General features: G+C 48.8%; 1 long non-coding RNA gene across 1 annotated transcript; it reads left to right on the top strand.

Annotated features, from left to right (window-relative positions):
- The first annotated feature begins 20,136 nt into the window (after window positions 1-20,136).
- Window positions 20,137-70,126, top strand: LOC140392345 (uncharacterized). The gene is made up of 2 exons (XR_011935299.1): window positions 20,137-20,532; window positions 69,905-70,126. It is a non-coding gene; the product is annotated as an uncharacterized lncRNA (long non-coding RNA).
- The last annotated feature ends 1,963 nt before the right edge of the window (window positions 70,127-72,089 follow it).

Genomic DNA, 72,089 nt, shown 5'->3' with positions numbered 1-72,089 from the left:
ACAGCCCCTGGAGGGCTCAAGTAGTGGTGGTAAAGACCGGGGAGAAACATAGGATGGTCATCGACTATAGCCAGACCATCAACCGGTTTACGCAGCTGGACGCGTATCCTCTCCCCCGTATAGCCGACCTGGTGAACAGGATTGCGCAATACAAGGTTTTCTCCACGGTGGATCTTAAGTCCGCCTACCACCAGCTACCCCTCCGTCATGGTGACCGCCAGTACACTGCCTTCGAAGCAGAAGGGCGGCTCCAGCACTATTTAAGGGTTCCCTTCGGTGTCACGAACGGGGTCTCGGTCTTCCAACGTGAGATGGACCGAATGGTTGACCGGAACGGCTTACGCGCAACATTCCCGTATCTGGATAACGTCACCATCTGCGGCCATGACCAGCAGGACCACGACACCAACCTCCGAAAATTTCTCCAGACTGCGAATATCCTTAATCTAACCTACAATAAGGATATATGCGTGTTTAGCACCGACCGTCTAGCCATCCTAGGCTACGTAGTGCGAAGTGGAGTCATAGGCACCGACCCTGAACACATGCGCCCCCTCATGGAGTTCCCCCTCCCTCACTGCCCCAAGGCCCTAAAGCGCTGCCTCGGGTTCTTCAGTTATTATGCACAGTGGGTCCCTAATTACGCAGACAAGGCTCGACCCCTGATCCAGTCCACAACCCTCCCCCTGTCGACGGAGGCCCGCCAGGCCTTCTGCCGCATCAAAGCAGACATCGCAAAAGCCACGATGCGCGCCATCGACGCGTCCCTCCCCTTCCAGGCCGAGAGCGACGCGTCTGACGTAGCTCTGGCCGCCACCCTCAACCAAGTGGGCAGACCCGTGACCTTCTTCTCCTGCACCCTCCATGCTTCCGAAATTCGCCACTCTTCAGTCGAAAAGGAGGCCCAGGCCATAGTAGAAGCTGTGCGACACTGGAGGCATTACCTGGCCGGCAGGAGATTCACTCTCCTCACGGACCAACGGTCGGTTGCCTTCATGTTCGATAATGCACAGCGGGGCAAGATTAAGAACGACAAGATCTTGCGGTGGATGATAGAACTCTCCACCTACAATTACGAGATCTTGTACCATCCCGGGAAGCTGAACGAGCCTCCTGATGCCCTGTCCCGCGGCACTTGTGCCACCGCACAAGTGGACCGCCTCCGATCCCTCCACGAGGATCCCTGCCACCCGGGGGCCACTCGTTTCTTTCATTTTATCAAAGCCCGCAACCTGCCCTACTCCATCGAGGAGGTCAGGACAGTCACCAGGGACTGCCAAATCTGCATGGAGTGCAAACCGCACTTCTCCCGCCCAGAGAGAGCGCATCTGATAAAGGCTTCCCGTCCCTTTGAACGCCTCAGCATAGATTTCAAAGGCCCCCTCCCCTCCACCGACCGCAACACGTACTTCCTGAACGTGATTGATGAACACTCCCGGTTCCCAGTCGCCATTCCCTGCCCAGACATGACCACAACCACCGTCATCAAGGCCCTCCAGGGGATCTTTACACTGTTCGGTTTCCCCGCATACATTCACAGTGATAGGGGGTCCTCCTTTATGAGTGACGAACTGCGTCAATTCCTGCTCAGCAAGGACATCGCCTCGAGCAGGACGACCAGTTACAACCCCCGGGGAAACGGGCAGGTAGAGAGGGAGAACGGAACGGTCTGGAAGACTGTCCTGCTGGCCCTACGGTCTAGGAATCTCCCAGTCTCCCGCTGGCAGGAAGTCCTCCCGGTGGCCCTCCACGCCATTCGGTCACTGCTCTGTACAACCACGAACCAGACACCTCATGAATGTCTCCTTGTTTTCCCCAGGATGCCCTCCTCTGGGACCTCGCTCCCAACCTGGCTAGCGACACCCAGACCCATCCTGCTTCGGAGACCTGTGAGGGCGCACAAGTCGGACCCGTTGGTCGAGAGGGTCCACCTGCTGCACGCCAACCCCCAGTACGCCTATGTAGCGTTCCCTGACGGCCGACAAGACACGGTCTCTCTTCGGGACCTGCCGCCCGCCGGAGCCCCACGCGCACCCGCACCAGTGCCCCCACCCCCACCCTCCCTGCAGCACCTGACCGGAGGGTCAGTACTCCCGCCGCCCCTGCCTAGGCCCGAACAAGCACCAACGCCCCCTACAGGCACCCCCCCGCCCACTTTTCACCCCAACAGCGCTGCCTAGGGGTGACAAAGCTGCCTGGGAGGACAACACCACGTTCCCGGAGTCGCATCCGCCGGGGCCCTCATCAGGATCACCGCCGAAGCCCAGACGCTCCAGAAGGACGACCAGGCCACCCGATCGACTGATTGCTGCACCATGAACACTTTGCTATTACCCTCGACATCACGGCGCCTCCATACCTGGTCCTACCATGCGAAAGGCGACAGTAACGCTGGCCATCACCCCGCCGGGCTCTTTTTTAACAGGGGGTGAATGTGGTAATACCAGGTATTGCGGTACCTGAGAGGTGGATGACCATTGGCTAGACCCAGGAGTCTACCATTGGCTGATGTACATAGCTCCGCCCTGAGAGGCGGAGTATAAGAACCAATGCCATCCCAGCAGCCTTCACTTTCTGTATCGAAGCTGCTGGGGAACAGTTCTAGCAGATTAAAGCCTATTAGTTATGACTCACCTTGTCTCGAGAGTAATTGATTGCGCATCAGTGATATTGTCAGGGTGGATATTATCAGGTGCATATAGTGTGGTACATCTTGCGGGGGTGGATATTGTGGAATGAATATTGTGGGGGTGTTTATTGTGGGGGTGTTTATTGTGGGGTGAATATTATGGGGTGCATATTGTGGGAGTGGATATTTGTGAGGGTGCATATTTGTGGGGGGGGGTGCATACAAGTTCATAAGATATAGGAGCAGAATGAGGCCATTTGAAAGGCGACACGGTGGCACAGTGGTTAGCACTGCTGCCTCACGGTGTGGCAGACCCAGGTTCGATCCCGGCCCCGGGTCACTGTCCGTGTGGAGTTTGAACATTCTCCCCGTGTCTGTGTTAGTACCACCCCCACAACCCAAAAGGATGTGCACCGTAGGTGAATTGGTCACTCTAAATTGCACCTTAAATGGAAAAAAATAATTGGGTACTCTAAAGTTATTCAAAAAAAGAATGAGGCCATTTGGCCCATCGAGTCTGCTCCGCCATTCTATCATGGCTGATATGTTCCTCATCTTACCTACAATGCTACAGACTGAGAGCTGAATTGCAAAATCAGCCAGAGCATCACCTCCCTAGAACAGATGACCCAGGGGCGGGAGTCGGCAATGTAGCCTCCTGAGCCTAAACACCTTCAATGTGATCATGGCTGATCCCATCCTGGCCTCAACTCCACTGTCCTGCCTGCTCTCCATAACCCTTCAACCCATTACCAATTAAAAATCTATCCAACTCCTTAAATCTACTCACTGTCCGCACTCTGGGTAGTGAATTCCACAGATTCACAACTCTTTGCGAGAAGTAGTTTCTCCTCAAATCTGTTTCAAATTTGCTACCTCTTATTCCAAGACTATGGCCTCTCGTTTTAGAATGCCCCACAAGAGGGAGCATCTGCTCCACGTCTACTTCATCCAAAACTTTTAGCATTTTGTATATTTCAATTTGATCTCCTCTCATTCTTCTAAACTCTAGAGCGTGAAGGCCTAAACTGTTCGGCGACTAGGGGCTTTTCACATTAAATTCATTTGAAGCCTACTTGTGACAATAAGCGATTTTCATTTCATTTCATTTCAATCTCTCCTCATACAACAAACACCTCGTCTCTGGAATCAATCTAATGGACTTCCTCGGAACTGCCTCCAATGCCACTACATCTTTCCTCAAATATGGGGACCAAAACTGTGCACAATACTCCCGGTGCAGTCTTACCAATGCCTTGTATAGTTACAACAACACTTCCTTCCCTTTAAACTCAACACCTCCTTCCCTTTTGCTATAAATGCCAACATTCCATTCGCTTTCCTTCTAACCTGCTGCACCTGCCGCTAGGTTTCTGAGACTCATGAACGAGGACCCCAGACGGAGCAGCCCAAAGTCTGTCCCCATTTAGATAATACGTTGCCTTCCCATTTTTTCAACCAAAATGCATGACCTTACACTTATCCATGTTAAACTCCACCTGCCACATTTTGGCCCATTCTCCTAAGCTATCTATATCCATTTGTACGGTTCTTATTTCCTCATTGCAACTTACTGTCCCATCTATTTTTGTATCATCTGCGAATTTGGCTATGGAACCTTCTATCCTGTGCCCAAGTCGTTAATACAGATTGTATATAGCTGGGGCCCAAGGACTGAACCCTATTGCACCCCATTAGTTACATCTTACCATCCAGAAAAAGACCCATTTAACCCGACTCTGTCTCCTGTCAGCCAGTCTTCTATCCCAATAAGTTACCCCAAATCCCATGACATCTCACCTTGTGAATTAACCTTCTGTGTGGCACCTTATCAAACACCTTCCAGAAGTCCAGATGTACTGGAAAGAGCACCCTACTTAAGGCACACCTCCACCCTAACCCCGTAACTCCACCTAACCTTTTTGGACTCTAAGGGGCAATTTAGCGTGGCCAATCCACCTAACCTGCACGTCTCTGGACTGTGGGCCGAAACCGGAGCACCCGGAGGAAACCCGCGCAGACACGGGGAGAACGTGCAGACTCCGCACAGACACCCACCCTTTCTATTAACTGTGAATTGCCCATTCCGAGAGGAATGGTACTAGTGTCCTCCACTGTGAAAACTGAGGCAGAGTCTCGATTCACATTCTCTGCCATTTTTGTGTTTCCCACTATTAACTCACCACTTTCATCTTCCAAGGGGCCAACATTCACCTCAGCAACTCTCTTGCCTTTTATGTACCTGTAGAAGCTTTTGCTATTCTTTTTGAGATTCTGCGCTAGTTTTTTTTCATAATTTACTTAGCTCTTTTTATTACTTTTTAAGCATCCCCTTGTTTATTTTGGAACATTTCCAAGCCTTCCAGCCTGCCACTGGCCTTTGCAGTATGATATAACTTAGATTTTGTCTTTAGAATGTCCTTGACATCTTTGTTTAGCCATGGAGGTTTTTTTTTACCCTTCTGACCATCTTTCTTCCTCACTGGGAAATATTTTAGCTGTGAGGAATTGAGTATCTCCTTAAACAACAGCTGTCCTACCTTTCAGCCTTCCTGCCCAGTCTATTTGGGCCAAATCTGTCCTCATGCCCGTGTAATTTCCTTTGTTTAATTCCAGAACACTAGTGTGGGAATCCACTTTCTCACCCCAAACTGAATCTTGAATTCTACCAGATTATGCTCATTACTCCCGAGTGGATCCTTAACTGAGATCCTTGAATTAATCCCTCCTCATTACAGAATATCAAATCGCCCCTGGTTGGTCCACACATACTGTTCCAGGAAACAATGTCTAATATATTCAATGAACTCTGCCTCCAGTCCATGTGCATATTAAAATCACCCATTATTATTGCTGTACTTTTCTTGCAAGCCCCCAGTATTTGTGGGAGCAGATATTTGTGGTGGTTGATATTTGTGGGATGGATATTGGAGATGTGGCGATCTGTGGGAATGGATATTGGAGGTGTGGATAACTGTGGAGTGGGTTTTGTGGGGGTGGATATTAGTGGGGTGGATATTTGCAGGGGTAGATATTTACAGGGGTGGATATTAGTGGGGGTGGATATTAGTGGGGGTGGATATTAGTGGGGTGGATATTAGTGGGGGTGGATATTAGTGGGGGTGGATGTTTGTGGGGGTGGATATCGTGGGGGTGGATATTAGTGGGGGTGGATATTAGTGGGGGTGGATATTAGTGCGGGTGGATGTTTGTGGGGGTGGATATCGTGGGGGTGGATATCGTGGGGGTGGATTTTGTGGGGGTGTATAATTGTGGGGCTGGATAATTGTGGGGATGGACAATTGTGGGGCTGGATAATTGTGGGGGTGGATATTTGTGGGGGTGGATGTTTGTGGGGGTGGATTGTGCGGGGGTGGATATTTGTGAGGGTGGATATCATGGGGGTGGATTTTGTGGGGGTGTATAATTGTGGGGGTGTATAATTGTGGGAGTGGATATTTGTGGGGGTGGATATTTGTGGGGGTGGATATTTGTTGGGGTGGATATTTGTGGGGGTGGATATTTGTGGGGGTGGATATTTGTGGGGGTGGATATTTGTGGGGGTGGATATTTGTGGGGGTGGATATTTGTGGGGGTGGATATATGTGGGGGAGGATATTTGTGGGGTGGATATTTGTGGGGGTGGATATTTGTGGGGGTGGATATTTGTGGGGGTGGATATTTGTGGGGGTGGATATTTGTGGGGTGGATATTTGTGGGGGTGGATGTTTGTGCGGGTGGATATTTGTGGGGGTGGATATTAGTGGGGGTGGATAATTGTGGGGGTGGATATTTGTGGGGGTGGATAATTGTGGGGGTGGATGTTTGTGGGGGTGGATTTTGCGGGGGTGGATGTTTGTGGAGGTGGATATTTGTGGGCGTGGATATTTGTGGGGGTGGATATTTGTGGGGGTGGATATTTGTGGGGGTGGATATTTGTGGGGGTGGATATTTGTGGGGGTGGATATTTGTGCGGGTGGATAATTGTGGGGGTGGATTTTGCGGGGGTGGATGTTTGTGGGGGTGGATATTTGTGGGGGTGGATATTTGTGAGGGTGGATATCGTGGGGGTGGATATTTGTGGGGGTGGATATTTGCGGGGGTGGATAATTGTGGGGGTGGATAATTGTGGGGGTGATTTTGCGGGGGTGGATGTTTGTGGGGGTGGATAATTGTGGGGCTGGATAATTGTGGGGCTGGATAATTGTGGGGCTGGATAATTGTGGGGCTGGATAATTGTGGGGGTGGATATTTGTGGGGGTGGATGTTTGTGGGGGTGGATTGTGCGGGGGTGGATATTTGTGAGGGTGGATATCATGGGGGTGGATTTTGTGGGGGTGTATAATTGTGGGGGTGTATAATTGTGGGAGTGGATATTTGTGGGGGTGGATGTTTGTGGAGGTGGATATTTGTGGGGTGGATATTTGTGGGGGTGGATATTTGTGGGGGTGGATATTTGTGGGGGTGGATATTTGTGGGGGTGGATATTTGTGGGGGTGGATATTTGTGGGGGTGGATAATTGTGGCGGTGGATTTTGCGGGGGTGGATGTTTGTGGGGGTGGATATTTGTGGGGGTGGATATTTGTGAGGGTGGATATTTGTGGGGGTGGATATTTGTGGGGGTGGATATTTGTGGGGGTGGATATTTGTGGGGGTGGATATTTGTGGGGGTGGATATTTGTGGGGGTGGATATTTGTGGGGGTGGATATTTGTGCGGGTGGATAATTGTGGGGGTGGATTTTGCGGGGTGGATATTTGTGGGGGTGGATATTTGTGGGGGTGGATATTTGTGGGGGTGGATATTTGTGGGGGTGGATATTTGTGGGGGTGGATATTTGTGGGGGTGGATATTAGTGGGGGTGGATATTTGTGGGGGTGGATATTTGTGGGGGTGGATATTTGTGGGGGTGGATATTTGTGCGGGTGGATGATTGTGGTGGAGGATTTTGCGGGGGTGGATGTTTGTGGGGGTGGATATTTGTGGGGGTGGATATTTGTGAGGGTGGATATCGTGGGGGTGGATATTTGTGGGGGTGGATATTTGCGGGGGTGGATAATTGTGGGAGTGGATAATTGTGGGGGTGATTTTGCGGGGGTGGATGTTTGTGGGGGTGGATAATTGTGGGGCTGGATAATTGTGGGGCTGGATAATTGTGGGGGTGGATATTTGTGGGGGTGGATGTTTGTGGGGGTGGATTGTGCGGGGGTGGATATTTGTGAGGGTGGATATCATGGGGGTGGATTTTGTGGGGGTGTATAATTGTGGGGGTGTATAATTGTGGGAGTGGATATTTGTGAGGGTGGATGTTTGTGGAGGTGGATATTTGTGGGCGTGGATATTTGTGGGGGTGGATATTTGTGGGGGTGGATATTTGTGGGGCTGGATATTTGTGGGGGTGGATATTTGTGGGGGTGGATATTTGTGGGGGTGGATATTTGTGCGGGTGGATAATTGTGGGGGTGGATTTTGCGGGGGTGGATGTTTGTGGGGGTGGATATTTGTGGGGGTGGATATTTGTGAGGGTGGATATCGTGGGGGTGGATATTTGTGGGGGTGGATATTTGCGGGGGTGGATAATTGTGGGGTTGGATAATTGTGGGGGTGATTTTGCGGGGGTGGATGTTTGTGGGGGTGGATAATTGTGGGGCTGGATAATTGTGGGGCTGGATAATTGTGGGGGTGGATGTTTGTGGGGGTGGATTGTGCGGGGGTGGATATTTGTGAGGGTGGATATCATGGGGGTGGATTTTGTGGGGGTGTATAATTGTGGGGGTGTATAATTGTGGGAGTGGATATTTGTGGGGGTGGATATTTGTGGGGGTGGATATTTGTGGGGGTGGATATTTGTGGGGGTGGATATTTGTGGGGTGGATATTTGTGGGGGTGGATATTTGTGGGGGTGGATATTTGTGGGGGTGGATATTTGTGCGGTGGATATTTGTGGGGGTGGATATTTGTGGGGGTGGATATTTGTGGGGGTGGATATTTGTGGGGGGGATATTTGTGGGGGTGGATATTTGTGGGGGAGGATATTTGTGGGGTGGATATTTGTGGGGGTGGATATTTGTGGGGGTGGATATTTGTGGGGGTGGATATTTGTGGGGGTGGTTATTTGTGGGGGTGGATATTTGTGGGGGTGGATATTTGTGGGGGTGGATATTAGTGGGGGTGGATAATTGTGGGGGTGGATATTTGTGGGGGTGGATAATTGTGGGGGTGGATGTTTGTGGGGGTGGATGTTTGTGGGGGTGGATTTTGCGGGGGTGGATGTTTGTGGAGGTGGATATTTGTGGGCGTGGATATATGTGGGGGTGGATATTTGTGGGGGTGGATATTTGTGGGGATGGATATTTGTGGGGGTGGATATTTGTGGGGGTGGATATTTGTGGGGGTGGATATTTGCGCGGGTGGATAATTGTCGGGGTGGATTTTGCGGGGGTGGATGTTTGTGGGGGTGGATATTTGTGGGGGTGGATATTTGTGAGGGTGGATATCGTGGGGGTGGATATTTGTGGGGGTGGATATTTGTGAGGGTGGATAATTGCGGGGGTGGATAATTGTGGGGGTGATTTTGCGGGGGTGGATGTTTGTGGGGGTGGATGTTTGTGGGGGTGGATATTTGTGAGGGTGGATATTTGTGGGGGTGGATATTTGTGAGGGTGGATATCGTGGGGGTGGATATTTGTGGGGGTGGATATTTGTGGGGGTGGATATTTGCGGGGGTGGATATTTGCGGGGGTGGATATTTGCGGGGGTGGATAATTGTGGGGGTGGATATTAGTGGGGGTGGATATTTGTGGGGGTGGATATTTGTGGGGGTGGATATTTGTGGGGGTGGATATTTGTGGGGGTGGATATTTGTGGGGGTGGATATTTGTGGGGGTGGATATTTGTGCGGGTGGATAATTTTGGGGGTGGATTTTGCGGGGGTGGATGTTTGTGGGGGTGGATATTTGTGGGGGTGGATATTTGTGAGGGTGGATATCGTGGGGGTGGATATTTGTGGGGGTGGATATTTGCGGGGGTGGATAATTGTGGGGGTGGATAATTGTGGGGGTGATTTTGCGGGGGTGGATGTTTGTGGGGGTGGATAATTGTGGGGCTGGATAATTGTGGGGCTGGATAATTGTGGGGGTGGATAATTGTGGGGGTGGATGTTTGTGGGGGTGGATTGTGCGGGGGTGGATATTTGTGAGGGTGGATATCATGGGGGTGGATTTTGTGGGGGTGTATAATTGTGGGGGTGTATAATTGTGGGAGTGGATATTTGTGGGGGTGGATGTTTGTGGAGGTGGATATTTGTGGGCGTGGATATTTGTGGGGGTGGATATTTGTGGGTGTGGATATTTGTGGGGGTGGATATTTGTGGGGGTGGATATTTGTGGGGGTGGATATTTGTGCGGGTGGATAATTGTGGGGGTGGATTTTGCGGGGGTGGATGTTTGTGGGGGTGGATATTTGTGGGGGTGGATATTTGTGAGGGTGGATATCGTGGGGGTGGATATTTGCGGGGGTGGATATTTGCGGGGGTGGTTAATTGTGGGGGTGGATAATTGTGGGGGTGATTTTGCGGGGGTGGATGTTTGTGGGGGTGGATAATTGTGGGGCTGGATAATTGTGGGGCTGGATAATTGTGGGGGTGGATATTTGTGGGGGTGGATGTTTGTGGGGGTGGATTGTGCGGGGGTGGATATTTGTGAGGGTGGATATCATGGGGGTGGATTTTGTGGGGGTGTATAATTGTGGGGGTGTATAATTGTGGGAGTGGATATTTGTGGGGGTGGATATTTGTGGGGGTGGATATTTGTGGGGGTGGATATTTGTGGGGGTGAATATTTGTGGGGGTGGATATTTGTGGGGTGGATATTTGTGGGGGTGGATATTTGTGGGGGTGGATATTTGTGGGGGTGGATATTTGTGCGGTGGATATTTGTGGGGGTGGATATTTGTGGGGGTTGATATTTGTGGGGGTGGATATTTGTGGGGGGGATATTTGTGGGGGTGGATATTTGTGGGGGAGGATATTTGTGGGGTGGATATTTGTGGGGGTAGATATTTGTGGGGGTGGATATTTGTGGGGGTGGATATTTGTGGGGGTGGATATTTGTGGGGGTGGATATTTGTGGGGTGGATATTTGTGGGGTGGATATTTGTGGGGGTGGATATTTGTGGGGGTGGATATTTGTGGTGGTGGATATTAGTGGGGGTGGATAATTGTGGGGGTGGATATTTGTGGGCGTGAATAATTGTGGGCGTGGATGTTTGTGGGGGTGGATTTTGCGGGGGTGGATGTTTGTGGAGGTGGATATTTGTGGGCGTGGATATTTGTGGGGGTGGATATTTGTGGGGGTAGATATTTGTGGGGGTGGATATTTGTGGGGGTGGATATTTGTGGGGGTGGATATTTGTGGGGGTGGATATTTGTGGGGGTGGATATTTGTGGGGGTGGATATTTGTGCGGGTGGATAATTGTCGGGGTGGATTTTGCGGGGGTGGATGTTTGTGGGGGTGGATATTTGTGGGGGTGGATATTTGTGAGGGTGGATATCGTGGGGGTGGATATTTGTGGGGGTGGATATTTGCGGGGGTGGATAATTGTGGGGGTGGATAATTGTGGGGGTGATTTTGCGGGGGTGGATGTTTGTGGGGGTGGATGTTTGTGGGGGTGGATATTTGTGGGGGTGGATATTTGTGGGGGTGGATATTTGTGGGGGTGGATATTTGTGGGGTGGATATTTGTGGGGGTGGATATTTGTGGGGGTGGATATTAGTGGGGGTGGATATTAGTGGGGGTGGATAATTGTGGGGGTGGATAATTGTGGGGGTGGATAATTGTGGGGGTGGATGTTTGTGGGGGTGGATTTTGCGGGGGTGGATGTTTGTGGAGGTGGATATTTGTGGGGGTGGATATTTGTGGGGGTGGATATTTGTGGGGGTGGATATTTGTGGGGGTGGATATTTGTGCGGGTGGATAATTGTGGGGGTGGATTTTGCGGGGGTGTATGTTTGTGGGGGTGGATATTTGTGGGGGTGGATATTTGTGAGGGTGGATATCGTGGGGGTGGATATTTGTGGGGGTGGATATTTGTGGGGGTGGATATTTGCAGGGGTGGATAATTGTGGGGGTGGATAATTGTGGGGGTGATTTTGCGGGGGTGGATGTTTGTGGGGGTGGATGTTTGTGGGGGTGGATATTTGTGGGGGTGGATATTTGTGGGGGTGGATATTGTGAGGGTGGATATCGTGGGGGTGGATATTTGTGGGGGTGGATATTTGTGGGGGTGGATATTTGTGGGGGTGGATATTTGCGGGGGTGGATATTTGCGGGGGTGGATAATTGTGGGGGTGGATAATTGTGGGGGTGGATTTTGCGGGGGTGGATGTTTGTGGGGGTGGATGTTTGTGGGGGTGGATATTTGTGAGGGTGGATATCGTGGGGGTGGATTTTGTGGGGGTGGATAATTGCGGGGGTGGATATTTGCGGGGGTGGATATTTGTGGGGGTGGATATTTGTGGGGGTGGATATTTGTTGGGGTGGATAATTGTGGGGGTGGATAATTGTGGGGGTGGATTTTGCGGTGGTGGATGTTTGTGGGGGTGGATATTTGTGAGGGTGGATATCGTGGGGGTGGATATTTGTGGGGGTGGATATTTGTGGGGGTGGATATTTGCGGAGGTGGATAATTGCGGGGGTGGATAATTGTGGGGGTGGATAATTGTGGGGGTGATTTTGCGGGGGTGGATGTTTGTGGGGGTGGATATTTGTGAGGGTGGATATCGTGGGGGTGGATATTTGTGGGGGTGGATAATTGTGGGGGTGGATATTTGTGGGGGTGGATATTTGTGGGGGTGGATATTTGTGGGGGTGGATAATTGTGGGGCTGGATAATTTTGGGGGTGGATAATTTTGGGGGTGGATGTTTGTGGGGGTGGATTTTGCGGGGATGGATGTTTGTGGAGGTGGATATTTGTGGGTGTGGATATTTGTGGGTGTGGATATTTGTGGGGGTGGATATTTGTGGGGGTGGATATTTGTGGGGGTGGATATTTGTGGGGGTGGATATTTGTGCGGGTGGATAATTGTGGGGGTGGATAATTGTGAGGGTGGATTTTGCGGGGGTGGATGTTTGTGGGGGTGGATATTTGTGGGGGTGGATATTTGTGAGGGTGGATATCGTGGGGGTGGATATTTGTGGGGTGGATATTTGTGGGGTGGATATTTGTGGGGGTGGATATTTGTGGGGGTGGATATTTGTGGTGGTGGATATTAGTGGGGGTGGATAATTGTGGGGGTGGATATTTGTGGGCGTGAATAATTGTGGGCGTGGATGTTTGTGGGGGTGGATTTTGCGGGGGTGGATGTTTGTGGAGGTGGATATTTGTGGGCGTGGATATTTGTGGGGGTGGATATTTGTGGGGGTAGATATTTGTGGGGGTGGATATTTGTGGGGGTGGATATTTGTGGGGGTGGATATTTGTGGGGGTGGATATTTGTGGGGGTGGATATTTGTGGGGGTGGATATTTGTGCGGGTGGATAATTGTCGGGGTGGATTTTGCGGGGGTGGATGTTTGTGGGGGTGGATATTTGTGGGGGTGGATATTTGTGAGGGTGGATATCGTGGGGGTGGATATTTGTGGGGGTGGATATTTGCGGGGGTGGATAATTGTGGGGGTGGATAATTGTGGGGGTGATTTTGCGGGGGTGGATGTTTGTGGGGGTGGATGTTTGTGGGGGTGGATATTTGTGGGGGTGGATATTTGTGGGGGTGGATATTTGTGGGGGTGGATATTTGTGGGGTGGATATTTGTGGGGGTGGATATTTGTGGGGGTGGATATTTGTGGGGGTGGATATTAGTGGGGGTGGATAATTGTGGGGGTGGATAATTGTGGGGGTGGATAATTGTGGGGGTGGATAATTGTGGGGGTGGATAATTGTGGGGGTGGATAATTGTGGGGGTGGATGTTTGTGGGGGTGGATTTTGCGGGGGTGGATGTTTGTGGAGGTGGATATTTGTGGGGGTGGATATTTGTGGGGGTGGATATTTGTGGGGGTGGATATTTGTGGGGGTGGATATTTGTGCGGGTGGATAATTGTGGGGGTGGATTTTGCGGGGGTGTATGTTTGTGGGGGTGGATATTTGTGGGGGTGGATATTTGTGAGGGTGGATATCGTGGGGGTGGATATTTGTGGGGGTGGATATTTGTGGGGGTGGATATTTGCAGGGGTGGATAATTGTGGGGGTGGATAATTGTGGGGGTGATTTTGCGGGGGTGGATGTTTGTGGGGGTGGATGTTTGTGGGGGTGGATATTTGTGGGGGTGGATATTTGTGGGGGTGGATATTTGTGAGGGTGGATATCGTGGGGGTGGATATTTGTGGGGGTGGATATTTGTGGGGGTGGATATTTGTGGGGGTGGATATTTGCGGGGGTGGATATTTGCGGGGGTGGATAATTGTGGGGGTGGATAATTGTGGGGGTGGATTTTGCGGGGGTGGATGTTTGTGGGGGTGGATGTTTGTGGGGGTGGATATTTGTGAGGGTGGATATCGTGGGGGTGGATTTTGTGGGGGTGGATAATTGCGGGGGTGGATATTTGCGGGGGTGGATATTTGTGGGGGTGGATATTTGTGGGGGTGGATATTTGTTGGGGTGGATAATTGTGGGGGTGGATAATTGTGGGGGTGGATTTTGCGGTGGTGGATGTTTGTGGGGGTGGATATTTGTGAGGGTGGATATCGTGGGGGTGGATATTGTGGGGGTGGATATTTGTGGGGGTGGATATTTGCGGAGGTGGATAATTGCGGGGGTGGATAATTGTGGGGGTGGATAATTGTGGGGGTGATTTTGCGGGGGTGGATGTTTGTGGGGGTGGATATTTGTGAGGGTGGATATCGTGGGGGTGGATATTTGTGGGGGTGGATAATTGTGGGGGTGGATATTTGTGGGGGTGGATATTTGTGGGGGTGGATATTTGTGGGGGTGGATAATTGTGGGGCTGGATAATTTTGGGGGTGGATAATTTTGGGGGTGGATGTTTGTGGGGGTGGATTTTGCGGGGATGGATGTTTGTGGAGGTGGATATTTGTGGGTGTGGATATTTGTGGGTGTGGATATTTGTGGGGGTGGATATTTGTGGGGGTGGATATTTGTGGGGGTGGATATTTGTGGGGGTGGATATTTGTGGGGGTGGATATTTGTGCGGGTGGATAATTGTGGGGGTGGATAATTGTGAGGGTGGATTTTGCGGGGGTGGATGTTTGTGGGGGTGGATATTTGTGGGGGTGGATATTTGTGAGGGTGGATATCGTGGGGGTGGATATTTGTGGGGGTGGATATTTGTGGGGGTGGATAATTGTGGGGGTGATTTTGCGGGGGTGGATGTTTGTGGGGGTGGATGTTTGTGGGGGTGGATATTTGTGAGGGTGGGTATCGTGGGGGTGGATTTTGTGGGGGTGGATAATTGCGGGGGTGGATATTTGTGGGGGTGGATATTTGTGGGGGTGGATATTTGTGGGGGTGGATATTTGTGGGGGTGGATAATTGCGGGGGTGGATATTTGTGGTGGTGGATATTTGTGGGATATTTGTGGGGTGGATATTTGTGCGGGTGGATATTTGTGGGGTGGATATTTGTGGGGGTGGATATTTGTGGGGTTGGATATTTGTGGGGGTGGATATTTGTGGGGGTGGATATTTGTGGGGTGGATATTTTTGGGGTGGATATTTGTGGGGGTGGATATTTGTGGGGGTGGATATTTGTGGGGGTGGATATTTGTGGGGGTGGATATTTGTGGGGGTGGATATTTGTGGGGGTGGATATTTGTGCGGGTGGATATTTGTGGGGTGGATATTTGTGGGGGTGGATATTTGTGGGGGTGGATATTTGTGGGGGTGGATATTTGTGGGGTGGATATTTGTGGGGGTGGATATTTGTGGGGGTGGATATTTGTTGGGTGGATATTTGTAGGGGTGGATATTTGTGGGGGTGGATATTTGCGGGGGTGGATAATTGCGGGGGTGGATAATTGCGGGGGTGGATAATTGTGGGGGTGGATATTTGTGGGGGTGGATATTTGTGGGGGTGGATATTTGGGGGGGTGGATATTTGGGGGGGTGGATATTTGGGGGGGTGGATATTTGGGGGGGTGGATATTTGGGGGGTGGATATTTGTGGGGGTGGATATTTGTGCGGGTGGATAATTGTGCGGGTGGATAATTGTGGGGGTGGATTTTGTGGGGCTGGATGTTTGTGCGGGTGGATAATTGTGGGGGTGGATATTTGTGGGGGTGGATATTTGTGGGGGTGGATATTTGTGGGGGTGGATATTTGTGGGGGTGGATATTTGTGGGGGTGGATATTTGTAGGGGTGGATAATTGTGGGGGTGGATAATTGTGGGGGTGGATATTTGTGGGGATGGATATTTGTGGGGGTGGATAATTGTGGGGGTGGATAATTGTGGGGGTGGATGTTTGTGGGGGTGGATGTTTGTGGGGGTGGATTTTGCGGGGGTGGATGTTTGTGGGGGTGGATTTTGTGGGGGTGGATGTTTGTGGGGGTGGATAATTGTGGGGGTGGATAATTGTGGGGGTGGATGTTTGCGGGGGTGGATATTTGTGGGGGTGGATTTTGCGGGGGTGGATTTTGTGGGGGTGGATTTTGTGGGGGTAGATATCGTGGGGGTGGATATTTGTGGGGGTGGATTTTGTGGGGGTAGATATCGTGGGGGTGGAGGATTTTGTGGATGATGGATTTGTGGGTATTATGAGGTGGATATTGTGTTGTCAGTCATTCTGGGGGTAGATATTATAAGGTTGGGTATTTTGGAGCTGGTTATGGAGTTGGTTTGATACAAGCTGGTGGATAGTGTGGGGATTGCTCTCTGGTTTAGGCTCTGTGTGGGCAGGACCTTGTTGTGGCCAGGGCATTACCTGGGGTTGGTCTCGAGCTGGATAGGATTTGCAGGATGTGCGGAAAAGCTGAGTGTGAAACAGCACATTGTGAAATGACCAATCTGTCGACTGGGTGGACGTCTAGTTTGAGGCTCAGCTCGAGTTCAAACAAGGCGGTGAGCCACGAGTAAGTGACTGACACACTGTCAGTCTCTGAATACGATAAGAATGTTCATCACCAGAAACACATTCAGCCAACAACTGACTGACAGGTGATGGACATCGCACACCAGGGTTCAAATTGCCAACAAGAAGTCAAGTGAAAGTTCACTGAACGACCTCTGACATGATTCCACCTGGTAACTCAGTCACGGGTAGCTGTTATTCTTTAGATAAACCAAATGAACTCCAATTAAATTGCCGCCTCAGTCATTTTTGTTGTGTGATGTGGTCTATTAATGTTCAATAAAACAGTCAATACAGAAACTCATCCCTGGCACAGCGATGAATGTGAGCTGATTATTTATGTGGTTGATGTGGGGATGACAGATGTTCCAGTGATTCTTTAACCATCACATTTCTCACATTGAAATGTTCAAATTGAGAAAGAAAGCCAAGTGCTTTCTGACTTGAAGCTGGAAGTTTGAAAGCACCAGTCAAGCTGCAATAGGAATGTCAGCTTGTTTAAACTCTGGCTTCTAAATCAGAAGGTTTTAGGTTCAAATGCAAAGACTGAAATCCAAGCTGACACTTTGGTGCGGTATTGAGGGAATGCTGCACTTCTGGAGATGTGCATGCTGGGTCGACATGTCTCTACATTGCCAAGAGCGATTCTTACCTGGTTTGACCTGCTGGTTGAAGTGGCTTGCCAGGTGTGCTGTTGTCACATGCTAACAGCCACTTGGAGGCACTGTTCAAAGTGAGGATCGATACTGGATGGGCCAGAGTGCAGTGAGCCTAACTGGGAGCCGTGCTGCCTCTTCTCTACACTCCTAAGAACTAAGAACGGGTTCAATTCACATCAGAATGCAAATTCCATCTGACCCAACACTTATAGTTCAAATAATAGAAAGATATTATGGGTGAGCACAGAAGAAGGCCATTCAGGCCAGTTCTATGCGTAGATTTGGTTCGGCGGAAGTCAGTGAAACTTAAAGGAAAACAGACAATTAAAATGGTGTAGTGGGGGTGGGGGGCATAAGATCTGAAGAGTCTTTGGAAGATATCTCACAGGCCTTTCCTGTGATTAAAACAGGAGAGGAAACTGAAATCTTATGTGTAGAGGCTTCAAATGGGGGCAGGGAGGGAGCAGAAGTAATTTAACCCACAACGGAGTGGTGAGTTTGCAAGGCTAACTGGAGTGACCCTCAGAGGTGCACAAGGGTGGGAACATGGGAAACCAGCAAATGACAAGTGTGTTCAATTAAATTTGTGGACTGGTCTTCAAGGGTTAAGTCCATAGGCGAATCTTAGATCTAAACGGTCTGCCCCAAGGTAATAGCTGGATCTTGTGTAGAGGTCAGAGGGCAAGTGTTGAGGGTCAAGGTGCAAAGAGGAAAGGTTACTGATCGCTGAAAGTTACTTACGAACCCGAGCAGAGTTGTTCCGAGATATTATCGGCCTAGGTGATGGTGAACCCTTTCCTCTGGGTGTAATCGAGTTGGTCCTACATCTAAGGCCTTAAAGAAAATCTGAGAGAAGGAACATGAACGAGGGGCAGCCAGGGGAGGAGACGTAGACAGAATGGTGCTGGTAGGCCGTGATCAGCGAGGCCTGCTCTGGGCCTCCAACTCCACACACAATGCTCGCAGTAACATGCATCAAGGAAAAGAAGAATTACATATGTCCCGTGCTTTTCACACCCTCTGGGCATACCAAAGCATTTCTCAGTCAATGAAGTACTTTTAAGCATGCAGTCAGAGTTGCAAAGCGGGAAAATCCTACGGCCAATTTTGCACAGCAAGATTCCACAAAGAGCAATGAGGATGACTAGCCGGACATTGTGTGTGTTTTTATTCAATCAATAATGGTACAGTTCCTGTGGATATTAGAAAGTGCAGCGATGACATCAGGCAGTGTGGACAGGGAACGATTATGAAGTTAATAGGTTTCACAAGGATCTGGGAGGGGTGGATTTTAAAGAGGAGGGAAGTGAGCTCCAGAACATTGGTGAAGGAAATGCAAAACATGTGGGCCGGCGGGATATGCATCCTTCAGCAAAGGAAAAAGATTTGATTGTGATTATCAGCCATTCGCTAACCCTATCCCAGCGATGTCATGCTCGTATTAATCAGGATTTAATCAAATCCTGGAATACAGCTGGAGAGCATTGGATTACAAACGGAAACAGATACATTTAATCCCCTGCATTCACTGGTGAACTGGCCCTTGGTGAGTAGTTCTAGTCACCTGGGGCTAAGGTTCACTCTGGTCATGATGTGTCGGCAGCATTGTAAACAGGAAACCTCCCTTGGTCTGAGGCCTGAAACCAATGCTTTCCTGGAGGAGGTTTTATTTACCCCTTTAAAAGGACCCCCCGTTCTCCCTTCTGGGGCTACAGCACTCCCTGCTGTTCTTCAGTGGCAACTGCAGGCTCCTTCTTGCCAATGGGAACCCACCGTAACCCCTGACCCAAGAGTCAGCGAGGTGGGCTCCATTTTGTCACCATTCCCATGAAGAGGAGAATCCTGCTTAATGACTCATTCGCATCTTCTCTCCTGCTCGAACCAATCTGTACCCTGGACTACAATAAACCGACTCTCCCTCGCTTTTCAAAGTTTAGCAGAAATCTGGAACTCTACTCCAGGAAGGCTGGAGGCTAACCATCAATTGGATGTTTTTAAAACTGAGATCAATAGATTTTTGTTGGGTGAGGGGATGGAATCCCGACAGTGCAGAAGGAGGCCATTTGGCCCATCGAATCTGCACCGACCCTCCGAAAGAGCACCTTGTTTAGGCCCACTCCCCTGTCCTATCCTTGTAACCCCACTTTGGACACTAAGGGGCAATTTATCAGGGCCAACCCACCTAACCTGCACATCTTTGGACTGTGGGAGGAAACCGGAGCACCCGGAGGAAACCCACGCACACACGGGGAGGACGTGCAGACTCCGCACACGCAGTGACCCAAGGCCGGAATCGAACTGTGAGGCAGCAGTGCTGACCGTTCTGGCTCCCCAAGTGCAAATGTTCCTATATGAAGCAACCGTAGGTAAATGGAGTTGAGATACAGATCAGCCATTGCAGGGGAGGCTCGATCCTCCTGTCCCTAATGTTCCCTTCCCTCCTCCTACAAGCTACAGACCTTTAATATCAAAATGTTAGTTGTTTAGTCAGTGTGTCGGGACAGTGGGCCGGGTGTTTAGATTATTGGTACCATTCTTCCTTCTGAGTCTGACTGAAGGTTGAGAGTTCAAACCTAGCATTATAAATTCTGATTGGACGCCCTCCTTCAGGGGTCATCACGTAACCTCCAACTCCCTCCCAGTTGAACAGCCATTTTTCTCACCATCGCCAATATTTTTATAACAAACAAAGGAAAGGACACAAAGTAAATCAGGAAAACACCATTTCCTGTTCAATGTCCCACAGAATGTTCTTCCCGTCAATTGCTCACAGCTGTGTCCTGAAAATAAACCTACCTTTCCTGGAGACTCCTGCCGGTTTGGTGATTCTAAACTCTCACACCAGTGGCTTTTTAAAAAATTCATTCACACGATATGGTGTCGCTGGCTGAGCCAATATTTATTGCCCATCTCTAATTGCCCCTGATGGTGGCCAGGTGCCTACTTGAACCGCTGGGTACATCCACTGTGCTGTTAGGGAGGGAGTTCCAGCATTCCGGCCCAGCGACAGTGAAGCAACGGCGACATATTTCCAAGTCAGGGTGGTGAGTGGCTTGGATGGGAACTTGCAGGTGGTGGGGTTCCCAGCTATCTGCTGCCGTCCTTGTCCTTCCAGGTGGGATCGATCGTGGGTTTGGAAGGTGCTGTTGGAAGAAGTCTTGGTGAGTTGCTGCTGTGCATCTTGTACAATGTACAAAAGGCTGCCACTGTGCGTCAGTGGTGGAGGGAGGCTACATTTAGGGTAGTGGATGGGGTGTCAATCAAGCGGGCTGCTTTGTCCTGGATGGTGTCGAACTGCTTGAGTGTCTTTGGAGCTGCACTCATCACACTCCTGACTTGTGCCTTGCAGGTGGCTTTGGGGAGTCAGGAAGTGAGCGACTGTCCACAGAATTTCATGCCTTTGAACACAGAGTCCAGCTGGACGCTCCTAGTGCAGTACAATAATAATAATCTTTATTAGTGTCACAAGTAGGCTTACAGTGACACTGCAATGAAGCTACTGTGAAAACCCCCTAATTGCCTGTTCGGGTACAAGGAGGGAGAATTCAGAATTCACCGAACATCACGGGCGAAATTCTCCCCCAACGGCGCGATGTCCGCCGACTGGCGCCAAACACGGCGCCAATCAGACGGGCATCACGTCGGCCCAAAGGTGCGGAATGCTCCACATCTTTGGCGGCCTAGCCCCAACATTGAGGGACGCCGGAGGGATTTCCGCCCCGCCAGCTGGCGGAAATGGCGTTTGTTGCCCCGCCACTGGCGCGGAAATGCGGCGCATGCGCGGGAGCGTCAGCGGCCGCTGACAGTTTCCCGGCGCATGCGCGGGAGCGTCAGCAGGCGCTGTCAGTTTCCCGCGCATGCGCAGTGGGGAGAGTCTCTTCCGCCTCCGCCATGGTGGAGGCCGTAGCGGAGGCGGAAGGGAAAGAGTGCCCCCACGGCACAGGCCCGCCCGCGGATCGGTGGGCCCCGATCGCGGGCCAGGCCACCTTGGGGGCACCCCCCGGGGTCAGATCGCCCCGCGCCCCCCCCCCCCGGAGCCCGCCCACGCCGCCTGGTCCCGCCGGTAAATACCAGGTTTGATTTACGCCGGCGGGACAGGCAATTTCTGGGTGGGACTTTGGCCCATCCGGGCCGGAGAATCCAGCGGGGGGTCCCGCCAACCGGCGCGGCCCGATTCCCGCCCCCGCCCAATCTCCGGTACCGGAGACTTCGGCGGGGGCGGGATTCACGGCGGCCTACGGCCATTCTCCGACCCGGCGGGGGGTCGGAGAATGACGCCCACGCCCCACGTCTTTCGGGATTTGTGGGAGGAAACCGGAGTACCCGGAGGAAACCCATGCAGACACGGGGAGAACGTGCAGACTCCACACAGACAGTGACCCAAGCCGGGAATCGAATCCGACTCTTCAGATAAACCAAGACCGGGTGTCTTCCCTCTCAGGTGGATGTAACATCATCTCGGACACAACTACAAAAGAGCAGGGCGTTTGCCTCCCTGGATTGAAAGGTCCCGTGTAAATACAGGTCTTTCTTTTTACTCCAATTCACTCCGATCTTATTCATGTGGTGTACTATGTGCATTAATTGACCCCATAATTGGCTGTAGCAATTGGTCTTGAGGTACCCGGGTCTAAGGCCTTCATATAATTACGGAGCCCTTTGCTGCGCTTTACATGGCCCTGAGTCAAGGCCTCATTTCTCATTGTGGTAATTCTACTTTCGTTGCCGTCGACAGTAATTTTCCATGGTAACATCATGTTTTACCTCGTGTTGTCACGGCAACACCCTAATCAAATGAGAATACCAATTCCATTATAATTACCGCATTAACACTGAAGCCTGTTTCTATAGGCCGCACTCACAGGATATCTCAGAGGCGGGTAGCGGTGTCATGTGGGGTTCTCACCGAAACATTTCCGAAACCACACACACAAAAAAAAAACCCCGCCCGGTAAAGGTTTGGTGGCTAAGGGTTAAAATCCAGCTTGATTTCCACAAACCGCGAAAAAGAGAGAAACTCAGAGTGAGAGGAGATAAAAAGAAATTCTGCCGCCTGAATATTGTGTGCTCAGTCTCCCTAAACCCTGACTAATTAACAAGAAGAAAACATTTAAATGACTTCTTCTCTTCTTTGTACAATTTTCTACGAAAAAAGGGCAGCTTTTAAAAAACACACGCACGCAATGCAACCTTTTATGAATATAAGCGACACCTTAACAGCCGTGAATTCACTGTATGGGTCCAGAACAAGGAGACAATTTTACTAGATAATAGCCTATCATGGAAGATACAATTTAAATTAAAAAATGCAATTTTCACCTTGGGTTGAACAAATGATTACAATTTCTATACAAATTAAGGCATCCAGCTTGTGTCTCAGTACCTTTATCACACCATAAAATATGACATTATTACCATGAAATACATTTTCAAATATTTTTGATTTTGGCGATTGCTTTTAAATATAATCAGCCGAGTATCACTTACCTTCTGAGGGGGATTCGTAGTCAAGAGGGGGAGGGGGGGGGGGGGTGGAGAGCAATGAAAATCTGGAGAGATTAAAGTAAAGAAAATTTTAAACTAAATTACCAGTCCTATACTTAAAAAGCTGCTGCTTATATCTCACGGGAACGAATCAGCTTGAGATCCTACCCCATTACTCTTTTTACCATCTTCTCCTTGATTTTGATATCTAAGCTTGTATTTATTTTTAACCTCTCTCCCTCCGAGTGTTTAACGCGATTAAAGGGGTCGAGGGGATAGATGGAGAGAAATGGCCTGCCCGTCGGCGGGTACTCCAGAACAAGGCAGCATAACCTGAAAATTAAAGCTATAGCTAGGCCGGGGATGATGTTCTTATAGTTGTGACTCAGTGGGTGGGAGACTGTGTCTACAAGTCCCCTTCCAGAGCCTTGTGGACATGAATCAAAACTGATATTCCTGCACAATGCCGAGGGAGACCCCTATTCAGGCCTTCGTTACCTCCAGATTCAACTATTCCAACACTCTCTCCTGGCTGCTCTCCCATGTTCTACCACCACCTAAACTTAGAATCCGTGTCTTAACCCACGGCAGGTCCTGTTTGCTCAGCTCTCACCCATGTGCTCATTGAGCTACATTGGCTCCCGGTCCAGCAACATCTTGATTTCAAATCCCTCCGTGGCCTTTCCCCTCCCGATCTCTGTCATCTCCTCCAGCCTCACAAACCTCTGAGATATCTGGGCTCCTCTAATTCTCGCCTCTTGTGTATACCTGATTCTAATCGCTCCACCATTGGCTGTCTTCAGCTGCCTCGGTCCCAAACTCTGGAATTCCCTCTCTGACTCTCAAAACTATACTTTCCTCCTTTAGCATACTCGAAAAAAACATTGGTCACCTGACCTATGACCACCCTATGTGGCTCGGTGTCATGTTTTGTTTCAAAACATGGGCAGCACGGTAGCATTGTGGATAGCACAATTGCTTCACAGCTCCAGGGTCCCAGGTTCGATTCCGGCTTGGGTCTCTGTCTGTGCGGAGTCTGCACTTCCTCCCCGTGTGTGCGTGGGTTTCCTCCGGGTGCTCCGGTTTCCTCCCACAGTCCAAAGATGGTTAGGTGGATTGGCCATGATAAATTGCCCCTTAGTGTCCAAAATTGCCCTTAGTGTTGGGTGGGGTTACTGGGTTATGGGGATGGGTGGAGGTGTTGACCTTGGATAGGGTGCTCTTTCCAAGAGCCGGTGCAGACTCGATGGGCCGAATGGCCTCCTTCTGCACTGTAAATTCTATGATAATCTATGAAAATGCTCCTGTGAAAGGGGGTTCCATTACATTAAGTGTGCTGATGAATATAAATTGTTGTTGAGTGCTGTACTGGCCGAGCTGGTATCTTTCTAATGAGACACTGAATCAAAGCCTTGTCGGCTCACTCTGAAGAGGTATTCGAAAAGAGCCAGAAGGCGCGACCGATCTTTCTGCCTCTACCAACGCCACAAAAACACATCAGTGACTCATTATCTGTTTGTGAGGTCTGACTGTGTACCAACAGGCACGCTTTGCACCTCGCACACTCATTATACCCCGTACACCCTCGCACACTCATTCTACCCCGTACACCCTCACACACTCATTATACTCCGTACACCCTCACACACTCATTATACCCCGTACACCCTCACACACTCATTATACCCCGTAAACCCTCGCACACTCATTCTACCACGTACACCCTCGCACACTCATTATACCCCGTACACACTCGCACACTCATTATACCCCGTACACCCTCACACAATCATTATACCCCGTACACCCTCACACACTCATTATACCCCGTGCACACTCGCACACTTATTATACCCCGTACACCCTCGCACAATCAGTAAACCCCGTACACCCTCACACAATCATTATACCCCGTACACCCTCACACACTCATTAAACCCCGTACACCCTCGCACAATCATTATACCCCGTACACCCTCGCACACTCATTATACCCCGTACACCCTCGCACACTCATTATACCCCGTACACCCTCACACACTCATTAAACCCCGTACACCCTCGCACATTCATTATACCTCGTACACCCTTGCACAATCAGTAAACCCCGTACACCCTCACACACTCATTATACCCCGTACACCCTCACACACTCATTATACCCCGTGCACCCTCGCACACTCATTATACCCCGTACACCCTCGCACACTCATTATACCCCGTACACCATCGCACACTCATTATACCCCGTACACCCTCACACACTCATTATACCCCGTACACCCTCGCACACTCTTTATACCCCGTACACCCTCGCACACTCATTATACCCCGTACACCCTCGCACACTCATTATACCCCATACACACTCACACAATCATTAAACCCCGTACACCCTCGCACACTCATTATACCCCGTACACCCTTGCACAATTAGTAAACACCGTACACCCTCACACACTCATTATACCCAGTGCACCCTCACACACTCATTATACCCCGTACACCGTCGCACACTCATTACACCCCGTACACCCTCACACACTCATTATACCCCGTACACCATCGCACACTCATTATACCCCGTACACCCTCACACACTCATTATACCCCGTACACCCTCACACACTCATTAAACCCCGTACACCCTCGCACACTCATTATACCCCGTACACCCTCACACAGTCATTATACCCCATACATCCTCGCACACTCATTATACCCCGTACACCCTCGCACAATCATTATACCCCGTACACCCTCGCACACACATTATACCACATACACCCTCGCACACTCATTATACCCTGTACACCCTCACACACTCATTATACCCGGTACACCCTGGCACAATCAGTAAACCCCGTACACCCTCACACAATCATTATACCACGTACACCCTCGCACACTCATTATACCTCGTACACCCTTGCACAATCAGTAAACCCCGTACACCCTCACACAATCATTATACCCCGTACACCCTCACACACTCATTATACCCCGTACACTCTCGCACACTCATTATACCCCATACACCCTCACACACTCATTATGCCCCGTACACCCTCACACACTCATTATACCCTGTACACCCTCGCACACTCATTATACCCCGTACACCCTCGCACAATCAGTAAACCCCGTACACCCTCACACACTCATTATACCCCGTACACTCTCGCACACTCATTATACCCCGTACACCCTCACACACTCATTATACTCCGTACACCCTCGCACACTCATTATACCCCGTACACCCTCGCACACTCATTATACCCCATACACCCGCACACACTCATTATACACCGTACACCCTCGCACACTCATTATACCCCGTACACCCTTGCACACTCATTATACCCCGTACACCCTCACACACTCATTATACCCCACACACCCTCACACGCTCATTATACCCCGTACACCCTCGCACACTCATTATACCCCGTACACCCTCACACACTCATTATACCCCGTACACCCTCACACTCATTATACCCCGCACACCCTCACACTCATTATACCCCATACACCCTCACACACTCATTATATCCCGTACACCCTCGCACAATCATTATACTCCGTACACCCTCGCACGCTCATTATACCCCATACACCCTCGCACACTCATTATACCCCGTACACCCTCACACACTCATTATACCCCGTACACCCTCGCACACTCATTATACCCCGTACAACCTCACACACTCATTATACCCCGTACACCCTCGCACACTCATTATACCCCGTACACCCTCACACGCTCATTATACCCCGTACACCCTCACACGCTCATTATACCCCGTACACCCTCGCACACTCATTATACCCCGTACACCCTCGCACACTCATTATACCCCATACACCCGCACACACTCATTATACCCCATACACACTCGCACACTCATTATACTCCGTACACCCTCACACACTCATTATACCCCGCACACCCTCACAGACTCATTATACCCCGTACACCCTCACACACGCATTATACCCCGTACACCCTCACACGCTCATTATACCCCGTACACCCTCGCACACTCATTATACCTCGTACACCCTTGCACAATCAGTAAACCCCGTACACCCTCACACAATCATTATACCCCGTACACCCTCACACACTCATTATACCCCGTACACTCTCGCACACTCATTATACCCCATACACCCTCACACACTCATTATGCCCCGTACACCCTCACACACTCATTATACCCTGTACACCCTCGCACACTCATTATACCCCGTACACCCTCGCACAATCAGTAAACCCCGTACACCCTCACACACTCATTATACCCCGTACACTCTCGCACACTCATTATACCCCGTACACCCTCACACACTCATTATACTCCGTACACCCTCGCACACTCATTATACCCCGTACACCCTCGCACACTCATTATACCCCATACACCCGCACACACTCATTATACACCGTACACCCTCGCACACTCATTATACCCCGTACACCCTTGCACACTCATTATACCCCGTACACCCTCACACACTCATTATACCCCACACACCCTCACACGCTCATTATACCCCGTACACCCTCGCACACTCATTATACCCCGTACACCCTCACACACTCATTATACCCCGTACACCCTCACACTCATTATACCCCGCACACCCTCACACTCATTATACCCCATACACCCTCACACACTCATTATATCCCGTACACCCTCGCACAATCATTATACTCCGTACACCCTCGCACGCTCATTATACCCCATACACCCTCGCACACTCATTATACCCCGTACACCCTCACACACTCATTATACCCCGTACACCCTCGCACACTCATTATACCCCGTACAACCTCACACACTCATTATACCCCGTACACCCTCGCACACTCATTATACCCCGTACACCCTCACACGCTCATTATACCCCGTACACCCTCACACGCTCATTATACCCCGTACACCCTCGCACACTCATTATACCCCGTACACCCTCGCACACTCATTATACCCCATACACCCGCACACACTCATTATACCCCATACACACTCGCACACTCATTATACTCCGTACACCCTCACACACTCATTATACCCCGCACACCCTCACAGACTCATTATACCCCGTACACCCTCACACACGCATTATACCCCGTACACCCTCACACGCTCATTATACCCCGTACACCCTCACACACTCATTATACACCGTACACCCTCGCACACTCATTATACCCCGTACACCCTCGCACACTCATTATACCCCGTACACACTCACACACTCATTATACCCCATACACCCTCACACACTCATTATACCCCGTACACCCTCACACACTCATTATACCCCGTACAACCTCACACACTCATTATACCCCGTACACCCTCACACACTCATTATACCCCGTACACCCTCACAACACTCATTATACCCCGTACACCCTCACACACTCATTATACCCCGTACACCCTCACACACTCATTATACCCCGTACACCCTCACACACTCATTATACCCCGTACACCCTCGCACACTCATTATACCCCGTACACCCTCGCACACTCATTATACCCCGTACACCCTCACACACTCATTATACCCCGTACACCCTCGCACACTCATTATACTCCGTACACCCTCACACACTCATTATACCCCGTACACCCTCACACACTCATTATACCCCGTACACCCTCGCACACTCATTATACCCCGTACGCACTCACACACTCATTATACCCCGTACACCCTCACACACTCATTATACCCCGTACACCCTCACACACTCATTATACCCCGTACACCCTCGCACACTCATTATACCCCGTACACCCTCACACACTCATTATACCCCGTACACCCTCACACACTCATTATACCCCGTACACCCTCACACACTCATTATACCCCGTACGCACTCACTCACTCATTATACCCCGTACACCCTCACACACTCATTATACCCCGTACACCCTCACACACTCATTGTACCCCGTACACCCTCGCAAACTCATTATACACCATACACCCTCGCACACTCATTATACCCCGTACACCCTCACACATTCATTATACCCCGTACACCCTCGCACACTCATTATACTCCGTACACCCTCACACACTCATTATACCCCGTACACCCTCACACACTCATTATACCCCGTACACCCTCGCACACTCATTATACCCCGTACTCCCTCGCACACTCATTATACCCCGTACACCCTCACACACTCATGATACCCCATACATCCTCGCACACTCATTATACTCCGTACACCCTCACACACTCATTATACCCCGTACACACTCACACACTCATTATACCCCGTACACCCTCACACTCATTATACCCCGCACACCCTCACACTCATTATACCCCGCACACCCTCACACACTCATTATACCCCGTACACCCTGACACACTCATTATACCCCGTACACCCTCACACACTCATTATACCCCGTACACCCTCACACACTCATTATATCCCATACACCCTCGCACAATCATTATACTCCGTACACCCTCGCACGCTCATTATACCCCATACACCCTCGCACACTCATTATACACCGTACACCCTCACACACTCATTATACCCCGTACACCCTCGCACACTCATTATACCCCGTACACACTCACACACTCATTATACCCCGTACACCCTCGCACACTCATTATACCCCGTACACCCTCACACACTCATTATACCCCGTACACCCTCGCACACTCATTATACCCCGTACACCCTCGCACACTCATTATACCCCGTACACCCTCGCACACTCATTATACCCCGTACACCCTCGCACACTCATTATACCCCGTACACCCTCACACACTCATTATACCCCGTACACCCTCGCACACTCATTATACCCCGTACACCCTCACACACTCATTATACCCCATACACCCTCGCACACTCATTATACCCCATACACCCTCACACACTCATTATACCCCGCACACCCTCGCACACTCATTATACCCCGGACACCCTCACACCCTCATTATACCCCGTACACCCTCGCACACTCATTATACCCCATACACCCTCGCACACTCATTATACCCCATACACCCGCACACACTCATTATACCCCGTACTCCCTCGCACACTCATTATACACCGTACACCCTCGCACACTCATTATACCCCGTACACCCTCGCACACTCATTATACCCCGTACACACTCACACACTCATTATACCCCATACACCCTCACACACTCATTATACCCCGTACACCCTCACACACTCATTATACCCCGTACAACCTCACACACTCATTATACCCCGTACACCCTCACACACTCATTATACCCCGTACACCCTCACAACACTCATTATACCCCGTACACCCTCACACACTCATTATACCCCGTACACCCTCACACACTCATTATACCCCGTACACCCTCACACACTCATTATACCCCGTACACCCTCGCACACTCATTATACCCCGTACACCCTCGCACACTCATTATACCCCGTACACCATCACACACTCATTATACCCCGTACACCCTCGCACACTCATTATACTCCGTACACCCTCACACACTCATTATACCCCGTACACCCTCACACACTCATTATACCCCGTACGCACTCACACACTCATTATACCCCGTACACCCTCACACACTCATTATACCCCGTACACCCTCACACACTCATTATACCCCGTACACCCTCGCACACTCATTATACCCCGTACACCCTCACACACTCATTATACCCCGTACACCCTCACACACTCATTATACCCCGTACACCCTCACACACTCATTATACCCCGTACGCACTCACTCACTCATTATACCCCGTACACCCTCACACACTCATTATACCCCGTACACCCTCACACACTCATTGTACCCCGTACACCCTCGCAAACTCATTATACACCATACACCCTCGCACACTCAATATACCCCGTACACCCTCACACATTCATTATACCCCGTACACCCTCGCACACTCATTATACTCCGTACACCCTCACACACTCATTATACCCCGTACAGCCTCACACACTCATTATACCCCGTACACCCTCGCACACTCATTATACCCCGTACTCCCTCGCACACTCATTATACCCCGTACACCCTCACACACTCATGATACCCCATACATCCTCGCACACTCATTATACTCCGTACACCCTCACACACTCATTATACCCCGTACACACTCACACACTCATTATACCCCGTACACCCTCACACTCATTATACCCCGCACACCCTCACACTCATTATACCCCGTACACCCTCGCACACTCATTATACCCCGTACACCCTCGCACAATCATTATACCCCATACACCCTCGCACACTCATTATACCCTATACACCCGCACACACTCATTATACCCCATACTCCCTCACACACTCATTATACCCCGTACACCCTCACACTCATTATACCCCGTACACCCTTACACGCTCATTATATCCCGTACACCCTCGCACAATCATTATACTCCGTACACCCTCGCACGCTCATTATACCCCGTACACCCTCACACTCTCATTATACCCCGTACACCCTCGCACACTCATTATACCCCGTACACCCTCACACACTCATTATATCCCGTACAGCCTCGCACACTCATTACACCCCGTACACCCTCACACACTCCTTATACCCCATACACCCTCGCACACTCATTATACCCCTTACACTCTCACACACTCATTATACCCCGCACACCCTCGCACACTCATTATACCCCGTACACCCTTGCACACTCATTATACCACATACACCCTCGCACACTCATTATACCCCGTACACCCTTGCACACTCATTATACCCCGTAAACCCTTGCACACTCATTATACCCGTATACCCTCGCGCAATCATTATACCCCGTACACCCTCACACACTCATTATACCCCGTACACCCTCAGACGCTCATTATACCCCGTACACCCTCGCACACTCATTATACCCCGTACACCCTCACACACTCATTATACCCCGTACACCCTCGCACACTCATTATATCCCGTACACCCTCGCACACTCATTATACCCCATACATCCTCACACACTCATTATACCCCGTACACCGTCGCACACTCATTATACCGCGTACACCCTCGCACACTCATTATACCCCGTACACCCTCGCACACTCATTATACCCCGTACCCCCTCGCACACTCATTATACCCCGTACCCCCTCGCACACTCATTATACCCCGTACACCCTCGCACACTCATTATACCCCATACACCCTGACAGTCATTATACCCCATACATCCTCGCACACGCATTACACCCCGTACACCCTCACACACTCATTATACCCCGCACACCCTCACACACACATTATACCCCGTACACCCTTGCACACTCATTATACCCCGTACACCCGCGCACACTCATTATACCACATACACCCTCGCACACTCATTATACCCCGTACACCCTCGCACACTCATTATACCACATACACCCTCGCACACTCATTATACCCCGTACACCCTTGCACACTCATTATACCCCGTAAACCCTCGCACACTCATTATACCCCGTACACCCTCGCACACTCATTATACCACATACACCCTCGCACACTCATTATACCCCGTACACCCTTGCACACTCATTATACCCCGTAAACCCTCGCACACTCATTATACCCCGTACACCCTCACACACTCATTATACCCCGTACACCCTCACACACTCATTATACCCCGTACACCCTCACACACTCATTATACCCCGTACACCCTCACACACTCATTATACCCCGTACACCCTCGCACAATCAGTATACCCCGTACACCCTCACACTCATTATACCCCGCACACCCTCACACTCATTATACCCCGCACACCCTCACGCACTCATTATACCCCGTAAACCCTCACACACTCATTATACCCCGTACACCCTCACACACTCATTATACCCCGTACACCCTCACACACTCATTATATCCCGTACACGCTCGCACAATCATTATACTCCGTACACCCTCGCACGCTCATTATACCCCATACACCCTCGCACACTCATTATACCCCGTACACCCTCGCTCAACCATTATACCACATACACCCTCGCACACTCATTATACCCCGTACACCCTCGCACACTCATTATACCCCATACACCCTCGCACACTCATTATACCCCATACACCCTCACACACACATTAAACCCCGTACACCCTCGCACACTCATTATACCCCGTACACCCTCACACACTCATTATACCCCGTACACCCTCGCACACTCATTATACCCCGTACACCCTCACACACTCATTATAACCCGTACAGCCTCACACACTCATTATACCCCGTACACCCTCACACACTCATTATACCGCGTACACCCTCGCACACTCATTATACCCCGTACACCCTCGCACGCTCATTATACCCCGTACACCCTCGCACAATCATTATTCCCCGTACACCCTCGCACACTCATTATACCCCGTACACCCTCACATACTCATTATACCCCGTACACCCTCACACACTCATTATACCCCGTACACCATCGCACACTCATTATACCCCGTACACCCTCACACACTCATTATACCCCGTACACCCTCGCACACTCATTATACCCCGTACACCCTCGCACACTCATTATACCCCGTACACCCTCGCACACTCATTATACCCCGTTCACACTCACACAATCATTAAACCCCGTACACCCTCGCACACTCATTATACCCCGTACACCCTTGCACAATCAGTAAACCCCGTACACCCTCACACACTCATTATACACCGTGCACCCTCACACACTCATTATACCCCGTACACCCTCGCACACTCATTATACCCCGTACACCCTCACACACTCATTATACCCCGTACACCATCGCACACTCATTATACCCCGTACACCCTTACACACTCATTATACCCCGTACACCCTCACACACTCATTAAACCCCGTACACCCTCGCACACTCATTATACCCCGTACACCCTCACACAGTCATTATACCCCATACATCCTCGCACACTCATTATACCCCGTACACCCTTGCACACTCATTATACCCCGTACACGTCGCACACTCATTATACCACATACACCCTCGCACACTCATTATACCCCGTACACCCTCGCACACTCATTATACCGCGTACACCCTCACACAATCATTATACCCCGTACACCCTCACACACTCATTATACCCCGTACACTCTCGCACACTCATTATACCCCGTACACCCTCACACACTCATTATACCCCGTTCACCCTCGCACACTCATTATACCCCGTACACCCTCGCACACTCATTATACCCATACACCCGCACACACTCATTATACCCCATACACCCTCGCACACTCATTATACTCCGTACACCCTCACACACTCATTATACCCCATACACCCTCACACACTCATTATACCCCGTACTCCCTCACACACTCATTATACCCCGTACACCCTCACACGCTCATTATACCCCGTACACCCTCACACACTCATTATACACCGTACACCCTCGCACACTCATTATACCCCGTACACCCTCGCACACTCATTATGCCCCGTACACCCTCACACACTCATTATACCCCGTACACACTCACACACTCATTATACCCCGTACACCCTCACACACTCATTATACCCCATACACTCTCACACGCTCATTATACCCCGTACACCCTCACACTCATTATACCCCGCACACCCTCACACTCATTATACCCCGCACACCCTCATGCACTCATTATACCCCGTACACCCTCACACACTCATTATACCCCGTACACCCTCACACAACCATTATACTCCATACACCCTCGCACGCTCATTATACCCCATACACCCTCGCACACTCATTATACCCCGTACACCCTCACACACTCATTATACCCCGTACACCCTCGCACACTCATTATACCCCGTACACCCTCACACACTCATTATACCCCGTACACCCTCGCAAACTCATTATACCCCGTACACCCTCACACACTCATTATACCCCGTACACCCTCGCACACTCATTATACCCCGTACACCCTCACACACTCATTATACCCCGTACAGCCTCGCACACTCATTATACCCCGTACACCCTCGCACACTCATTATACCCCGTACACCCTCACACACTCATTATACCCCATACAGCCTCGCACACTCATTATACCCCGTACACCCTCGCACACTCATTATACCCCGTACACCCTCGCACACTCATTATACCCCGTACACCCTCACATACTCATTATACCCCGTACACCCTCACACACTCATTATACCCCGTACACCCTCGCACAATCAGTATACCGCGTACACCCTCACACTCATTATACCCCGCACACCCTCACACTCATTATACCCCGCACACCCTCATGCACTCATTATACCCCGTACACCCTCACACACTCATTATACCCCGTACACCCTCACACAACCATTATACTCCGTACACCCTCGCACGCTCATTATACCCCATACACCCTCGCACACTCATTATACCCCGTACACCCTCACACACTCATTATACCCCGTACACCCTCGCACACTCATTATACCCCGTACACCCTCACACACTCATTATACCCCGTACACCCTCGCAAACTCATTGTACCCCGTACACCCTCACACACTCATTATACCCCGTACACCCTCGCACACTCATTATACCCCGTACACCCTTGCACACTCATTATACCCCATACACCCGCACACACTCATTATACCCCATACACCCTCGCACACTCATTATACTCCGTGCACCCTCACACACTCATTATACCCCGTACACCCTCGCACACTCATTATACCCCGTACACACTCGCACACCCAATATACCCCGTACACTCTCGCACAACCATTATACCACATACACCCTCGCACACTCATTATACCCCGTACACACTCGCACACTCATTATACCCATACACCCTCATACACTCATTATACCCCGTACACCCCCGCACAACCATTATACCACATACACCCTCGCACACTCATTATACCCCGTACACCCTCGCACACTCATTATACCCCATACACCCTCGCACACTCATTATACCCCATACACCCTCACACACACATTAAACCCCGTACACCCTCGCACACTCATTATACCCCATACACCCTCACACACTAATTATACCCCGTACACCCTCGCACACTCATTATACCCCATACACCCTCACACACTCATTATAACCCGTACGCCCTCACACACTCATTATACGCCGTACACCCTCACACACTCATTATACCGCGTACACCCTCGCACACTCATTATACCCCGTACACCCTCGCACGCTCATTATACCCCGTACACCCTCGCACAATCATTATTCCCCGTACACCCTCGCACACTCATTGTACCCCGTACACCCTCACACACTCATTATACCCCGTACTCCATCGCACACTCATTATACCCCGTACACCCTCACACACTCATTATACCCCGTACACCCTCGCACACTCGTTATACCCCGTACACCCTCGCACACTCATTATACCCCGTGCACCCTCGCACACTCATTATACCCCGTACACACTCACACAATCATTAAACCCCGTACACCCTCGCACACTCATTATACCCTGTACACCCTTGCACAATCAGTAAACCCCGTACACCCTCACACACTCATTATACCCCGTGCACCCTCACACACTCATTATACCCCGTACACCCTCGCACACTCATTATACCCAGTACACCCTCACACACTCATTATACCCCGTACACCATCGCACACTCATTATACCCCGTACACCCTTACACACTCATTATACCCCGTACACCCTCACACACTCATTAAACCCCGTACACCCTCGCACACTCAATATACCCCGTACACCCTCACACAGTCATTATACCCCATACATCCTCGCACACTCATTATACCCCGTACACCCTCGCACACTCATTATACCCCGTACACCGTCGCACACTCATTATACCACATACACCCTCGCACACTCATTATACCCCGTACACCCTCGCACACTCATTATACCGCGTACAACCCCGCACAATCAGTAAACCCCGTACACCCTCACACAATCATTATACCCCGTACACCCTCGCACACTCATTATACCTCGTACACCCTTGCACAATCAATAAACCCCGTACACGCTCACACAATCATTATACCCCGTACACCCTCACACACTCATTATACCCCGTACACTCTCGCACACTCATTATACCCCGTACACCCTCACACACTCATTATACCCCGTTCACCCTCACACACTCATTATACCCCGTACACCCTCGCACACTCATTATACCCCATACACCCGCACACACTCATTATACCCCATACACCCTCGCACACTCATTATACTCCGTACACCCTCACACAATCATTATACCCCGTACACCCTCACACACTCATTATACCCCGTACACCCTCACACACTCATTATACCCCGTACACCCTCACACGCTCATTATACCCTGTACACCCTCACACACTCATTATACACCGTACACCCTCGCACACTCATTATACCCCCTACACCCTCGCACACTCATTATACCCCGTACACACTCACACACTCATTATACCCCGTACACCCTCACACACTCATTATACCCCATACACTCTCACACGCTCATTATACCCCGTACACCCTCACACACTCATTATACCCCGTACACCCTCACACACTCATTATACCCCGTACACCCTCACACACTCGTTATACCCCGTACACCCTCGCACAATCAGTATACCCCGTACACCCTCACACTCATTATACCCCGCACACCCTCACACTCATTATACCCCGCACACCCTCACGCACTCATTATACCCCGTACACCCTCACAGACTCATTATACCCCGTACACCCTCACAGACTCATTATACCCCGTACACCCTCACACACTCATTATACCCCGTACACCCTCACACACTCATTATACCCCGTACACCCTCACACACTCATTATACCCCGTACACCCTCGCACAATCAGTATACCCCGTACACCCTCACACTCATTATACCCCGCACACCCTCACACTCATTATACCCCGCACACCCTCACGCACTCATTATACCCCGTAAACCCTCACACACTCATTATACCCCGTACACCCTCACACACTCATTATACCCCGTACACCCTCACACACTCATTATATCCCGTACACGCTCGCACAATCATTATACTCCGTACACCCTCGCACGCTCATTATACCCCATACACCCTCGCACACTCATTATACCCCGTACACCCTCGCACACTCATTATACCCGTACACCCTCATACACTCATTATACCCCGTACACCCTCGCTCAACCATTATACCACATACACCCTCGCACACTCATTATACCCCGTACACCCTCGCACACTCATTATACCCCATACACCCTCGCACACTCATTATACCCCATACACCCTCACACACACATTAAACCCCGTACACCCTCGCACACTCATTATACCCCGTACACCCTCACACACTCATTATACCCCGTACACCCTCGCACACTCATTATACCCCGTACACCCTCACACACTCATTATAACCCGTACAGCCTCACACACTCATTATACCCCGTACACCCTCACACACTCATTATACCGCGTACACCCTCGCACACTCATTATACCCCGTACACCCTCGCACGCTCATTATACCCCGTACACCCTCGCACAATCATTATTCCCCGTACACCCTCGCACACTCATTATACCCCGTACACCCTCACATACTCATTATACCCCGTACACCCTCACACACTCATTATACCCCGTACACCATCGCACACTCATTATACCCCGTACACCCTCACACACTCATTATACCCCGTACACCCTCGCACACTCATTATACCCCGTACACCCTCGCACACTCATTATACCCCGTACACCCTCGCACACTCATTATACCCCGTTCACACTCACACAATCATTAAACCCCGTACACCCTCGCACACTCATTATACCCCGTACACCCTTGCACAATCAGTAAACCCCGTACACCCTCACACACTCATTATACACCGTGCACCCTCACACACTCATTATACCCCGTACACCCTCGCACACTCATTATACCCCGTACACCCTCACACACTCATTATACCCCGTACACCATCGCACACTCATTATACCCCGTACACCCTTACACACTCATTATACCCCGTACACCCTCACACACTCATTAAACCCCGTACACCCTCGCACACTCATTATACCCCGTACACCCTCACACAGTCATTATACCCCATACATCCTCGCACACTCATTATACCCCGTACACCCTTGCACACTCATTATACCCCGTACACGTCGCACACTCATTATACCACATACACCCTCGCACACTCATTATACCCCGTACACCCTCGCACACTCATTATACCGCGTACACCCTCACACAATCATTATACCCCGTACACCCTCACACACTCATTATACCCCGTACACTCTCGCACACTCATTATACCCCGTACACCCTCACACACTCATTATACCCCGTTCACCCTCGCACACTCATTATACCCCGTACACCCTCGCACACTCATTATACCCATACACCCGCACACACTCATTATACCCCATACACCCTCGCACACTCATTATACTCCGTACACCCTCACACACTCATTATACCCCATACACCCTCACACACTCATTATACCCCGTACTCCCTCACACACTCATTATACCCCGTACACCCTCACACGCTCATTATACCCCGTACACCCTCACACACTCATTATACACCGTACACCCTCGCACACTCATTATACCCCGTACACCCTCGCACACTCATTATGCCCCGTACACCCTCACACACTCATTATACCCCGTACACACTCACACACTCATTATACCCCGTACACCCTCACACACTCATTATACCCCATACACTCTCACACGCTCATTATACCCCGTACACCCTCACACTCATTATACCCCGCACACCCTCACACTCATTATACCCCGCACACCCTCATGCACTCATTATACCCCGTACACCCTCACACACTCATTATACCCCGTACACCCTCACACAACCATTATACTCCATACACCCTCGCACGCTCATTATACCCCATACACCCTCGCACACTCATTATACCCCGTACACCCTCACACACTCATTATACCCCGTACACCCTCGCACACTCATTATACCCCGTACACCCTCACACACTCATTATACCCCGTACACCCTCGCAAACTCATTATACCCCGTACACCCTCACACACTCATTATACCCCGTACACCCTCGCACACTCATTATACCCCGTACACCCTCACACACTCATTATACCCCGTACAGCCTCGCACACTCATTATACCCCGTACACCCTCGCACACTCATTATACCCCGTACACCCTCACACACTCATTATACCCCATACAGCCTCGCACACTCATTATACCCCGTACACCCTCGCACACTCATTATACCCCGTACACCCTCGCACACTCATTATACCCCGTACACCCTCACATACTCATTATACCCCGTACACCCTCACACACTCATTATACCCCGTACACCCTCGCACAATCAGTATACCGCGTACACCCTCACACTCATTAAACCACGCACACCCTCACACTCATTATACCCCGCACACCCTCATGCACTCATTATACCCCGTACACCCTCACACACTCATTATACCCCGTACACCCTCACACAACCATTATACTCCGTACACCCTCGCACGCTCATTATACCCCATACACCCTCGCACACTCATTATACCCCGTACACCCTCACACACTCATTATACCCCGTACACCCTCGCACACTCATTATACCCCGTACACCCTCACACACTCATTATACCCCGTACACCCTCGCAAACTCATTGTACCCCGTACACCCTCACACACTCATTATACCCCGTACACCCTCGCACACTCATTATACCCCGTACACCCTTGCACACTCATTATACCTCATACACCCGCACACACTCATTATACCCCATACACCCTCGCACACTCATTATACTCCGTGCACCCTCACACACTCATTATACCCCGTACACCCTCGCACACTCATTATACCCCGTACACACTCGCACACCCAATATAACCCGTACACTCTCGCACAACCATTATACCACATACACCCTCGCACACTCATTATACCCCGTACACCCTCGCACACTCATTATACCCATACACCCTCATACACTCATTATACCCCGTACACCCCCGCACAACCATTATACCACATACACCCTCGCACACTCATTATACCCCGTACACCCTCGCACACTCATTATACCCCATACACCCTCGCACACTCATTATACCCCATACACCCTCACACACACATTAAACCCCGTACACCCTCGCACACTCATTATACCCCATACACCCTCACACACTAATTATACCCCGTACACCCTCGCACACTCATTATACCCCATACACCCTCACACACTCATTATAACCCGTACGCCCTCACACACTCATTATACGCCGTACACCCTCACACACTCATTATACCGCGTACACCCTCGCACACTCATTATACCCCGTACACCCTCGCACGCTCATTATACCCCGTACACCCTCGCACAATCATTATTCCCCGTACACCCTCGCACACTCATTGTACCCCGTACACCCTCACACACTCATTATACCCCGTACTCCATCGCACACTCATTATACCCCGTACACCCTCACACACTCATTATACCCCGTACACCCTCGCACACTCGTTATACCCCGTACACCCTCGCACACTCATTATACCCCGTGCACCCTCGCACACTCATTATACCCCGTACACACTCACACAATCATTAAACCCCGTACACCCTCGCACACTCATTATACCCTGTACACCCTTGCACAATCAGTAAACCCCGTACACCCTCACACACTCATTATACCCCGTGCACCCTCACACACTCATTATACCCCGTACACCCTCGCACACTCATTATACCCAGTACACCCTCACACACTCATTATACCCCGTACACCATCGCACACTCATTATACCCCGTACACCCTTACACACTCATTATACCCCGTACACCCTCACACACTCATTAAACCCCGTACACCCTCGCACACTCAATATACCCCGTACACCCTCACACAGTCATTATACCCCATACATCCTCGCACACTCATTATACCCCGTACACCCTCGCACACTCATTATACCCCGTACACCGTCGCACACTCATTATACCACATACACCCTCGCACACTCATTATACCCCGTACACCCTCGCACACTCATTATACCGCGTACAACCCCGCACAATCAGTAAACCCCGTACACCCTCACACAATCATTATACCCCGTACACCCTCGCACACTCATTATACCTCGTACACCCTTGCACAATCAATAAACCCCGTACACCCTCACACAATCATTATACCCCGTACACCCTCACACACTCATTATACCCCGTACACTCTCGCACACTCATTATACCCCGTACACCCTCACACACTCATTATACCCCGTTCACCCTCACACACTCATTATACCCCGTACACCCTCGCACACTCATTATACCCCATACACCCGCACACACTCATTATACCCCATACACCCTCGCACACTCATTATACTCCGTACACCCTCACACAATCATTATACCCCGTACACCCTCACACACTCATTATACCCCGTACACCCTCACACACTCATTATACCCCGTACACCCTCACACGCTCATTATACCCTGTACACCCTCACACACTCATTATACACCGTACACCCTCGCACACTCATTATACCCCCTACACCCTCGCACACTCATTATACCCCGTACACACTCACACACTCATTATACCCCGTACACCCTCACACACTCATTATACCCCATACACTCTCACACGCTCATTATACCCCGTACACCCTCACACACTCATTATACCCCGTACACCCTCACACACTCATTATACCCCGTACACCCTCACACACTCATTATACCCCGTACACCCTCGCACAATCAGTATACCCCGTACACCCTCACACTCATTATACCCCGCACACCCTCACACTCATTATACCCCGCACACCCTCACGCACTCATTATACCCCGTACACCCTCACAGACTCATTATACCCCGTACACCCTCACAGACTCATTATACCCCGTACACCCTCACACACTCATTATACCCCGTACACCCTCACACACTCATTATACCCCGTACACCCTCACACACTCATTATATCCCGTACACCCTCGCACAATCATTATACTCCGTACACACTCGCACGCTCATTATACCCCATACACCCTCGCACACTCATTATACCCCATACACCCTCGCACACTCATTATACCCGTACACCCTCATACACTCATTATACCCCGTACACCCTCGCACAACCATTATACCACATACACCCTCGCACACTCATTATACCCCGTACACCCTCGCACACTCATTATACCCCATACACCCTCGCACACTCATTATACCCCATACACCCTCACACACACATTAAACCCCGTACACCCTCGCACACTCATTATACCCCGTACACCCTCACACACTCATTATACCCCGTAAACCCTCGCACACTCATTATACCCCGTACACCCTCACACACTCATTATACCCCGTACACACTCACACACTCATTATACCCCGTACACCCTCACACACTCATTATACCCCGTACACCCTCACACACTCATTATGCCCCGTACACCCTCACACACTCATTATACCCCGTACACCCTCACACACTCATTATACCCCGTACACCCTCGCACACTCATTATACCCCGCACACCCTCGCACACTCATTATACCCCGTACACCCTCGCACACTCATTATACCCCGCACACCCTCGCACAATCATTATACCCCGTACACCCTCGCACACTCATTATACCCCGTACACCCTCACACACTCATTATACCCCGTACACCCTCACACGCTCATTATACCCCGTACACCCTCACACACTCATTATACCCCGTACACCCTCACACTCATTATACCCCACACACCCTCACACTCATTAGACCCCGCACACCCTCACACACTCATTATACCCCGTACACCCTCACACACCCATTATACCCCGTACACCCTCGCACACTCATTATACCCCGTACACCCTCACACACTCATTATACCCCATACACCCTTGCACACTCATTATACCCCGTACACCCTCACACACTCATTATACCCCGTACACCCTCACACACTCATTATACCCCGTACACCATCGCACACTCATTATACCCCGTACACCCTCACACACTCATTATACCCCATACACCCTCGCACACTCATTATACCCCATACACCCTCACAGACTCATTTTCCCCGCACACCCTCGCACACTCATTATACCCCGGACACCCTCACACACTCTTTATACCCTGTACACCCTCGCACACTCATTATACCCCATACACCCTCGCACACTCATTATACCCCATACACCCGCACACACTCATTATACCCCATACTCCCTCGCACACACATTATACTCCGTACACCCTCACACACTCATGATACCCCGTACACCCTCACACACTCATTATACCCCGTAAACCCTCACACTCATTATACCCCGTACACCCTCACACGCTCATTATATCCCGTACACCCTCGCACAATCATTATACTCCGTACACCCTCGCACGCTCATTATACCCCGTACACCCTCACACACTCATTATACCCCGTACACGCTCGCACACTCATTATACCCCGTACACCCTCACACACTCATTATATCCCGTACACCGTCGCACACACATTATACCCCGTACACCCTCACACACTCATTATACCCCATACACCCTCGCACACTCATTATACCCCTTACACCCACACACACTCATTATACCCCGCACACCCTCGCACACTCATTATACCCCATAAACCCTCGCACAACCATTATACCACATACACCCTCGCACACTCATTATACCCCGTACACCCTCGCACACTCATTATACCCCATACACACTCGCACACTCATTATGCACCGTACACCCTCAGACACTCATTATACCCCGTACACCCTCGGACACTCATTATACCCCGTACACCCTCGCACACTCATTATACCCCGTACACCCTCGCACCCTCATTATACCCCGTACACCCTCACACACTCATTATACCCCATACATCCTCGCACACTCATTATACCCCGTACACCGTCGCACACTCATTATACCGCGTACACCCTCGCACACTCATGATACCCCGTACACCCTCGCACACTCATTATACCACGTACACCCTCGCACACTCATTATACCCCATACACCCTCACACAGTCATTATACCCCATACATCCTCGCACACTCATTACACCCTGTACACCCTCGCACACTCATTATACCCCGTACACCCTCGCACACTCATTATACCCCATACACCCTCACACAGTCATTATACCCCATACATCCTCGCACACTCATTACACCCCGTACACCCTCACACACTCATTATACCCCGTACACCCTCGCACACTCATTATACCTCGTACACCCTTGCACACTCATTATACCCCGTACACCCTCGCACACTCATTATACCACATGCACCCTCGCACACTCATTATACCCCGTACACCCTCGCACACTCATTATACCACATACACCCTCGCACACTCATTATACCCCATACACCCTCACACACTCATTATACCCCGTACACCCTCGCACACTCATTATACCCCGTACACCCTCACACACTCATTATACTCTGTACACACTCGCACACTCATTATACCTCCCACACCCTCGCACACGCATTATACCCCGTACACCCTCACACAACCATTATACCCCGTACACCCTCACACACTCATTATACCCCGTACACCCTCACACACTCATTATACCCCGTACACCCTCGCACACTCATTATACCCCGTACACACTCGCACACCCAATATACCCCGTAGACACTCGCACAACCATTATACCACATACACCCTCGCACACTCATTATACCCGTACACCCTCACACACTCATTATACCCCGTACACCCTCGCACAACCATTATACCACATACACCCTCGCACACTCATTATACCCCGTACACCCTCGTACACTCATTATACCCCATACACCCTTGCACACTCATTATACCCCATACACCCTCACACACACATTAAACCCCGTACACCCTCGCACACTCATTATACCCCGTACACCCTCACACACTCATTATACCCCGTACACCCTCACACACTCATTATACCCCGTACACCCTCACACACTCATTATAACCCGTACACCCTCACACACTCATTATACCCCGTACACCCTCGCACTCTCATTATACCCTGTACACCCTCGCACGCTCATTATACCCGTACACCCTCGCACAATCATTATACCCCGTACACCCTCGCACACTCATTATACACGTACACCCTCGCACACTCATTATACCCCGTACACCCTCGCACACTCATTATACCCCGTACACCCTCACACAACCATTATACCCCGCACACCCTCACACACTCATTATACCCCGTACACCCCCACACACTCATTATACCCCATACACCATCACACACTCATTATACACCGTACACCCTCGCAAACTCATTACACCCCGTACACCCTCACACAACCATTATACCCCGAACACCCTCACACACTCATTATACCCCGTACACCCTCGAAGAATCATTATACCCCGTACACCCTCACACACTCATTATACCCCGCACACCCTCACAACACTCATTATACCCCGTACACCCTCACACAACCATTATACCCCGTACACCCTCACACACTGATTATACCCCATACACCCACGCACAATCATTATACCCCATACACCCTCGCACACTCATTATACCCCGTACACCCTCGCACACTCATTATACCCCGTACATCCTCACACAATCATTATACCCCATACTCCCTCACACACTCATTATACCCCGTACACCCTCACACACACATTATACCCCGTACACCCTCACACACTCATTATACCGCGTACACCCTCGCACAATAATTATACCCCATACTCCCTCACACAACCATTATACCCCGTACACCCTCACATAGTCATTATACCCCATACACCCTCGCACAATCATTATACCCCATACACCCTCGCACACTCATTATACCCCGTACACCCTCGCACACTCATTATACCCCGTACACCCTCACACACTCATTATACCCCGTACACCCTCGCACACTCATTATACCCCATACACCCTCGCACAATCATTATACCCCATACACCTTGCACACTCATTATACCCCGTACACCCTCGCACACACATTAAAACCCGTACACCCTCACACACAATTATACCCCATACACCCTCGCAAACTCATTATACCCCGTACACCCTCACACACTCATTATACCCCGTACACCCTCACACACTTATTATACACCGTACACCCTCGCACACTCATTATACCCCGTACACCCTCGCACACTCATTATACCACATACACCCTCGCACACTCATTATACCCCGTACACCCCCACACACTCATTATACCACATACACCCTCGCACACTCATTATACCCCGTACACCCTTGCACACTCATTATACCCCGTAAACCCTCGCATACTCATTATACCCCGTACACCCTCACACAATCATTATACCCTGTACACCCTCGCACACTCATTATACCCCGTACACCCTCGCACACTCATTATACCCCGTACACCCTCACACACTCTTTATACCCCGTACACCCTCACACACTCATTATACCCCGTACACTCTCGTACCCTGTCACATGCATTGTCCCCATTCACACTCGCACACTCATTAAACCCCATACACCTTTGTACATTGATTATATCCCAACGACTCTCACATACATTACACCCAGTACAGCCTCACTATACATCAGTGATTATACCCCATACAACCTCGCATACTGGTTATACCCCGTACACCATCGCACACTCATTAATCTGGTACACCCCTGCACACTCATTATATCCCATACTCTCTTAAACACACATTACACCCCATAAACCCTCGCACACTCAATATACCCCATAGTCTCTTAAACACACATTACACCCCATAAACCCTCGCACACCCATTATGCCCCACACTCTCTTAAGCACACATTACACCCCATAAACCCTCGCACACTCATTATACCCCATACTCTCTTAAACACACATTACATCCCATAAACCCTTGCACACTCATTATACCCCATACTCTCTTAAACACACATTACACCCCATAAACCCTCGCACACACATTATACCCCATACTCTCTAAAACACACATTACATCCCATAAACCCTCACACACTCATTATACCCCATACTCTCTTAAACACACATTACACCCCATAAACCCTCGCACACCCGTTATACCCCATAGTCTCTTAAACACACATTACACCCCATAAACCCTCACACACACATTATACCCCATACTCTCTTAAACACACATTACACCCCATAAACCCTCGCACACCCATTATACCCCATACTCTCTTAAACACACATTACACCCCATAAACCCTCGCACACCCATTATACCCCATACTCTCTTAAACACACATTACATCCCATAAACCCTCGCACACCCATTATACCCCATACTCTCTGAAACACACATTACATCCCATAAACCCTCGCACACCTATTATACCCAATACTCTCTTAAACACACATTACACCCCATAAACCCTCACACACTCATTATACCCCATACTCTCTGAAACACACATTACACCCCAAAAACCCTCACATACCCATTATACCCCATACTCTCTTAAACACACATTACACCCCATAAACCCTCGCACACCCATTATGCCCCACACTCTCTTAAAAACACATTACACCACATAAACCCTCGCACACCCGTTATACCCCATACTCTCTTAAACACACATTACATCCCATAAACCCTCGCACACCCATTACACCCCATAGTCTCTTAAACACACATTACACCCCATAAACCATCGCACACCCATTGTACCCCATACTCTCTTAAACACACAGTACACCCCATAAACCCTCGCACACCCGTTATACCCCATACTCTCTTAAACACACATTACACCCCATAAACCCTCGCACACCCATTATACCCCATACTCTCTTAAACACACATTACACCCCATAAACCCTTGCACACTCATTATACCCCATACTCTCTTAAACACACATTACACCCCATAAACCCTCGCACACTCATTATACCCCATACTCTCTTAAACACACATTACATCCCATAAACCCTCGCACACCCATTACACCCCATACTCTCTTAAACACACATTACATCCCATAAACCCTCGCACACCCATTACACCCCATACTCTCTTAAACACACATTACACCCCATAAACCCTCGCACACCCGTTATACCCCATAGTCTCTTAAACACACATTACACCCCATAAACCCTCGCACACCCATTACACCCCATACTCTCTTAAACACACATTACACCCCATAAACCCTCGCACACCCGTTATACCCCATACTCTCTAAAACACACATTACATCCCATAAACCCTCGCACACCCATTATACCCCATACTCTCGTAAACACACATTACACCCCATAAACCCTCACACACTCATTATACCCCATACTCTCGTAAACACACATTACACCCCATAAACCCTCGCACGCCCATTATACCCCATACTCTCTAAAACACACATTACACCCCATAAACCCTCGCACACCCGTTTATACCCCATACTCTCTTAAACACACATTACACCCCATTAACCCTCACACACCCATTATACCCCATACTCTCTTAAACACACATTACACTCCATTAACCCTCACACACCCATTGTACCCCATACTCTCTTAAACACACATTACACCCCATTAACCCTCACACACCCATTATACCCCATACTCTCTTAAACACACATTACACCCCATTAACCCTCACACACCCATTATACCCCATACTCTCTTAAACACACATTACACCCCATTAACCCTCACACACCCATTGTACCCCATACTCTGTTAAACACACATTTAACCCCATAAACCCTCGCACACCCATTATACCCCATAGTCTCTTCAATACACATTACACCCAATAAACCCTCGCACACTCATTATACCCCATACTCTCTTAAACACACATTACACCCCATAAACCCTTGCACACCCGTTAAACCCCATACTCTCTTAAACACACATTACACCCCATAAACCCTTGCACACCCATTATACCCCACACTCTCTTAAACACACATTACACCCCATAAACCCTCGCACACCCATTATACCCCATGCTCTGTTAAACACACATTACATCCCATAAACCATCGGACACCCATTATACGCCATACTGTTAAACACACATTACGTCCCATAAACCCTCGCACACCCATTACACCCCATAGTCTCTTGAATACACATTACACCCCATAAACCCTCGCACACCCATTATACCCCATGCTCTCTTAAACAATCATTACACCCCATAAACCCTCACACACACATTATACCCCATACCCTCTTAAACACACATTACACCCCATAAACCCTCACACACACATTATATCCCATACCCTCTTAAACACACATTACACCCCATAAACCCTCGCACACCCATTATACCCCATAGTCTCTTCAATACACATTACACCCAATAAACCCTCGCACACTCATTATACCCCATACTCTCTTAAACACACATTACACCCCATAAACCCTTGCACACCCGTTAAACCCCATACTCTCTTAAACACACATTACACCCCATAAACCCTTGCACACCCATTATACCCCACACTCTCTTAAACACACATTACACCCCATAAACCCTCGCACACCCATTATACCCCATGCTCTGTTAAACACACATTACATCCCATAAACCATCGGACACCCATTATACCCCATACTCTCTTAAACACACATTACATCCCATAAACCCTCGCACACCCAATATACCCCATAGTCTCTTAAACACACATTACACCCCATAAACCCTCACACACACATTATACCCCATACTCTCTTAAACACACATTACACCACATAAACCCTTGCACACTCATTATACCCCATACTCTCTTAAACACACATTACGCCACATAAACCCTCGCACACTCATTATACCCCATACTCTCTTAAACACACATTACATCCCATAAACCCTCGCACACCCATTACACCCCATACTCTCTTAAAAACACATTACACCACATAAACCCTCGCACACCCGTTATACCCCATACTCTCTTAAACACACATTACATCCCATAAACCCTCGCACACCCATTACACCCCATAGTCTCTTAAACACACATTACACCCCATAAACCCTCGCACACCCATTGTACCCCATACTCTCTTAAACACACATTACACCCCATAAACCCTCGCACACCCGTTATACCCCATACTCTCTTAAACACACATTACACCCCATAAACCCTCGCACACCCATTATACCCCATACTCTCTTAAACACACATTACATCCCATAAACCCTCGCACACCCATTATACCCCATAGTCTCTTAAACACACATTACACCCCATAAACCCTCACACACACATTATACCCCATACTCTCTTAAACACACATTACACCCCATAAAGCCTTGCACACTCATTATACCCCATACTCTCTTAAACACACATTACACCCCATAAACCCTCGCACACTCATTATACCCCATACTCTCTTAAACACACATTACATCCCATAAACCCTCGCACACCCATTACACCCCATACTCTCTTAAACACACATTACATCCCATAAACCCTTGCACACCCATTACACCCCATACTCTCTTAAACACACATTACACCCCATAAACCCTCGCACACCCGTTATACCCCATAGTCTCTTAAACACACATTACACCCCATAAACCCTCGCACACCCATTACACCCCATACTCTCTTAAACACACATTACACCCCATAAACCCTCGCACACCCGTTATACCCCATACTCTCTAAAACACACATTACATCCCATAAACCCTCGCACACCCATTATACCCCATACTCTCGTAAACACACATTACACCCCATAAACCCTCACACACTCATTATACCCCATACTCTCGTAAACACACATTACACCCCATAAACCCTCGCACGCCCATTATACCCCATACTCTCTAAAACACACATTACACCCCATAAACCCTCGCACACCCGTTTATACCCCATACTCTCTTAAACACACATTACACCCCATTAACCCTCACACACCCATTATACCCCATACTCTCTTAAACACACATTACACCCCATTAACCCTCACACACCCATTGTACCCCATACTCTCTGAAACACACATTACACCCCATTAACCCTCACACACCCATTATACCCCATACTCTCTTAAACACACATTACACCCCATTAACCCTCACACACCCATTACACCCCATACTCTCTTAAACACACATTACACCCCATTAACCCTCACACACCCATTGTACCCCATACTCTGTTAAACACACATTTAACCCCATAAACCCTCGCACACCCATTATACCCCATAGTCTCTTCAATACACATTACACCCAATAAACCCTCGCACACTCATTATACCCCATACTCTCTTAAACACACATTACACCCCATAAACCCTTGCACACCCGTTAAACCCCATACTCTCTTAAACACACATTACACCCCATAAACCCTTGCACACCCATTATACCCCACACTCTCTTAAACACACATTACACCCCATAAACCCTCGCACACCCGTTTATACCCCATACTCTCTTAAACACACATTACACCCCATTAACCCTCACACACCCATTATACCCCATACTCTCTTAAACACACATTACACCCCATTAACCCTCACACACCCATTGTACCCCATACTCTCTTAAACACACATTACACCCCATTAACCCTCACACACCCATTATACCCCATACTCTCTTAAACACACATTACACCCCATTAACCCTCACACACCCATTATACCCCATACTCTCTTAAACACACATTACACCCCATTAACCCTCACACACCCATTGTACCCCATACTCTGTTAAACACACATTTAACCCCATAAACCCTCGCACACCCATTATACCCCATAGTCTCTTCAATACACATTACACCCAATAAACCCTCGCACACTCATTATACCCCATACTCTCTTAAACACACATTACACCCCATAAACCCTTGCACACCCGTTAAACCCCATACTCTCTTAAACACACATTACACCCCATAAACCCTTGCACACCCATTATACCCCACACTCTCTTAAACACACATTACACCCCATAAACCCTCGCACACCCATTATACCCCATGCTCTGTTAAACACACATTACATCCCATAAACCATCGGACACCCATTATACGCCATACTGTTAAACACACATTACGTCCCATAAACCCTCGCACACCCATTACACCCCATAGTCTCTTAAATACACATTACACCCCATAAACCCTCGCACACCCATTATACCCCATGCTCTCTTAAACAATCATTACACCCCATAAACCCTCACACACACATTATACCCCATACTCTCTTAAACACACATTACATCCCATAAACCCTCGCACACCCATTACACCCCATAGTCTCTTAAACACACATTACACCCCATAAACCCTCGCACACCCATTGTACCCCATACTCTCTTAAACACACATTACACCCCATAAACCCTCGCACACCCGTTATACCCCATACTCTCTTAAACACACATTACACCCCATAAACCCTCGCACACCCATTATACCCCATACTCTCTTAAACACACATTACATCCCATAAACCCTCGCACACCCATTATACCCCATAGTCTCTTAAACACACATTACACCCCATAAACCCTCACACACACATTATACCCCATACTCTCTTAAACACACATTACACCCCATAAAGCCTTGCACACTCATTATACCCCATACTCTCTTAAACACACATTACACCCCATAAACCCTCGCACACTCATTATACCCCATACTCTCTTAAACACACATTACATCCCATAAACCCTCGCACACCCATTACACCCCATACTCTCTTAAACACACATTACATCCCATAAACCCTCGCACACCCATTACACCCCATACTCTCTTAAACACACATTACACCCCATAAACCCTCGCACACCCGTTATACCCCATAGTCTCTTAAACACACATTACACCCCATAAACCCTCGCACACCCATTACACCCCATACTCTCTTAAACACACATTACACCCCATAAACCCTCGCACACCCATTATACCCCATACTCTCTAAAACACACATTACATCCCATAAACCCTCGCACACCCATTATACCCCATACTCTCGTAAACACACATTACACCCCATAAACCCTCACACACTCATTATACCCCATACTCTCGTAAACACACATTACACCCCATAAACCCTCGCACGCCCATTATACCCCATACTCTCTAAAACACACATTACACCCCATAAACCCTCGCACACCCGTTTATACCCCATACTCTCTTAAACACACATTACACCCCATTAACCCTCACACACCCATTATACCCCATACTCTCTTAAACACACATTACACCCCATTAACCCTCACACACCCATTGTACCCCATACTCTCTGAAACACACATTACACCCCATTAACCCTCACACACCCATTATACCCCATACTCTCTTAAACACACATTACACCCCATTAACCCTCACACACCCATTATACCCCATACTCTCTTAAACACACATTACACCCCATTAACCCTCACACACCCATTGTACCCCATACTCTGTTAAACACACATTTAACCCCATAAACCCTCGCACACCCATTATACCCCATAGTCTCTTCAATACACATTACACCCAATAAACCCTCGCACACTCATTATACCCCATACTCTCTTAAACACACATTACACCCCATAAACCCTTGCACACCCGTTAAACCCCATACTCTCTTAAACACACATTACACCCCATAAACCCTTGCACACCCATTATACCCCACACTCTCTTAAACACACATTACACCCCATAAACCCTCGCACACCCGTTTATACCCCATACTCTCTTAAACACACATTACACCCCATTAACCCTCACACACCCATTATACCCCATACTCTCTTAAACACACATTACACCCCATTAACCCTCACACACCCATTGTACCCCATACTCTCTTAAACACACATTACACCCCATTAACCCTCACACACCCATTATACCCCATACTCTCTTAAACACACATTACACCCCATTAACCCTCACACACCCATTATACCCCATACTCTCTTAAACACACATTACACCCCATTAACCCTCACACACCCATTGTACCCCATACTCTGTTAAACACACATTTAACCCCATAAACCCTCGCACACCCATTATACCCCATAGTCTCTTCAATACACATTACACCCAATAAACCCTCGCACACTCATTATACCCCATACTCTCTTAAACACACATTACACCCCATAAACCCTTGCACACCCGTTAAACCCCATACTCTCTTAAACACACATTACACCCCATAAACCCTTGCACACCCATTATACCCCACACTCTCTTAAACACACATTACACCCCATAAACCCTCGCACACCCATTATACCCCATGCTCTGTTAAACACACATTACATCCCATAAACCATCGGACACCCATTATACGCCATACTGTTAAACACACATTACGTCCCATAAACCCTCGCACACCCATTACACCCCATAGTCTCTTAAATACACATTACACCCCATAAACCCTCGCACACCCATTATACCCCATGCTCTCTTAAACAATCATTACACCCCATAAACCCTCACACACACATTATACCCCATACCCTCTTAAACACACATTACACCCCATAAACCCTCACACACACATTATATCCCATACCCTATTAAACACACATTACACCCCATAAACCCTCGCACACCCATTATACCCCATAGTCTCTTCAATACACATTACACCCAATAAACCCTCGCACACTCATTATACCCCATACTCTCTTAAACACACATTACACCCCATAAACCCTTGCACACCCGTTAAACCCCATACTCTCTTAAACACACATTACACCCCATAAACCCTTGCACACCCATTATACCCCACACTCTCTTAAACACACATTACACCTCATAAACCCTCGCACACCCATTATACCCCATGCTCTGTTAAACACACATTACATCCCATAAACCATCGGACACCCATTATACCCCATACTCTCTTAAACACACATTACATCCCATAAACCCTCGCACACCCATTATACCCCATAGTCTCTTAAACACACATTACACCCCATAAACCCTCACACACACATTATACCCCATACTCTCTTAAACACACATTACACCCCATAAACCCTTGCACACTCATTATACCCCATACTCTCTTAAACACACATTACGCCCCATAAACCCTCGCACACTCATTATACCCCATACTCTCTTAAACACACATTACATCCCATAAACCCTCGCACACCCATTACACCCCATACTCTCTTAAAAACACATTACACCACATAAACCCTCGCACACCCGTTATACCCCATACTCTCTTAAACACACATTACATCCCATAAACCCTCGCACACCCATTACACCCCATAGTCTCTTAAACACACATTACACCCCATAAACCCTCGCACACCCATTGTACCCCATACTCTCTTAAACACACATTACACCCCATAAACCCTCGCACACCCGTTATACCCCATACTCTCTTAAACACACATTACACCCCATAAACCCTCGCACACCCATTATACCCCATACTCTCTTAAACACACATTACATCCCATAAACCCTCGCACACCCATTATACCCCATAGTCTCTTAAACACACATTACACCCCATAAACCCTCACACACACATTATACCCCATACTCTCTTAAACACACATTACACCCCATAAACCCTTGCACACTCATTATACCCCATACTCTCTTAAACACACATTACACCCCATAAACCCTTGCACACTCATTATACCCCATACTCTCTTAAACACACATTACATCCCATAAACCCTCGCACACCCATTACACCCCATACTCTCTTAAACACACATTACATCCCATAAACCCTCGCACACCCATTACACCCCATACTCTCTTAAACACACATTACACCCCATAAACCCTCGCACACCCGTTATACCCCATAGTCTCTTAAACACACATTACACCCCATAAACCCTCGCACACCCATTACACCCCATACTCTCTTAAACACACATTACACCCCATAAACCCTCGCACACCCGTTATACCGCATACTCTCTAAAACACACATTACATCCCATAAACCCTCGCACACCCATTATACCCCATACTCTTGTAAACACACATTACACCCCATAAACCCTCACACACTCATTATACCCCATACTCTCGTAAACACACATTACACCCCATAAACCCTCGCACGCCCATTATACCCCATACTCTCTAAAACACACATTACACCCCATAAACCCTCGCACACCCGTTTATACCCCATACTCTCTTAAACACACATTACACCCCATTAACCCTCACACACCCATTATACCCCATACTCTCTTAAACACACATTACACCCCATTAACCCTCACACACCCATTGTACCCCATACTCTCTGAAACACACATTACACCCCATTAACCCTCACACACCCATTATACCCCATACTCTCTTAAACACACATTACACCCCATTAACCCTCACACACCCATTATACCCCATACTCTCTTAAACACACATTACACCCCATTAACCCTCACACACCCATTGTACCCCATACTCTCTAAAACACACATTACACCCCATAAACCCTCGCACACCCGTTTATACCCCATACTCTCTTAAACACACATTACACCCCATTAACCCTCACACACCCATTATACCCCATACTCTCTTAAACACACATTACACCCCATTAACCCTCACACACCCATTGTACCCCATACTCTCTGAAACACACATTACACCCCATTAACCCTCACACACCCATTATACCCTATACTCTCTTAAACACACATTACACCCCATTAACCCTCACACACCCATTATACCCCATACTCTCTTAAACACACATTACACCCCATTAACCCTCACACACCCATTGTACCCCATACTCTGTTAAACACACATTTAACCCCATAAACCCTCGCACACCCATTATACCCCATACTCTCTTAAACACACATTACACCCCATTAACCCTCACACACCCATTATACCCCATACTCTCTTAAACACACATTACACCCCATTAACCCTCACACACCCATTGTACCCCATACTCTCTGAAACACACATTACACCCCATTAACCCTCACACACCCATTATACCCCATACTCTCTTAAACACACATTACACCCCATTAACCCTCACACACCCATTATACCCCATACTCTCTTAAACACACATTACACCCCATTAACCCTCACACACCCATTGTACCCCATACTCTGTTAAACACACATTTAAACCCATAAACCCTCGCACACCCATTATACCCCATAGTCTCTTCAATACACATTACACCCAATAAACCCTCGCACACTCATTATACCCCATACTCTCTTAAACACACATTACACCCCATAAACCCTTGCACACCCGTTAAACCCCATACTCTCTTAAACACACATTACACCCCATAAACCCTTGCACACCCATTATACCCCACACTCTCTTAAACACACATTACACCCCATAAACCCTCGCACACCCGTTTATACCCCATACTCTCTTAAACACACATTACACCCCATTAACCCTCACACACCCATTATACCCCATACTCTCTTAAACACACATTACACCCCATTAACCCTCACACACCCATTGTACCCCATACTCTCTTAAACACACATTACACCCCATTAACCCTCACACACCCATTATACCCCATACTCTCTTAAACACACATTACACCCCATTAACCCTCACACACCCATTATACCCCATACTCTCTTAAACACACATTACACCCCATTAACCCTCACACACCCATTGTACCCCATACTCTGTTAAACACACATTTAACCCCATAAACCCTCGCACACCCATTATACCCCATAGTCTCTTCAATACACATTACACCCAATAAACCCTCGCACACTCATTATACCCCATACTCTCTTAAACACACATTACACCCCATAAACCCTTGCACACCCGTTAAACCCCATACTCTCTTAAACACACATTACACCCCATAAACCCTTGCACACCCATTATACCCCACACTCTCTTAAACACACATTACACCCCATAAACCCTCGCACACCCATTATACCCCATGCTCTGTTAAACACACATTACATCCCATAAACCATCGGACACCCATTATACGCCATACTGTTAAACACACATTACGTCCCATAAACCCTCGCACACCCATTACACCCCATAGTCTCTTAAATACACATTACACCCCATAAACCCTCGCACACCCATTATACCCCATGCTCTCTTAAACAATCATTACACCCCATAAACCCTCACACACACATTATACCCCATACCCTCTTAAACACACATTACACCCCATAAACCCTCACACACACATTATATCCCATACCCTCTTAAACACACATTACACCCCATAAACCCTCGCACACCCATTATACCCCATAGTCTCTTCAATACACATTACACCCAATAAACCCTCGCACACTCATTATACCCCATACTCTCTTAAACACACATTACACCCCATAAACCCTTGCACACCCGTTAAACCCCATACTCTCTTAAACACACATTACACCCCATAAACCCTTGCACACCCATTATACCCCACACTCTCTTAAACACACATTACACCCCATAAACCCTCGCACACCCATTATACCCCATGCTCTGTTAAACACACATTACATCCCATAAACCATCGGACACCCATTATACCCCATACTCTCTTAAACACACATTACATCCCATAAATCCTCGCACACCCATTATACCCCATAGTCTCTTAAACACACATTACACCCCATAAACCCTCACACACACATTATACCCCATACTCTCTTAAACACACATTACACCCCATAAACCCTTGCACACTCATTATACCCCATACTCTCTTAAACACACATTACGCCCCATAAACCCTCGCACACTCATTATACCCCATACTCTCTTAAACACACATTACATCCCATAAACCCTCGCACACCCATTACACCCCATACTCTCTTAAAAACACATTACACCACATAAACCCTCGCACACCCGTTATACCCCATACTCTCTTAAACACACATTACATCCCATAAACCCTCGCACACCCATTACACCCCATAGTCTCTTAAACACACATTACACCCCATAAACCCTCGCACACCCATTGTACCCCATACTCTCTTAAACACACATTACACCCCATAAACCCTCGCACACCCGTTATACCCCATACTCTCTTAAACACACATTACACCCCATAAACCCTCGCACACCCATTATACCCCATACTCTCTTAAACACACATTACATCCCATAAACCCTCGCACACCCATTATACCCCATAGTCTCTTAAACACACATTACACCCCATAAACCCTCACACACACATTATACCCCATACTCTCTTAAACACACATTACACCCCATAAACCCTTGCACACTCATTATACCCCATACTCTCTTAAACACACATTACACCCCATAAACCCTCGCACACTCATTATACCCCATACTCTCTTAAACACACATTACATCCCATAAACCCTCGCACACCCATTACACCCCATACTCTCTTAAACACACATTACATCCCATAAACCCTCGCACACCCATTACACCCCATACTCTCTTAAACACACATTACACCCCATAAACCCTCGCACACCCGTTATACCCCATAGTCTCTTAAACACACATTACACCCCATAAACCCTCGCACACCCATTACACCCCATACTCTCTTAAACACACATTACACCCCATAAACCCTCGCACACCCGTTATACCGCATACTCTCTAAAACACACATTACATCCCATAAACCCTCGCACACCCATTTTCCCCCATACTCTCGTAAACACACATTACACCCCATAAACCCTCACACACTCATTATACCCCATACTCTCGTAAACACACATTACACCCCATAAACCCTCGCACGCCCATTATACCCCATACTCTCTAAAACACACATTACACCCCATAAACCCTCGCACACCCGTTTATACCCCATACTCTCTTAAACACACATTACACCCCATTAACCCTCACACACCCATTATACCCCATACTCTCTTAAACACACATTACACCCCATTAACCCTCACACACCCATTGTACCCCATACTCTCTGAAACACACATTACACCCCATTAACCCTCACACACCCATTATACCCCATACTCTCTTAAACACACATTACACCCCATTAACCCTCACACACCCATTATACCCCATACTCTCTTAAACACACATTACACCCCATTAACCCTCACACACCCATTGTACCCCATACTCTGTTAAACACACATTTAACCCCATAAACCCTCGCACACCCATTATACCCCATAGTCTCTTCAATACACATTACACCCAATAAACCCTCGCACACTCATTATACCCCATACTCTCTTAAACACACATTACACCCCATAAACCCTTGCACACCCGTTAAACCCCATACTCTCTTAAACACACATTACACCCCATAAACCCTTGCACACCCATTATACCCCACACTCTCTTAAACACACATTACACCCCATAAACCCTCGCACACCCATTATACCCCATGCTCTGTTAAACACACATTACATCCCATAAACCATCGGACACCCATTATACCCCATACTCTCTTAAACACACATTACATCCCATAAACCCTCGCACACCCATTATACCCCATAGTCTCTTAAACACACATTACACCCCATAAACCCTCACACACACATTATACCCCATACTCTCTTAAACACACATTACACCCCATAAACCCTTGCACACTCATTATACCCCATACTCTCTTAAACACACATTACGCCCCATAAACCCTCGCACACTCATTATACCCCATACTCTCTAAAACACACATTACATCCCATAAACCCTCGCACACCCATTACACCCCATACTCTCTTAAAAACACATTACACCACATAAACCCTCGCACACCCGTTATACCCCATACTCTCTTAAACACACATTACATCCCATAAACCCTCGCACACCCATTGCACCCCATAGTCTCTTAAACACACATTACACCCCATAAACCCTCGCACACCCATTGTACCCCATACTCTCTTAAACACACATTACACCCCATAAACCCTCGCACACCCGTTATACCCCATACTCTCTTAAACACACATTACACCCCATAAACCCTCGCACACCCATTATACCCCATACTCTCTTAAACACACATTACATCCCATAAACCCTCGCACACCCATTATACCCCATAGTCTCTTAAACACACATTACACCCCATAAACCCTCACACACACATTATACCCCATACTCTCTTAAACACACATTACACCCCATAAACCCTTGCTCACTCATTATACCCCATACTCTCTTAAACACACATTACACCCCATAAACCCTCGCACACTCATTATACCCCATACTCTCTTAAACACACATTACATCCCATAAACCCTCGCACACCCATTACACCCCATACTCTCTTAAACACACATTACATCCCATAAACCCTCGCACACCCATTACACCCCATACTCTCTTAAACACACATTACACCCCATAAACCCTCGCACACCCGTTATACCCCATAGTCTCTTAAACACACATTACACCCCATAAACCCTCGCACACCCATTACACCCCATACTCTCTTAAACACACATTACACCCCATAAACCCTCGCACACCCGTTATACCGCATACTCTCTAAAACACACATTACATCCCATAAACCCTCGCACACCCATTATACCCCATACTCTCGTAAACACACATTACACCCCATAAACCCTCACACACTCATTATACCCCATACTCTCGTAAACACACATTACACCCCATAAACCCTCGCACGCACATTATACCCCATACTCTCTAAAACACACATTACACCCCATAAACCCTCGCACACCCGTTTATACCCCATACTCTCTTAAACACACATTACACCCCATTAACCCTCACACACCCATTATACCCCATACTCTCTTAAACACACATTACACCCCATTAACCCTCACACACCCATTGTACCCCATACTCTCTGAAACACACATTACACCCCATTAACCCTCACACACCCATTATACCCCATACTCTCTTAAACACACATTACACCCCATTAACCCTCACACACCCATTATACCCCATACTCTCTTAAACACACATTACACCCCATTAACCCTCACACACCCATTGTACCCCATACTCTGTTAAACACACATTTAACCCCATAAACCCTCGCACACCCATTATACCCCATAGTCTCTTCAATACACATTACACCCAATAAACCCTCGCACACTCATTATACCCCATACTCTCTTAAACACACATTACACCCCATAAACCCTTGCACACCCGTTAAACCCCATACTCTCTTAAACACACATTACACCCCATAAACCCTTGCACACCCATTATACCCCACACTCTCTTAAACACACATTACACCCCATAAACCCTCGCACACCCATTATACCCCATGCTCTGTTAAACACACATTACATCCCATAAACCATCGGACACCCATTATACGCCATACTGTTAAACACACATTACGTCCCATAAACCCTCGCACACCCATTACACCCCATAGTCTCTTAAATACACATTACACCCCATAAACCCTCGCACACCCATTATACCCCATGGTCTCTTAAACAATCATTACACCCCATAAACCCTCACACACACATTATACCCCATACCCTCTTAAACACACATTACACCCCATAAACCCTCACACACACATTATATCCCATACCCTCTTAAACACACATTACACCCCATAAACCCTCGCACACCCATTATATCCCATAGTCTCTTCAATACACATTACACCCAATAAACCCTCGCACACTCATTATACCCCATACTCTCTTAAACACACATTACACCCCATAAACCCTTGCACACCCATTATACCCCACACTCTCTTAAACACACATTACACCCCATAAACCCTCGCACACCCATTATACCCCATGCTCTGTTAAACACACATTACATCCCATAAACCATCGGACACCCATTATACGCCATACTGTTAAACACACATTACGTCCCATAAACCCTCGCACACCCATTACACCCCATAGTCTCTTAAATACACATTACACCCCATAAACCCTCGCACACCCATTATACCCCATGCTCTCTTAAACAATCATTACACCCCATAAACCCTCACACACACATTATACCCCATACCCTCTTAAACACACATTACACCCCATAAACCCTCACACACACATTATATCCCATACCCTCTTAAACACACATTACACCCCATAAACCCTCGCACACCCATTATACCCCATAGTCTCTTCAATACACATTACACCCAATAAACCCTCGCACACTCATTATACCCCATACTCTCTTAAACACACATTACACCCCATAAACCCTTGCACACCCGTTAAACCCCATACTCTCTTAAACACACATTACACCCCATAAACCCTTGCACACCCATTATACCCCACACTCTCTTAAACACACATTACACCCCATAAACCCTCGCACACCCATTATACCCCATGCTCTGTTAAACACACATTACATCCCATAAACCATCGGACACCCATTATACCCCATACTCTCTTAAACACACATTACATCCCATAAACCCTCGCACACCCATTATACCCCATAGTCTCTTAAACACACATTACACCCCATAAACCCTCACACACACATTATACCCCATACTCTCTTAAACACACATTACACCCCATAAACCCTTGCACACTCATTATACCCCATACTCTCTTAAACACACATTACGCCCCATAAACCCTCGCACACTCATTATACCCCATACTCTCTTAAACACACATTACATCCCATAAACCCTCGCACACCCATTACACCCCATACTCTCTTAAAAACACATTACACCACATAAACCCTCGCACACCCGTTATACCCCATACTCTCTTAAACACACATTACATCCCATAAACCCTCGCACACCCATTACACCCCATAGTCTCTTAAACACACATTACACCCCATAAACCCTCGCACACCCATTGTACCCCATACTCTCTTAAACACACATTACACCCCATAAACCCTCGCACACCCGTTATACCCCATACTCTCTTAAACACACATTACACCCCATAAACCCTCGCACACCCATTATACCCCATACTCTCTTAAACACACATTACATCCCATAAACCCTCGCACACCCATTATACCCCATAGTCTCTTAAACACACATTACACCCCATAAACCCTCACACACACATTATACCCCATACTCTCTTAAACACACATTACACCCCATAAACCCTTGCACACTCATTATACCCCATACTCTCTTAAACACACATTACACCCCATAAACCCTCGCACACTCATTATACCCCATACTCTCTTAAACACACATTACATCCCATAAACCCTCGCACACCCATTACACCCCATACTCTCTTAAACACACATTACATCCCATAAACCCTCGCACACCCATTACACCCCATACTCTCTTAAACACACATTACACCCCATAAACCCTCGCACACCCGTTATACCCCATAGTCTCTTAAACACACATTACACCCCATAAACCCTCGCACACCCATTACACCCCATACTCTCTTAAACACACATTACACCCCATAAACCCTCGCACACCCGTTATACCGCATACTCTCTAAAACACACATTACATCCCATAAACCCTCGCACACCCATTATACCCCATACTCTCGTAAACACACATTACACCCCATAAACCCTCACACACTCATTATACCCCATACTCTCGTAAACACACATTACACCCCATAAACCCTCGCACGCCCATTATACCCCATACTCTCTAAAACACACATTACACCCCATAAACCCTCGCACACCCGTTTATACCCCATACTCTCTTAAACACACATTACACCCCATTAACCCTCACACACCCATTATACCCCATACTCTCTTAAACACACATTACACCCCATTAACCCTCACACACCCATTGTACCCCATACTCTCTGAAACACACATTACACCCCATTAACCCTCACACACCCATTATACCCCATACTCTCTTAAACACACATTACACCCCATTAACCCTCACACACCCATTATACCCCATACTCTCTTAAACACACATTACACCCCATTAACCCTCACACACCCATTGTACCCCATACTCTGTTAAACACACATTTAACCCCATAAACTCTCGCACACCCATTATACCCCATAGTCTCTTCAATACACATTACACCCAATAAACCCTCGCACACTCATTATACCCCATACTCTCTTAAACACACATTACACCCCATAAACCCTTGCACACCCGTTAAACCCCATACTCTCTTAAACACACATTACACCCCATAAACCCTTGCACACCCATTATACCCCACACTCTCTTAAACACACATTACATCCCATAAACCATCGGACACCCATTATACGCCATACTGTTAAACACACATTACGTCCCATAAACCCTCGCACACCCATTACACCCCATAGTCTCTTAAATACACATTACACCCCATAAACCCTCGCACACCCATTATACCCCATGCTCTCTTAAACAATCATTACACCCCATAAACCCTCACACACACATTATACCCCATACCCTCTTAAACACACATTACACCCCATAAACCCTCACACACACATTATATCCCATACCCTCTTAAACACACATTACACCCCATAAACCCTTGCACACCCATTATACCCCACACTCTCTTAAACACACATTACACCCCATAAACCCTCGCACACCCATTATACCCCATGCTCTGTTAAACACACATTACATCCCATAAACCATCGGACACCCATTATACCCCATACTCTCTTAAACACACATTACATCCCATAAACCCTCGCACACCCATTATACCCCATAGTCTCTTAAACACACATTACACCCCATAAACCCTCACACACACATTATACCCCATACTCTCTTAAACACACATTACACCCCATAAACCCTTACACACTCATTATACCCCATACTCTCTTAAACACACATTACGCCCCATAAACCCTCGCACACTCATTATACCCCATACTCTCTTAAACACACATTACATCCCATAAACCCTCGCACACCCATTACACCCCATACTCTCTTAAACACACATTACATCCCATAAACCCTCGCACACCCATTACACCCCATACTCTCTTAAACACACATTACACCCCATAAACCCTCGCACACCCGTTATACCCCACACTCTCTTAAACACACATTACACCCCATAAACCTCGCACACCCATTATACCCCATACTCTCTTAAACACACATTACACCCCATAAACCCTCGCACACCCATTACACCCCATACTCTCTTAAACACACATTACACCCCATAAACCCTCGCACACCCGTTATACCCCATACTCTCTAAAACACACATTACATCCCATAAACCCTCGCACACCCATTATACCCCATACTCTCGTAAACACACATTACACCCCATAAACCCTCACACACTCATTATACCCCATACTCTCGTAAACACACATTACACCCCATAAACCCTCACACACTCATTATACCCCATACTCTCTTAAACACACATTACACCCCATAAACCCTCGCACGCCCATTATACCCCATACTCTCTGAAACACACATTACACCCCATAAACCCTCGCACACCCGTTTATACCCCATACTCTCTTAAACACACATTACACCCCATAAACCCTCGCACACCCATTATACCCCATGCTCTGTTAAACACACATTACATCCCATAAACCATCGGACACCCATTATACGCCATACTGTTAAACACACATTACGTCCCATAAACCCTCGCACACCCATTACACCCCATAGTCTCTTAAATACACATTACACCCCATAAACCCTCGCACACCCATTATACCCCATGCTCTCTTAAACAATCATTACACCCCATAAACCCTCACACACACATTATACCCCATACCCTCTTAAACGCACATTACACCCCATAAACCCTCACACACACATTATATCCCATACCCTCTTAAACACACATTACACCACATAAACCCTCGCACGCCCATTATACCCCATACTGTCTTGAACACACATTACACCCCATAAACCCTCGCACGCCCATTATACCCCATACTCTCTTGAACACACATTACACCCCATTAACCCTCACACACCCATTATACCCCATACCCTCTTAAATACACATTACACCCCATAAACCCTCGCACACCCATTATACCCCATGCTCTCTTAAACAATCATTACACCCCATAAACCCTCGCACGCCCATTATACCCCATACTCTCTTAAACACACATTACACCCCATAAACCCTCGCACGCCCATTATACCCCATACTCTCTTAAATACACATTACACCCCATAAACCCTCACACACACATTATATCCCATACCCTCTTAAACACACATTACACCCCATAAACCCTCGCACGCCCATTATACCCCATACTCTCGTAAACACACATTACACCCCATAAACCCTCGCACGCCCATTATACCCCATACTCTCTTGAACACACATTACACCCCATAAACCCTCGCACACTCATTATACCCCATACTCTCTTAAACACACATTACACCCCATAAACCCTCGCACGCCCATTATACCCCATAGTCTCTTAAACACACATTACACCCCATAAACCCTCGCACGCCCATTATACCCCATACTCTCTTGAACACACATTACACCCCATAAACCCTCGCACGCCCATTATACCCCATACTCTCTTGAACACACATTACACCCCATAAACCCTCGCACACCCATTATACCCCATAGTCTCTTAAACACACATTACATCCCATAAACCCTTCGGGAACGGCCCGGTCGAGTTTCGCAGGCCGGAGAATCGCCGGAGACACCCAAAGTGGTGATTCTCCGGCACCCCCGCTATTCTCAGGCCCGGATGGGCCGAGCGGCCAGGTCAAAACGGTGGGTTCCCCCCGGCGCCGTCCACACCTGGTCGCTGCAGTCGTGTGCGGTGCGTTAGCGCTGGGGGGGGGGGCGGCCTGTAGGGGGGCGAGGGGGATCCTGCACCGGGCTTCACCTGGAATGTGGGGTGGCCCTCGATCGGTGCCCACCGATCGTCGGGCCATCCTCTCTGAAGGAGCACCTCCTTCCTTCTGCGGCCCCGCAAGATTGTCTCCCATCTTCTTGCGGGGCGGATTTAGAGAGGACGACAACCACGCATGCGCGGGTGACGCCCGTTATGCGGCGCCGGCCGCGTCATCTCTGCGGCGCCGCTTTTACGCGGGCGACAAGGCCTGGCGCGTGTAGATGACGCGGCCCCGATACTGGCCCATTGTCAGGGCGTGAATCGGTCGGGACCGGGGCCGTTCCGCGCCGTCGTGAACCTCGACGGCGTTCACGGCGGCGCGGCCACTTCGGCGTGGGAGTGGAGAATCCCGCCCAGGGTGCCCCAACTCTGCGGGTGCCTTCAGAGTGAGTGCCCCCACCCGAGATAAAGAAACGTCTTGTTTCTCCCCCTACCCGCACCCACTTGTGTTAACATTGGCGCTGGGGGGGAAAAGGCCACTTAAAGGCCTTAATAGGTGAAGCGGCGTGTTTCGCGCTGAGGCCCTGCCCGCCCAAGCATGAAATTGCATCTCGGTCGGGATGGGTGGGACCCCAGGGGGAATCCTGTCCATTCAATTTTACACTCCCCAGGCCGCTTCACAGCCCGCCTTGGGGGGGGGGTGCGTAAAATTCTGCCTCAACTTATGTGCTTCCTGATTTTCACCACTTCCCGATTGGCAGTCTCAGCCCTAAACTGTGGAATTCCCCCTCCATTTGTCCCTTCTCCAGTAAAAGAGCTGCTTAAATCTGACCCACCCTTGTTTATTTGCAGATTCAAAGGCTGGACCGAACAACACAAGCACTGAAAGTGTTAAATGATTCGGCTAAAGATGATCGTTCCTTTGCAGCCGGTGCCTCCCTGGGTCACTGGGAAAAATAATGTCGTGCTGGAAAGCCTGTGGACACCTTCCCTCTCAGAGTTTGTCTGTCACAGTCGAGGAGCTGTTTATGTATTCATAAGAAGTGTGGAGGATAAATGAATGGGTTCATTACAGCTTAAAGTGTTACTAATGCTGTGTACCTGACACACTGCACCTCCGAAAATCTAATGTGACACAGTGGAGTATGAAAAATGATTGCTCAGCACAGCCGAGCAAAGCCAGGAGCAGCCAATGGAACCCATCAGCTCCTCATGCTGCATTCACTAGACCCAATATTTACAATTCTTTCGCTATTATGTCGTACCAGGCCCTCATAGCATGCTGTCACGACCTTAATATTAGCTGAAAATTGAGCTTCTGCAGCCTAAGAGCAATTGGAGAATGTGAGTAGAATCACTTTCCTCTTAAACTATTCACTCTTTGAGACAAAATGGATTAACTCTGCAAGTTCAATACGATCGACGGACCCCCCCCCCCTTCACCCCCTCAACCAAACAGTGCCATTCATGTTGGAATGCGAGTGTTCAGGAAATTCGACAAAGGTGCTGACTCTCACTGGGGTTCAGCTCCCCATCCTCTCCCTGAAGGTGCTGACTCTCACTGGGGTTCAGCTCCCCCTCCTCTCCTGAAGGTGCTGACTCTCACTGGGGTTCAGCTCCCCCTCCTCTCCTGAAGGTGCTGACTCGCACTGGGGTTCAGCATCCCCTCCTCTCCCTGAAGTTGCTGACTCTCACTGGGGTTCAGCTCCCCCTCCTCTCCCTGAAGGTGCTGACTCTCACTGGGGTTCTGCTCCCCCTCCTCTTCTGAAGGTGCTGACTCTCACTGGGGTTCAGCACCCCCTCCTCTCCTGAAGGTGCTGATTCTCACTGGGGTTCAGCTCCCCCTCCTCTGCTGAAGGTGCTGACTCTCACTGGGGTTCAGCCCACCCTCCTCTCCTGAAGGTGCTGACTCTCACTGGGGTTCAGCATCCCCTCCTCTCCCTGAAGGTGCTGACTCTCACTGGGGTTCATCTCCCCTCCTCTCCCTGAAGGTGCTGACTTTCACTGGGGTTCAGCTCCCCCTACTCCCCTGAAGGTGCTGACTCTCACTGGGGTTCAGCTCCACTTCCTCTTCTGAAGGTGCTGACTCTCACTGGGGTCCAGCTCCCCTCCTCTCCTGAAGGTGCTGACTCTCACTGGGGTTCAGCTCCCCCTCCTCTCCTGAAGGTGCTGACTCTCACTGGGGTTCAGCATCCCCTCCTCTCCCTGAAGGTGCTGACTCTCACTGGGGTTCAGCTCCCCCTCCTCTCACTGAAGGTGCTGACTCTCGCTGGGGTTCAGCTCCCCCTCCTCTCCCGATGGTGCTGACTCTCACTGGGGTTCAGCATCCCCTCCTCTCCCTGAAGGTGCTGACTCTCACTGGGGTTCAGCTCCCCCTCCTCTCACTGAAGGTGCTGACTCTCGCTGGGGTTCAGCTCCCCCTCCTCTCCCGATGGTGCTGACTCTCACTGGGGTTCAGCTCCCCCTCCTCTCCCTGAAGGTGCTGACTTTCACTGGGGTTCAGCTCCCCCTACTCCCCTGAAGGTGCTGACTCTCACTGGGGTTCTGCTCCACTTCCTCTTCTGAAGGTGCTGACTCTCACTGGGGTCCAGCTCCCCTCTCTCCTGAAGGTGCTGACTCTCACTGGGGTTCAGCTCCCCCTCCTCTCCTGAAGGTGCTGACTCTCACTGGGGTTCAGCATCCCCTCCTCTCCCTGAAGGTGCTGACTCTCACTGGGGTTCAGCTCCCCCTCCTCTCACTGAAGGTGCTGACTCTCGCTGGGGTTCAGCTCCCCCTCCTCTCCCGATGGTGCTGACTCTCACTGGGGTTCAGCTCCCCCTCCTCTCCCTGAAGGTGCTGACTCTCGCTGGGGTTCAGCTCCCCTACTCCCCTGAAGGTGCTGACTCTCACTGGGGTTCAGCTCCACTTCCTCTTCTGAAGGTGCTGACTCTCACTGGGGTTCAGCTCCCCCTCCTCTCCTGAAGGTGCTGACTCTCACTGGGGTTCAGCTCCCCCTCCTCTCCTGAAGGTGCTGACTCTCACAGGGGTTCAGCTCCCC

The sequence above is a fragment of the Scyliorhinus torazame genome, chromosome 16, assembly GCF_047496885.1.
Source record: "Scyliorhinus torazame isolate Kashiwa2021f chromosome 16, sScyTor2.1, whole genome shotgun sequence".
Classification (NCBI taxonomy): domain Eukaryota; kingdom Metazoa; phylum Chordata; class Chondrichthyes; order Carcharhiniformes; family Scyliorhinidae; genus Scyliorhinus; species Scyliorhinus torazame.
Note: the sequence above shows the minus strand (reverse complement) of the source record. Positions and strands in the feature narration are given on the sequence as shown.